This window comes from Chanos chanos, chromosome 3 (assembly GCF_902362185.1).
Source record: "Chanos chanos chromosome 3, fChaCha1.1, whole genome shotgun sequence".
Classification (NCBI taxonomy): domain Eukaryota; kingdom Metazoa; phylum Chordata; class Actinopteri; order Gonorynchiformes; family Chanidae; genus Chanos; species Chanos chanos.
The window spans coordinates 18,280,056-18,352,144 of record NC_044497.1 but is presented as its reverse complement, the minus strand read 5'-3'; the positions used below and the strand labels follow the sequence as shown (position 1 = coordinate 18,352,144).

Below are 72,089 nucleotides of genomic sequence, written 5' to 3'. Positions count from 1 at the left end.
TTGCCTCACTGCGCCTTCGGGTTGCAGGGGGGAAATCTCTGACTGTCGTGATGGCGTACGCGCCGAACGGCAGCTCAGAGTACCCAGCCTTCCTAGATACACTGGAAAGTGTCCTAATGAAGACACCATCTGGGGACTCGGTAGTTCTACTGGGAGACTTCAATGCTCACGTTGGCAATGATGGAGAGACTTGGAGGGGAGTGATTAGGAGGAAAGGCCCTCCCGATCTGGACCCGAGTGGTGCTTTGTTATTGGACTTCTGTGCGAGTCATGGATTGTCTATAACGAACACCATGTTCGAGCATAAGGCAGCTCATAAGTGTACCTGGTACCAGAGCTCCTTAGGCCAACGGTTGATGATCGACTTTCTAGTCGTCTCATCAGACCTGCGGCCGTATGTGCAGCCCTTTTGGCATGCCGGTACCTCTCAGCCAATTCCGTGCTAGCCAAGCCCGGAAGGCCTCCTTCAGCCTAACGGCTTCCCTCACCGGTGGCGTCCACCACCGGGTCCTTGGGTTGCCGCCACGACAGGCACCGACGACCGTCTGGCCACAGCTCAAAGCTGCCGCTGAGTTTGCCAATCCAGTCTATACGTGTTTTGTGGACCTGGAGAAGGCTTACGATCGTGTCCCCCAGGGTGTCCTGTGGGGGGTACTGTGGGAGTATGGGGTGCCAGGTTCGCTGCTGTGAGCCATTCGGTCCCTGTATAACCGTAGTGAGAGCTGTGTCCGTATTCTCGGCACAAAGTCAAATCCATTCCCAGTGAGTGTTGGACTCTGCCAGGGCTGTACCTTGTCTCCGATTTTGTTCTTAATTTTCATGGACAGGATCTCAAGGCGCAGTCGGGGTGAGGAGGGTGTCCAGTACGGTGGCCTCAGGATTGCGTCTCTGCTTTTTGCAGATGATGTGGTTCTGTTGGCCTCATCAAACTGTGACCTCCAGCACGCGTTGGGGCGGTTTGCAGCTGAGTGTGAAGCAGGGATGAGGATCAGCACCTCCAAGTCTGAGGCCATGGTCCTATGCCGGAAAAAGGTGGCTTGCCCCCATCCGAGTTGGGACTGAGCTCCTGCCTCAAGTGGAGGAGTTCAAGTATCTCGGAGTCTTATTCACGAGTGAGGGTAAAATGGAGCGGGAGATTGACAGGCGGATCGGGGCGGCGGCGGCAGTCATGCGGTCGTTGTACCGGACCGTCGTGGTGAAGAAGGAGCTGAGCCAGAAGGCAAGGCTCTCAATTTACCAGTCGATCTTTTTTCCAATCCTCACCTATGGTCACGAGCTCTGGGTAGTGACCGAAAGAATGAGATTGCGGAAACAAGCGGCAGAAATGAGTTTCCTCCGCAGGGTGGCTGGGTGCACCCTTAGGGATAGGGTGAGGAGCTCAGACACCTGGGAGGAGCTTGGAGTAGAGCCGCTGCTCCTCCGCATTGAAAGGAGCCAGTTGAGGTGGTTCGGGCACCTACTCAGGATGCCTCCTGGGCGCCTCCCTGTGGAGGTGTTCTGGGCACGACCAACTGGGAGAAGACCCCGGGGAAGACCCAGGGCACGTTGGGAGAAATATATATCTTGGCTGGCCTGGGAACGCCTTGGGATCCCCCAGGAGCAGCTGGTGGATGTAGCCGGGGAAAGGGATGTCTGGGCTACCCTCATCAGCCTGCTGCCACCACGACCCGGTCCCGGATAAGCGGGAGAAAATGATGATGATGAGCAGTATCATTGGAGAATTACACTGACTGACAACTATTTGATCAAACTACACAGCTCAAGTGTTTTCAGGGATGCCAGGCCAAGTACCTGAGTTATCAGGTGGTACATGGAAAGATTCTGGATTGTATTTAGTTTACAAAATAAAACTTAGTACTTGATATATTAAAATATGTTAAAACCTTTCACTCTCCATCAATGTTTAGGAACAAAAGTAAAATATGTAATGAAACTGGTGAGATGCTGACCTCTAGTGTATTACAATAAGCATACCTAGCATACATCTCATCTAGTTTCCCACTGGCCTGTGTCAGTTTTAATATCACTAGCAACGTAGGAGAACAGCTCAAAAACTAGCAACCAAAAGTCAAGTCCTAATGGATAAGCAGTAGAAGTGTCCAGCTGCTGCCATTCCACATGGCAGTAACAATATGGAAAGTATAAAAGAAAGAGAGCCTAAACATGACCCGTTCCAAGATCAGTATGTCTTGTACAGACTTACATGGATGGATGCAACCCCACTGCAGCCTCTGTGTTTTTTCTTGGACAAACAGAACCATGAATCCAGCTTATTTACAGTGGCACCCGACATCCAACACCTCTCGTGCACTGGAGAAACTGAATCATTTTCCCTTCCTTTACACGTTCCTTTGCCTTCCTCCATGCCCTCCTGAGAAACTGCTGATCCTTCAGCAGTTGTGGGATCTTGCCATGTATGGAAGGAGATTCTGGACGCATGTGCAGGTTTCTGTATTTTATTAGAAATGAACAGGATGACCAAAAGACACCTAGTTTCTTGACACTGCCATGGACTAGCGACCTGTCCAGGGTGTTTCCCTGCCTTGCGCCCAATGAACGCTGGGATAGGCCCCAGCACCCCACCCCCCCGCAACCCTAATTAGGATAAGCGGCTTTGAAAATGAGCGAGTGAGTGAGTAAGAGTGGTTTCTTGACACAAGATTCCTAATATATTGACAACACAATTCCATACAACTGAGCAAGGGAAAACTTGGAGTACTTATACTAAAACAGCACAGGACTAGATTAGCAAACACAGGTGCAACTAATCATGAAAGTAACAAAGTGAACTAAAAAACCAGCAAGTGTACTCGGCACACGATGTATATTTTCCCTTAACCATTATGTGGAAATGAACATCTAACAATGTCTCTCTCTCTCTCTCTCTCTCTCTCTCTCTCTCTCTCTCTCTCTGTCAAGCCACACATGCTACTCACCACACATGCTACTCCTGAAATACCAGTGATCCTGACTCCTCCCGCCCTCTGGACTGATCATCTTTCATCCCCCTGTCAGCCTCCTATCAGCATCACCATCCCCTTTGTTCATGCTCTAATTTACTTGCAATTGTAACTGCCCACGTGGTCGGCACCTATTGCACACCTGTCTGGCCAAGGAGGGGTCTCCTCTCTCTGTGGTCCCTCTCAAGATTTCTCCCATTTCCCTTTTGGGTTCTTGGGGAGTTTTTTCTTGCCCGCCATGAGGAATAAGTCAGGCGGTGCTGTCCTGTTTTGATTTTGACTGTTGTGGCCTGTAAAACCCTTTGAGACTGTAAACAGTGATATTGGGCTCTAAATAAACTTGAAACTTAAACTTGTATAAACAAACCAAATGACCAGTAGAGGGAGAGAGAGAACCAGGGTGTGACAGATCTGTTTCTTTCTTCCCATCTCCCTGGGAATGATTTCCGCCAGTGTTATTTCTCCAAATCCATCCCTAAAGTCTTTGTAAATAATGCTGCCAAAACAGATTGGATTTAGCCTCTATCCCACCTCATAATGATCTCTCCAACAATGTGTACAGATCCTGGTCTAAATAACACCATGTTTCTCAGGCCACATGGTTTTATTTCTCCCTCTTGGTTCCTTTTCTCTCTTGACTTGACTTGTCCTGCTTTTCCTAACTAGTCACCACTGGCTCCCTCCTCTTGAATGTTATTATGGGGGCCAACTTCCTGCTGTCCACCTGCAACACTACACTGAGTTGTATTTTGGTATTCAGCCTGGCTCTGAGTCCTTCTTGTCTGACCTGCTGATTTAGTGCAAGGTCCTTTTGGTCCCTCCCACCTCCTTTGTGGATTCGCAAGCCCCAAGCATCGTAACCTTCATCCTTGCATGTGTACATTTCCCAAGAATTGTTTACTTATTAGTAATTTCCATGCCAGTCATTTCTGTTTTATCTGTCTTGTTTAGTCCCTGTTCCATCCCACCTCTCAGAAGAGCTTTGGGCTTTCTTCCTCTTTGCACTTGGGGCCTGCTTTTGTATTAAGAAACTTTGGCTGGGGTCTGTCCTGACCCTCCTCTAGTCTTCCCTGGACTCCAACTGGCTGCCCCCTTGGTTACTGTTGCTTCGCCTGTCAAGCTTTCACACCCAGCATGTCAGTCTATAGCGTTTTCAACTATATCAGTGAGAGACATTCCGAAGGAAATAATATCAAATTTCTGGAATTGTAGTTCTGAAATTTTAGAGAGAAGTAGCTAGAAAGTAATACAATATGCATTTGAGAGCTACATTCATTATATAATTTGTCGGCTGAATATTGTGAATGAGGTCGACATTAAAATCGAGGGAAAAGCTGGTTTGGCCTCGGGTGAGCTATTGATCGAAGCACATACACAAATGCAAAATAAAACAAGATATATAAAACTAACCCAGCAAGTTAAGGATATTTACTGGTAGTGTCTGTCGGAGCCAACTTCTTAAAGTAACACTACATACATCACTAAAACCTACAAGCCTTGTGGTCACTGTTAATTCCTGAGTAGCTTATGTCAAGTTTTTGCCAAATTAGCTATTCAACTGTTAGAGGGCATTCGTGATACAAGTGAGCCGAGTCGTTGTCAACCTGAAACTTCGTGAACAATTATCACTGTCAAGCCTGTGCATACAGACATATTTGGCAATTTGGTGAGATTACACAGTTGCAAGGTTACAATATTCGTTGTCCAAGCGGTTTGATGTCATGCATGTGTTCAACAAATACAGTAACATTATGTACAATTACCTCTTCATTACAAACATGTGCGTAAACAAAGCATCAGCATGTTTTCAATAACATTGAGCCAGTTAGCAAATGAATTTGACACGGCAGTATGGCTTTGTTTAGTATACCACACAATAAAGACTACACAGATTTCTATGCCAATGTGTAGGGTTATGCTAGCCGTGGCAGTCGTTAATCACCAGAGTTTAGTTACTAAATGTTGTCACTGTTGACATCTCTCCTCTAGTGTTTTTGGCTTTGGAAAAGCAAAAAATGACACCCCCCTGTAAACTTTGAGGATATCTGTTTACAGATTTGCAGGTTCCATATGCACATCATTTCAGCATTTCTCTTATTCTGAAAGCTTGACAGGCCTCCTGTGCCTAGTTACGGTTGCTAACGTAGGATGGGACAGTGGCTGTTCTAGGGAGGGGCTTAGCAAAGCGTCAACTATTCATTGGTGTAGGGAATTATGGGATGTGAGGTTGCTAGTTGTACATCCACTGGCCTAATTCTTCGGTCAGAAAGAACATAGCTTTCTCAAGGAGGTGAGGTCGACAATTTGTGAGAGTGTGTGTACAGTATGTATGTGTGTGAGTGTGTGTGTGGTTTCTAGAAAGAAATAAGCAAAGTACAATAAGCATAATATGCTAAGCAGTACAAGTAGGCATTGTCAAATTGACAAATACATAGTAGAAATGAATAGAAATTAGTTGCAGTAATAATTACACCACTAGCTGGGAGCCTAAGGCATCTCATGTAAGAAAGAATAATGCAACATGTTTCAACACTTTGCCGTTAGGAAATTACTCAAATTACACACGTAAAAGTGCAAACAAACCTCAGTGAGTATTAACTAATAACATGGTAACTGTCATGTTTCATCAATGAAGTGCTCTAACAGGCAGATTGTTCATGTACTTTGTGTTGAACTCTCTGGTAGTCGCACCAATAGGCCTTTTTCACGTAATGATGGCAGTCTTTCCAGTCTGAGCCAAGAGAGAGTATCTTCCCTATTGCTTTCTTAAGTATGTTTTTATGGATAACTTGTTTTTGGTACTAGTTTTGGAATTTCTACAAATTCATATTGATGATATGGTCATGTGAATACAATGAGTATTAGGGCCACATTAAGGAGAAAATTCTTGAGAATAAAGTCGTATTATTACAAGAAGTCGTAATGAGAAATATTCAGAATATTATGAGAATAAAGTCATATCTTTGAGAAAAAAAATCATAATGTTACAAGAATAAAGTTGTAATTTTGCAAAAAAAATCCCATAACTTTAGGAAAATATTTTACCAGCAACCAACAAATGGGCAAAAGGACAGTCAATGGCAGCCTGAGGCCACTTCTGGAAACCACCGTTTGTCTTGGGCGTCAGCCTGATACTTGATGTGGTGCTGATGTGCTCGAAGATTCGTCGTTATGTACGAATGTGGCGAGGGGCACTAAAGGGGTTAATGAAGAAAAGACCAACAACGCCACCTGGGGACTTACACCTCAGGAAATACCATTCCAGGAACCTTGAGTACTGTTTTGAAAGTTAATAAGGCACACAGACTTGTTACTGATACAAGACATGTTCAAAGTAAACCAAATAGTTTATTGAAGGAATCAAATTGATCAAAAGGCAGGGATTGGAACTGCTGGGGAAGAAAGGAAACCAAAATAACCCAAAAAAACAGGAACCTAAGAATGCAGGAAACAGAAACACTATTACAAATTAAACAAGAAAGGCCTTCACACAACTAAAAACAGTATTAGACCCTAAAAAATATATAAAATACCAGCCCACCAGAAACTAAACTGGAACTGAGGCCACTTGTGGAGAGACAGACTACAATGAGGGGTGCCCAGGAGTGCTACCCTTACCTTACATGCAACACAGCAATCCTCACCACAGAAAGAGTAGTGCAATCTACCTCTGTGACCCAGTGCTCCTACACACATGCAGCAAGTGAAGGGACCCCCACCATGGGTGCCTAGCCCTCTCCCCCACAATATGGCACTCTGTTCACTGAGAGGGAAAAAAAGGAACTAATACAAAAAGAATCACAAATAGTAACCCAGTAGGCTTAACAAATAAAAACAGAAATAGCACCCCTAACACCAACTGCTCGACTACCAAAAGGCCAACAAATTGAAGGACCAAGTAGCAGTAAAACCAATAGCACTGACAATAGCAGAAGCAATGCTTACGCTACCATGTTGTCTGAATGAATGACAGTCTGACATGTGTGAGCATATGCACACATGTAATACAATGTTAAACAAGCAGTGTAAACATTATTTCCAGTGTCAACAAGAACACAGCAGAACGAAAATGAGGTTTAAGCAAAATGCAGACCATATAATCGTACCAATAGTGTTGTCCATACAACTTCAAACTGCGCACTAAAGAAAACGAACTCTGCTCACGTATGTTAACAGAGTAATCTTAAAGAGATAGTGTCCCTTTAACAGCGGCAGGGGATTTTTTACAAATACAATTCAACTTACAAAATACACAGTGGGAAAATTATTTATTAAGTCAAAATATTACTGCCTCCATTTCATAACTAAAGTAAAAAAAAAAACACAATGATTTACTAAAATATCTGAAGGATTTAGGAGGTCTTTCATAGTATGCTGCTGACTCTGATCAATGCCTGAATAAGAGCATCACAGCAGGGTTCCACAGAATGACATTTATTGACCATAGAGATCAAGTGAATTCTTCAAAAGTTTACAGTGTGTCCAAAGGAAAGCTAAGTGGCTATTTCACTAAAGCAATGGAAGAGTTGGTGAAGGTGTTTGTATATGAGACAAAGAGTGTGTAAGTATGTGTGTGGGGGAGCTGAAGTGTCTGATCCAAGAACTGCACTAGTGCATGTATAAATGCTTGATGCAGCCCATGTGAGTGAGAGGAATCAAGCTACCTGGTGAAAGCTACACTTGTACACCAATGCTGTGTTTGCACACTGAGTCTATCATGCACTTGCAGATCCATGAGTGACATTTTGCTTCATCACTGAGATACTGGATGGAGTCTATGTTAGTTGCCATCCCCATAGGCAAGATGACTGTAGTGTGAGAGGGAGACTTCAAGAAAATGGGTGATCTGATTAGTTTAAGATTAAGATATAGTTGTGCTGAATGAAATGTAAATGTAAAAATGACTGACAATAGCTATCTTATATATACATTATATAGCTGTACAATTACAGACTGTTGTCTATCTGTTGTCATTCAATTTGTCAGCCACCCCCTACCCCATTAATCCTTGTTCAGTTTCTGATCACAAGACCACTGTTGTCTGGATTTTTTGCATAGCAGACCATTCTCAACACAGCAGTGACGCTGGCATGGTAGTGGGTGTGATGCTGGTATATGTGTATCGGGCATAGCAGCATTGCTGGGCTTTTTACACACATCAGTGTCGGTATTGGGTTGTTTATGTCACTGTATATTATATGGGACCATGCCATTCAACGCACAATAATTCCACATTTGTTTCAATCTGTGAGATTAATTAAGAATACAGAAAAAAAATTCTTTACTGTAACATTTCAGAAACACATCTACAACTTCACAGTTTCTTTGCTGATAGGTGGGACCCCAACACACCAAATATGACTAATTAAAAAAAAAGAAAAAAAAAGAGTGTTGAGTGAGAACTGTGGTCAAATGTTTATTTGTTCCTCATTCTCACACTGAGAAGCTTAAAGACACAACATAAAAGTGAATATAAACATGCCTGGAAATGTTCTTATCCTCTTCATCTGTGTTTCTCTCACAGGTAAGAAAATCATTGTCCTATTTTTATCAGTAACTTGTTAAATTTAATGTTAAAGGAGAAATATGTTTACAAAGCTTGAATAGAATTTCAGTTTGTGAAAGTACATGTAATTTTATATCAGATTCATGAACTGATCTTGAATATCTTTTCCTGAGGTTCATCTGTCCTCATTTAGTGTGTAAATCTCCACTTGCTGTCATGTTAATTCCAGTGTTACTGCTGTTGTTTTTATAGATGGCCATGGTGTTACCACTGTGAGAAAAGTAACTGTTCAAGAAGGAAAGTCCATCACTATTCCATGTCTGTATGATCAGATATATGTAGCTGAAATCAAGTATCTGTCTGTAGGAGAGTCTTGGATGTCGAGTGAATATGTACAATACTCAGACAACAGAGAGAGAGCAGACACTGTGTCTATCTCAGATAATACGACAGAGAGAATCTTTACTGTGACCATGAAGAATGTTCTGGAGAGACAGAGTGGTAAATATTGGTGTGGTGTTGAATTTACTGGTTATGACGAAGGGGAAGGATTTCATCTATCAGTCACAAAAGGTAAGAAAATTATGGCATAAAATATTCATTACAAAATCTGCAAGTCACAAAATCAATCCATTAGTCATAGCATGAGGAAGTTTTTACATGTGTCAAAGTTAATGCGTTTTAGCATGCTTTTAAAGAAATTATATTTATGTAAAATATTCACAGTAAAATGTACCAATCACAAAAACAATATGTTAGTCACAGCATACAAAAACTTTCTTATGTGCTAAATTTAATATATGTAAGTAACTTTATTTTTTTAATGTTTGTAAATGTGCTTTCAAAGAATTTATCAGTGAGGAACAAGAGTCTGATATTTCTCCACTTTAATATATTTGCATTAAATAGTAAGTGAATGTTCAGTATTAAACAAGCCATTCATTTCCCCAGTGAACTGATTCTTTTCTTTCACACTGTTGTATTTAGGTATTCCAGAAACTCTGTACCAACTATCAGGAGATGACAGGCTATGAGAACAGAAATGTCACCATTCACTGTAACTATAAAACCTCAGGGGTGAAGAGGTGGTGTAAGATTGGTGGGGTGTGTGTGGAAGGTTCTGGAATGTTGGATGGAACTCCAGTTCATATTCATGATGGTGGTGGAGCCCTCAGTGTGACTATGATCAGAGTGTTAATGAAGAACACAGGCTGGTATTGGTGTTCAGTGGGAGAACTACAGATGCCTGTTCACATCACTGTAATGCGTAACCCTGTAAGAACAATGACCACGCCCACAGGAGGAGGCTGCAGGATAAATCCCAATTTAACCAACACAACCAATGCAACAACAACCTGGGCAGGTAAACTTAGCACTGAGTTCTAAAATTCTGTCAGAGTTCCCCTGAAATGACTCAAAATGCAGTCATTACTTTTAGAACAAGATCATGATAATGACATGATCATGTCAAAAGGTAAAAACTTATTGGGATAATACCACTGTTGGCAGTTTGCCTTGTGACAGATAAAGGTCTCATTGATTTAGCAATGAGGAACATAGGAAGGACACTGTAGCACTGATGACATATTTTTTAAATCTTCATTCTCTCAGTGGTCCAGTTCACAGAATCCTCAGTAACTCCTGCATACGGGCAAACACCTCCCTCAGAAAACACAAGGTAAGACTGATATTTTCATACAGCATGTACCTTCAACAGTAAACAGAGAGATAATCATTAATACATCTAATGAACAGTGACTGTTTCCAAAACCTGAAATAAATTTTGTTCATATGAAAGATTGTATTTGCTTAACATGAACAAAGAAATTTGCATCCTATAGTTGCTATTGTCTCTTCTCTGCTTGTGAAGTTTTTCCATGATGCTGATGAACTTACTAAAGCTCTAATCTTTTACAGGTACAAAAAGGCTCTCTTCATCGTAATTAAAATTGGGAATCTTCTTGTTTATCTTGTTTGCGCCATTGTTGCTGCAGTGAAGTTTTTTCATTACAGGTGGTCCAAGAATGTTTAGAAACAAGGTTTTTTTTTAATAAAACATGTGGCATACAAATAAACTCTAAATTACTTGTTTTATTTGGGCATTGGGATATCACAAACCAACAGTGTTCAAGACTTAACATACATAACATACATAAACTGAGGTGTAACTGCAGAGTTTGGATGAGGAAACTTGAGCGGTTCTGTGATTACAGCAAAATACAATGATTTGCTTGGTTGTGACCTTGATGACGTGTGATTATCTGCACATTAATCTCACTAGTGACAGCCCTGTTACTGGTTGTACTCAAAGTCCCTTTTCTACATTTCCTATGCCGTCCTAATGTGTCACAAACGCAGCCAGTGTACTCTGTGTGATTGCTAGAAAGGACTTATAATCAACCTCTCTCACATGTTGAATAGAATCCCCCCCCCCTCCCCCCCAAAAAATCCATTGAAATAATCAAAATCCCCTTAACAACACCGTGTCAAATATTCTACACATAAAGACAGATGTATGATTGTTGCAGTGATCTTTTTGGCTGAGACATCTAAATCAAGGAGATTTTTTCTCCTATCTTTGTATTTACTGGGATTAAAATGATCGAATGTTAGTGATGTATCATCATTCTCACAATAGCACATCAGTGACACCTGGTGGCTTTTTTGTAAACTGCTGCACATTTTAACTCCTGTATGTTGACCAATCAACACTTTGATTTTTAGATGACAAGTTGAAAGGCACATTTGGGCACTTGGCTACATGAGAGCTGTGCTGTCAGATGTTGGCAAGACATAAGTCAGGTGTAGAAATCATATTCAGAAAGTTTCTGAATGTTTTTTCAACTAGTGTTCCTAAAACTAGTGTTTTTTCAACTAGTGCTCCTAAAAGTTTTGAGGTTATGGAGGTTGTAGAGTTGCAAGGTTATTTTTCAACCTATGATTATAATTAGCTGTATGTTCCAGTACAGAAGCAATTAAAAGTGTGAATTTTGATTTATATATTTAACCATTGAAAAAAAAAGGCAATTAATCTGCACTCACTGGCATGGGTTCTAGAAACATTAAAAATGTATTGGTAGAGTTGCTGTGTGAAAAAGAACAGATTTTGACCAAGATGACACCAGTTATCAATGTTTACGATTCACTGGTAAGTGAGCTGTTAATGTGTATAAAGTGTGCAAATATACTGTATTATACTGTACCACTTGGCAAACTGGATATTGGAACCAGAAGAATACCATTTAAAACCTTCAATAATCATAGGAAACAAAAACTTTCACATGGATTTGTCTGTTGCCTAATATGTAATTCTCTATTGCAAAATGGTAATCAAACATGTATTATCCGTTTTTAGTGAAACATTTGATCTGAAACCTTGTTCAGATGGAGGTGGTTACACAGACTGCATACATTATGGGATTCATTCCAGTTTGGAGAACTTTCATCTCTACAATGAATAATTTATTACGCTATAATCTAATAACTAAATAGCTTAAATATAAACATAAATATTTTCTTCAACAGCAATGAAACATGTTTCACTAAATACTTTTCTGGGAACATATTTGTTTAAATTGATTTAGCTGAGGCAACAGCTCAGTCCTTTCATAGTCTCTCCGAAGGCTTACCATTTAAGCTAAGCACATCTAGGTCCCTTCTGAGGTACAGAGTGGGTTACAGCCTCTAATTAAAAGTCAGTGCTCTATAGGCTGTGCAGCCAGACTGAAAAGTGTTGGAGAGCTAGTTTGATACGACAACACCTATGCTTTATTCTGCTTTAACCTTAGGGGTCTGTCTCTCTCTCTCTCTCCCCATCTCTTTCTCCAGCGTGACATATCACATTTTAGTGGAAGTCTGTCTTTTGAAAAGTCACAGCAGTCTTGTTAACATTGAGACAGATGAGAGTTTTGTTTAGTTCTTGTTTTTGAGGTTTCATTGTTGCTGCTGTTGTTGTTATTGTCTGAGAAAGAGAAAGAGGAGCAGTAAATCAGATTTTCTGGTCACCTGCTCATAGTTCTGAGCTGTATCTATGTTGTGTTTTGTATTTACTACAACTGCTACAGATTTGTTATCCTATTTATCAAGTACAAACCAGGTACAATACCACATCACTGAAAACTGTAACTTTGAATGAGCATATACGTCCATATTTTAATTGTGAATACACATATATGCTCTCACTATGAAAGGCAATGGGGAAATAAATACCTATGAAATACAGTTTCAATTTGTTTTGTTTTTCAGTTTTGTCAGCTTTTGAATCCTCAGTTGACTTCTGAGAACAAAATCACATCAAAATAGCAATAGTGTTAATTAGATACAGCATGATACTACAGGAACTGCTGGGGTGAGGGTATGGAGAAAAACTATTTCTGTAATTACCTCATTGCCTTTGTTTTAACCTGTGATTCATTTAAAGCATCAAAATGTTCCAGCTGTCATAAAATCTGCATTTATCTTTTTGAGTTTTATCATTACCAATTTACATCTTACTTTTATTGCTGCTTTCTCTTACCAATCTCCCATTTCGTCTTTTGTGTAAAATAATGGGCTAATTACTCACTCATGTTTTTGAGAACATGTATGTCTAGATAATCTTATTTTGTAAGTATTATGTAATATTTACTTATTAAATTACACAGTGTTTCCTCTGCAACATCAGCGGGGCTCCCATAATTTGTGACATTTGAAAGATTGAATACAATCTTGTAAGCACATTTTTAGAAAGCTCTGATGAAAGCAGGTAATTAGTATTTCTAATTAGATGTCTTATTAATCCCAGTTTATGGTCTAAAAGTGCCAAAACTAAAAAGCTAAGTTTGTGCTTTGGTGCCTGACAAATAAATATGAATAGGAGAGCAAAAGTCAAAGCGCTGAAGTGCTGCTTCATTTCCAGTGCTTTTAGGCTAACTTGATTATGATTTGGAGTTTTATTAGTTTCTGATTTAATTCTTCAATCTGTGAATTTATAAATCTTTTGTCTGTAACACTCCATCTCACCTCCATTAAGGAAACATGTTCTTACTCATTCTGTCCTCAAGATGGCATCAAATGTATTTCTGCATTGTGGACACTCTAAATCCATCTGTATGTGTGTGTGTGTGGTGTGGTGTGATGTGTGTGTGTGTGTGTGTGTGTATGTGTGTGTGTGTGTGTGTGCGTGTGTACGCATGTGCATGCGTGAATAAACACACGTGTTTGTCTGTGTGTATGCGTGTATGTGTGCAAGAGCATACGCGCATGTGTATGCGAACCTTGCTCAGGTGAACTCAGTGAACTCATAGTTCTTGCAGCAGAATAGAATGGTTAGCAGTACGTGAGGGTCTCTGTGGCTTTTATTCTCTGATAAACCCTTTGGAAATTGTATCCTTCTTTCTTTAGTTTAAGTAAACCTGTGAGACGTGCTCTATCTTTCACAGGTCCGGAGGTACAGTAGTTCACCTCACGGTGCTGATGTTCAGATAAAAAGCAAAACAGAAACTATGTGTTGGTTTACAGGCATTTGATTGAGATCACATGTAAACATAGCAATGTTAGCACTGGGCTTAGCAGAAATCTGAAGAGCCTCCTCAGAACTCCAGTGTGGACCAGGGTCTCCTTTAAAAACCCTACTAAATGTTTGAGTTATTTCAGTCTGCATCATAAAGATCATAACACCCAAAGAACCATGGGGCTTTTAGTCCTTCTCTCAGTGGAGTTTATTGTTTTAGGGAGGAAAATTGCTCATACGCAACGATTTTGGAAAAAAAAAAACAAAACACAAATGTACATGTTGGGGACTACCTTTACGAACACTTTAAAACACAATTTGATACTTTAATTGATATATAAATGCTGAGGTAAAAAAAAAAATCAGTTGTGAAGTTTTGAATGTCTATAGTGTTGTTTTTAAAAGGAAAGCATGAAGCTTTTGTATGTAATTCTTACCTGAATGAGTTCTTTTCACTGGCTGTGTGAGGGATGGTAATCGCTATTTAAACATACTGTACCTACATATCAGCATTTCAAAATTACCGCTGCAGGTCAAAATAGTTTGTTAAAGATTGTTGTTTTATGACTACAAGTAAGTAAAAAATTAATTGTGTTTTTAAAAATATCCTTAAATATTATAAATATTTTACTGTGTAGTCCTGACTGGAAATTTCAATGAAATTTACTTTATAAATCCTATAAGGTAACTGCATTGAAAATCCTATAATAATCCTTTAAAATGAGGGGGTGCCAACTGATGAGGTGGGCAGTGTTTTTTTTTAAAGTCATCCTCAGCTGAAGATGTCTATGCTCTCAGTAAAAACCGGCAAACATGTAGCAGCTGCAAAATGGAGTTGTTAAAATATTACTGGTTCACATGTCATGACAATGTAAACACAATGAGCAGGATGTAATTAACTGTCCAGACTATTGAATAGAACTATTTCTTGTCCCTGTACATGATCATTACAATGTATAATTTTTTTCATCTCAGAAAACTCTCCAACCATTCAAATCATAAGTATCTAAGAATGAAAGGAAATAGTGGAAAGAAGCTGTTGTGCCCATATGTTTCCAATTGCTTGTTGTGACAGCTTAGTTTGAGCCAAAATGGCTCCTTCATGTTTGTATTTGGCAGATACTTCAAACTCTTACATCATCAGGCATTTCCATTGTCTTGTCTGTGATTTCAGTGCATCACAGTCATCCTTCAATAAGTCACAAAGCCCAATGCTTAGGGTAAAAAAAGAAACAAAAACAACCCCCCCCACCCCCCCAGTAATATGGAGTTCATTCTTTTCGGTCTCCCGTCAAATTCCCAAAATAATGGCTCCGCTTAAATAAAGGCTTTTACAAAGGTATTATAAGTATGATAAGACATCTTGATTAGTTGATTTGGTGAAACCGACCGATTCTAGATGGACAACAGTGGGTGACTAAAGGCATGAGTGAAAGAAATGATATAATCAGTGTCTAAGAGGGGCAGAGATGGCAGTGGGTGGGATTTAGATGTGAGTGTGGGAAAAAAGTCCATGTGGTTGGGGGTAGGTCCATAGGGATCTGAGTGACAGGTGTGCATAGTCCACTGGGGTGTACCATCTAGCACCCGCTTAATGCATTTCCTCTCTTTCTCATCCCATCTTTCTCTCTCATCCCATCCCATCTCTCTCTCTCTCTCTCTGTCTATCTATCTATCTCTGTCTCTCTCTCACTTCTACAATTCCCCCACCCTTCGTAATGGTCATCTTTTACCACCTGATTTCCCTGCTTTCCTAGCAGTTTTCTCTGCAATTTCTTCGTGTTTCTGGTGTTGTTCTCTTGGTAATGATATAATTTGCACAGATGGCTGAAGGCTGGGCTTTGGATCTACCTGTGAGGACAGCAGGTGACATCCCATTAACACTTAAAGAGAGGGCTGCCTTTGTGTCCCCAACTGTCACCTGAGCACCGGGAGGACCTTGGCAGCCTGTGTCAAAACAGCAACCTGAGAAACGAGAGAGAGAGAGAGAATGAGAGAGAGAGAGAGAGAGAGAGAGAGAGAAAGAGAGCAAGCTCACAATTTGTAAAGTTATATTTCTCTCTTTCTCTCTGTATTGACATATCACGTTCTGGGGCTGAGACAGAGACATTTAGATTATGAAGAGGTGTGATGTAATCCTAATTTTAAAAAGACATTGTTGTCAAAATAACAGGATGTGATTGATCAATATATTAAAGAGGGACAAAAGCTATAAATATGTGTGAATTGAGCCAAAGGATCTCCTCAGAAGTGAACCTGAACAACAACAAAAGAGGAATTTGGTGTTTTTATTTTCTTCTCTATTGGTTCATATCAGTCAGATGATCAGTAGAACGATGAAACTGCCTCTAAGATCAGCACTTGGGGGAAAATAAGGATCTTGTCTGCACTTACTTCTCCCTCTTAAAGACATTAGTGCCGAGACCTGAGAGTGAGTCAGGGAGATGGGTCACACAAGGAGGACTAATTAAAGATAAATGGTTTAGCGGCACTTGCCGACCTGCGAGAGGAAGTCTCAGTGGAGTCATTTTTACCAGTCAGACATGTGAGGCGTGTATGTGTCTCTGTGTGTGTGTGTGTATGTGTGTGTGTGTGTGTGTCTTTAAGACTGTGACTAACTCATTCAGTCCTTTCGCAGACAGGTCGTCCTCATTTACATGTCTGGCAATAGAAGCCACTTCCTCAAAGTTAAACAGGCGTGTCTCTACCGCGACAAGTTGCTCTGGTCTTGCCTAAATGTTCAATATTGTTTCAAAACGTCCTACTTCAAAAAAAGAAGAAAGAAAAAAGAAAGAAATCTCTCAATGTTCAAATAGTTTGTTTTTCAATAAGAATTCGACAGTTTGAAGTGTGGATGCATACCACTTGGAACAGTGGTCTGATTCATATTTGAGTGTTTTCCTGTAACACCCAGAGTAAACAAAAACTAATCTGAGATGTGCTCACGGACAGACAGACAGCCTCTTCTCCAGACACTCATGTGTAAACTGAGACTTTCAGATGCCTGAAAGGAGGGAGGAGTCATCTTGGGATTCCTTATTACCGCCAAGCACGATATCTCACAAGAAGTCAAACAAAACCAGACGCTGGAAGCAGTTCAATGACAGGAGTGATGCTATCAGCAGTGGGGAATTGCCCGAGTGCAGAGCTGAGTGAAGGAGGAACAAGCTTTTCCCCTGCTTTGCCAAACAGGAAAAAAACATACCATACCCCCCCCCCGCACACACCCTTTGCTCCTGTTTTTTGGGCACACATATGGCCTTCACATCAATCAAATTCACACCACATTGGCCACGGCTTGGCATTGGATAGCAGGCATCAACGAAAGAAAAAAAAACCTGATGTAATTGTAGAGGCCAGTTGTAGACATTGTGACTGGAAAAATATGAAATGATTCAAGCTCGAATGGTCAATTACCAACACCTCTTCACACACACACACACACACACACTGTTCACTTGTTCACTTATATTGTGAGGATGATATATTTGCAGGCCAACTTGTCCTCTCCTCCCTCTCTCTCTCTCTCTTTCTCTCTCTCGCTCTCTCTCGCTCTCTCTCTTTCTCTCTCTCTCTCTCTCTCTCTCTCTCTCTCTCTCTCTGTGTCTCTCTCTCTCATAGATGAAAAATGCACATGAGTCCAGGGGCAGCACATGCACGCACGCTTCTCTTCAAAGCTGCATGTTAATAACAAACCCTGTTGTTGATTTATTTGATCAAATGTAGTATTTCACCTTATCCTTACGAAGTGGCTCTCCGAGATGGTGATCTGGTCTTCACAGTGACATCTATGATGTAACACAGCATGTGTCATGTATTCTGTCTAATTAGCACGCAAAAGCACTTATCTTTTTCAGCCCTTTTGCTGAAGAATAACATTCCAGAGCCAACTATTCCCCAAAGCTATCACGTTTCTATTGGCCTACTTATCCCTAACCCCCATCACTGCTTAACAGTCATAGTTTCTTTCTTTTTTTTTCTTTTTTTTTTAGGATAACATGCTGTTGAACAGAAAAATTAATGATTGCCTGGGAGTATTATCCAGCTGAGAATCAGACATGAAATTTGTTTCCTCACGTATGCCATGTATATAGTCTTTACATATTTATGTTTGCTTGCACCAGTTTGTATTATACAAGTTTAAATGTGTCCTGAAAACATGAAAAATTAATCATGTTATGCATACAGTGTTCAGATCTTCCTGCCTGTTTATGTAAACCTGCTTCAAAATGAGGGCGAGAGCACATTCACAGAAAATATCAATATGACTTAACCTGCAAAGATATCATTTTAGAAGAGTCCTATTTTATGTATGATAAGCAACTGGGAAAGCCAAGTGTATGTGCTGCTCTAAGGTTAGTTTCCTTATTTGTTTTCTCATCCCAAACTCTTTAAGTCCTGACCCAGACCCAGACTTTGTCATAATGTATTTGCACAATTAGTGACATAAATGTAGATAGTGCACAAGCACTCACTTTGTCACTGAGAGGACAATAACATGCAAAATGGAGATATGAGATTTGTGTTCCCCAGTTCTGTATGGGCGGGACCAGCCCCCTACCCTTGGTCCCAGTGAGTGTAAAACGCCATCATGGCGTGTGTCCAGATGGCTGTTCCAGATCATGGTGAAGGGGGATGGTTTTTTGGGGGGGGTTTTTGGATCTGGTCACACCCTAACAAAAAATAGGGACAGCAGATAGCATACTCAGCCATGCGTGGTGCACGCTGGCCCGGTTTCATGGAAGAGGCAGTGCTACCTTTAGAGTGCACCATCCCCATGGTGGACAGATAAACTGAAGCTGTCACAATATCTGAAGGACACAAATTTCATCTCAGATCTCCCATTTTTATTTGTGTTTTTTTTTTGTGTGTGTGTGATTAAACAGACATGGCGACTAAGATAGTGAATAATGCATGGGGGGTTGGGGGGTAGGGGGTGTCATACTACTCAGTGTGCAAACCAGGCATCCAAAGCTCACAAGTCTGCAGTCAGACAATAGGCATTCATCAATCTTTGTCAACATGCATGGGTGTAGGAGCAGGAGGGGGAGAATGGGGTTAGAGGTTCGATGAGGTCAGAGGCTTTGTCCCTGCCGTGAATATATGCAGAAGGTTCACAAGGGATGGCAGATGAGACACACACACAAAAAAAGACCACTCCTAGCCAAGCTCGAGTAAACATCATTATCTCGATCAGCTAACTCCCATTCCCGTCCGAGTTATATGAAAAAGTCTAAGTCAGTTCAGTATTTTGGTATTTTGTTAATGATGTCACGTCTTTCTCTGTCCTCTTTAAAGCGCTCCTGATTGTATTACAATTTGTGCCCATTAACTGTGTCAGGACTTATCAAATTACAGCAGGCTAAAATGAATGACTCTGTCCACATGAAAGAAAGAGTAATTTAGATGTTGCCACTTCAGTATGCAATATTCTCTACCACTTCTTGATCACATGCTGTCATTTACTGTGGTTTCATCAGAAGACAAAGCTGTGGTAATTTTCCCCCAGCTTCACAAGTAACTGGAAAATGCCCTCGAACTGCAGTCCAGACATGAGCTGTGATTCTAACAAGCACAAATGTAATGAATTTTATTTTGGAATAACAAAATGCCTGTAATGACATCTCAAGGAATGGCAATTCCTTGTCATTATCAGTATGAAATTGGGAATTAACAGCTGTAAGCCTCTGAAGATGTGTGAGCTTACAACAAAAGCTGTATTCACTACCTACAACTTTTCACTGGCCTTATCTAATTACCACAGTGTGATTTATAATCATTTAGCACGGTTTAGAGCTGATCTAAATTGTTTTATATACACGTGGAGTCTTCTATTTCATGCCCATTATATTATATTATATTACATTATATTATATTATATTACATTATATTATATTATATTATTCTGACAAGAAGAAGGCTCGTTAGATGCAGAAGAATGAGAAAAGAGAAAGAGAAAAGAGGAGGTAACTGTGCGAGAGAGAGCGAGAGAGAGAGCGAGAGAGTATGTTTATCACCACTGTCTGAGTGAGTTTACGCTGTCTGGGCGGGGTGTGGTGGTGGTCCCAGCCAATCAGGCGCTTTTTTCTCCTCAAACACAGACAAGCTGGAGAAGTTCGATGTGACAACCAGTCTAGAATAAGTCTGTAGCAAGGATGGATGCAATACCCCGTTGTCTCGTGATTATAGTCCTGTTCTTTGGAACGAGGATTCATGAAACTGAAGGTAAGGTAGCCAAACTGCGCTCAAGTTCTCTTTTTTCTTTCTCTAGGCGATAGCTACCGTGAAGTTTGCTCGTAGAGCGTTCGCCGCTGCTCTTTGTTTCACGGAGCTTTGGCCCCTTGAAGACTCTTTTCAAAGATGGCGCAGGTCAGAGTCAGCCTTGCTGTCAGTGGAATGTTTATTGTTGAGGAATGTATCTGAGAAGAGCTGAAAAAAAGAGCGAGAGAAAGAGCTGAAAGTCAGTCACACCTAATGGAGCGGCAGTCACTGGCAAGATCTGAGTGCTATTGACAGAGACTAAAAAGCCTGCTATGTTTGAGCAGCGCTTGATTAATGTTGCCAGTTAACAGATACAAAGTTGCCATCCCATTCCGCTGCTGTTTGTTCGTTATCAGCTTCAACCTTTAGGCATGGTGTTGTGTTCTGTGAAGATTTCATGGAAATTTTCGACAAATCTTGGCCTGTGCTATGTAAAAAAAGATGTTTGTCTTTTTACTTTAGCCACCTATGTTAGCCACATGTTGGCAATCAACCATTAGTCTAATGACTCCGCTGAATTATGTCTGTCAACGACAGAACTAACGGTGTGTGGAAACTTGAACTTTATCTACGTACAAGCGCTTACTAAACAAAATAATATCTTCAGGCTTGCTTGCTAACTTAGCGTATTACGTTAGCGAAGAAACACATTAGCTAACATTACAGGAAGAAAGCGTTTTTAAAAACTAGATTATGCTAGCAAGCTACGGTTCTGTTAAACTTCACAGAAGGCGAAGCGAACTCGTGTCCCTAACGACAAAACGGAGATAATGGTTTGAAACAGTTAAGTGTAACATGCTCTTCTCTAATGAGAGGGGGAACGACATCTTTCTCTCAAGACTCATCCAGCTAATAACAGAAATTATTGTCTCGCCCACTAGATTCAGCCTGTAAACTACGTTTAGAGGACATACCAGTTCAGTTTCTAACCGGTTGCACTGGTATTACTTTGCAACGTTTCGAGCAACAAAGACTAGGACTAGGCTAATATCTGTGTAGCTCAAAGGTTATTCGGATGCCACAAGCAGCAAGGGGGCTGGTTAATAGTCAGCCATTCACCAAATCATTCAGGAAAAAAAAAAAATAACAGCTGCTTCAAAATGCTTGAGTGCTTCTTTACTCCACGCACGGGCACAAATATTAGAGCGAAAGCTTGTTAATATATTAAACTGTACACGATCGTTCAAAATTAGAAGTGAGATCTAAACGGAAATATTGCACTCAGCTCATCGATGTTAACTCGGGGGATGGTGTCTTTGTTCATAGAGTGTGTCGACAATAGATGGGATGGATAGATTCTTTATTGTTCTCTAACGGTTTCCCAATTCAGTTCGTACAGAAAGAACATGCGAGCATCAGCTATGTGTAATATATATATGTTTTTGCGTCTTTAAACTTATTGTTTAGGACATGAAAGAGATTTCCCTGTTTGTGCTGAGTAATTTGACATCAGTCTGTAATCCTAAACGACCAAGCCTTATGTATTATCCTATAATTGAAGCTATGTGGCCACCTGATAACACAGCGTAAGATCCCTGTGGGTATGATCAGATTAGACTTTGGATCAAGAAAGGCTGGTCTTAAGAGTTTCAAGACAGAAATGGGACAGGTTCACATCAGGGTTTAACGTTAATAAATATCAAGCAATTCATTCACATGCGTTGCAGGTGGACATTCATATTCCTCTTGTTGCTTCAGCTGAGATTGTGTCTTGTTTTGAATAGATTTGGTTTTGTTCATGCATGAAGGAGCAGTTCACCAGGAACACATGCAGTATGTTATAGACTATGTCTGTTTGGTAGAACACAGCTGCGAAATGGAACCTGTGTTTAAATGCCTACTTCCACGACGCTCTCATGCGACAGGTTTTTTTGTTTGTTTGTTTTTCTGGGAAAGATTTAGCGTTCTGTTCAATTGGCTTTGTTGGGCTTTTAAGTGAGGGGCATAAGTCAAGAATTAACAGAAAGATTTGAGCCCATAATATGTGGTCAGTAGCCTGATGCAACAGTTACAGAATAGTGAAATGGCTGAACCAGCTAACGTCTTGGTAACGCTATGCTTACACACTCAATCTCTGTCAAAAAATCTGTCAGTATTGCATCTCTACACACACACACCTTTCTTCCTTCTGTTTTTTTGTTTGTTTGTTTTTTCACTTCCAAACCTTTTTCATTGTTTCAGTGACCTTTATAGAATTTGCTGCATTTAGCATGAAACTCTGTTTGCCATTCATGCCACACTTTAGTCCTTCCCTTCACTCAAAAAAAAAGAAACATTCCCCTAAAACCCCAGTTGTTTTCCTTCTCAAAGCAGCAAGAGTGCTGCATGTTTACACAAGGAGCGACTTGGCGATGATCAAGTGATAGTGACATTTTTCTGGGCTTTTATGTCAGTAAATAGAGCACATCACAGGCATTAGCCGCTGTGCTGCTGACCTGATGGAAGAATAACACATGGTGCGAATGTGCGTCGGCTGAAGTATGTCACATAGTGTGCGTTTCTCTACATGCCTGTGCTTTAGGCATACCAAGACACACACTGGGGAGTAAGTTTGGAGCAAGGGTTCAAATTAAGGGCCCAAAAGACAGGGTCTTGTAATGCCCCTCTTTGGGCCGACGCAAGATGTGATACAGGGTCAATATTGTAACTCTGCCTTTGGGACGGAGGAATCTGAAGCATTTGTGTGACCCTGAACTGTCTGTTGTCCTGGCTTAAGGAACCAAAACTAATTTGGGAAGTTGTGTTTGTGCCAGCTGTGATTGAATTCAGGGGCATTGATGCATTCAAACAGGCCTGCTTTCACTGGGATCCAGAATTTCACTGTGATGATGGCTTTTTCAAATATAGTAGAGGAGGTTTTAAAAAGTGCTGTCATTGATAGTTGGATTGAATCTGTTTCTTTTCTTTTCCTCTTTTTTTTTTTTTTTTTTTTTTTTTTACCTTTGCATCATCTTTCTGTGTTTTGCATCAGCATGAAATTCGACAGCGTTTTGGACATTTCGATTTCTCAGTTTGTTAGCACCCCCCCTTCCATTTTCCCCACGTGAAACTTCTTCACTATCTCCCTCCACCTCTAAAATAGTTTGAATTAATAACTCCTTGTTTAATCTTTCTTTTTTGCATTTTGAATAACTCATAAATTGAAGCATTAACAAGTGGTGGGCTCTTAAGTGATTGCTGGGTGAAAGCATGGCTTTTCTGCAGTCCATGTGTCCACTGTATTTACTGATGCAATTTGGGTTAAGTGCCTTCCTCCAGTGCTCAAATGTAACTTCGCTCTCCTCTTCATTAGGGTATGCATCCAACAGTCTTTGCCCCCCCCCCCCCCACCTTTTTCCACCCCCGACACCCGTGCTTCAGCTGGTTATAGCAGTGGAGGTGGGGTCGGGTGTGTGATGTCCGCTTTGACAAGGCTGGAACCTATTTCCTGTGCAGAGGAAGAAATAGGAGATTTTGACGAGTCCCCTAAGACCACACAGCCCAGCTTTCTTCAGCTTCGCCAAAGTCACATCAGCAGTAAAACTAGTTGTACCTGTTCATGGGTTTACATCAAGGAACAGGCAGCCAGTCAGTCATGCCTTGTTTTGTCTGCAGTTTTAAGATCCAGACAGAGATTACAATGTGATGATGTTCTTTGTTCCTGGATTCAAACCAACCTCCTCTGCAAGTTTCACTGTCAACATTTAGCCTTGCCCATGCAATGCGGTTTTTAATTATTTACCTGGTTATTTTAAATTTGTCTGCAGCTGATCAAATAAATGTCTCCAGTTAAGTAGTCTTGGGGTTTGAAACACAGCACCTCACCAGCATTGGGTTTTTTCCCCCCCCTGTTCTTTTAACCCATTCCTAAAGACATCAGCAGGTAATATATTTTTGTGCCACTCTCATCAAATTTGGAATGTGTGTCCTGCTCCCAGTCGAAGCCATTTCGTTTACTGGCGGATTTGAAAGGGAGCTTTGCGGTTTTTACTACAGCCCCATCCCCCCTCTACCTTCAACGCCCCCCCCTTTTTTTTTCCTGAAGGAGCTGGCTGCATCAAACAGAGAATGCACTCGTCTTTTCAGCAGGCAGAAGGGCCGTTTTACGAGTTGCTGTGTGCCTCAGAGCCACTGTGGAGCTGAGGGTATTTATTAAGAAGGCTCCGTCATGTGCTCTGACACACTAGCAATTAGTAATGTCTCGGGCAAAAGAGAAGGGGTGGAGGGACAGACAGAAAGAAAGAAAGGAGAAAAAAAAAGGGAAAAGTTAGTGTTTCAGCAGTAAGTCGAACGTGCATCGTGACTCTCTCTCTCCTTTAAGGCTTATTAGTGCTGTAAGATGCACCACGAGGAGTGATGTGGCTGTGGGAATGCCCTCACAGCACACAGTGTTCTGCTGAGCACGACATAAAAGCCACCCTCTGAGGCCAACATTTGCCCGGGCTTGATCCGCCTCCAGGGTATGCTCATTTGACAGCACTCTGGTGGATGTCAGAGTACTCTGGAATAGCTATAGTTAATGTAACGTCCCTCATAGAAAATGCAATGGGAAGACCGGAATCAGACAATACTCTCCAAAGCCTCAAAGTGACATTCTACCGACGAAGCCATTTAGATGGAGCTGGGTTAGCGATGACAAGCATTTCCTTTTTCGGCCCTACCTTTGCGTGTCCAAACTTGTCTTCCCAGATCCGTCTGCTTTGCTTACCTCGGACAAAATCTTTAAGCATGGGCCATACTCCCTGCTTTTGTGTGTGTGTGTGTGTGTGTGTCTGGCTGTCAGGGATGAGAACTCAATTACGATAACATTATTCACTTAAGTAATGTCTGTCTCCAAAAGAGCCATAATAGCATCTGTGTTGCTGTGGCTTTGCTGTATGTCTGAAGTGAACAGCTGGTATGCACATGAACTGTTTCCCCTTAAATAAAGATGAACACATATTTTGGTAAGAGGAGATTCCTCTCAGCTGTCTTTGTGTTTAGAAAGTGTGCTTACTGGGAATTCTTTGCAGATGGTTCGTAGTCAGTTTACTGTCATTAATGCCACAGAAAGAGGAAGAAAGATGAGTGAGTATTCATATAATTTAGGTGTATTTGGAGATGGCTGACAATGTTAGACAGATTCTCAAAACTCAGAGTCACGGAAAAGAGAATCCCGTAGAAACCATCAGTTCTTTGTATTTATTTCTTCCTTCTAAATTAATGAGTGACGATTAAAAGCCCCCTTTTAAAAATGCTTTGGCGGATCTAGCATATGTCTCATCTGCCATCCAAACAAGGGTTGAGATCAGGACATACGGCGGCGTGGGGGAGGTTTGGATCGGCGAACACCATCTTGAGTAGAAGGTTGTTTCACCCAAAACCACATCTGTCCCTGACAAAAGCCCCCCTCAGTAATGGCTTGGAAAGGGGTGGGGCGATGGGGGGTGGGGTGTGTGTATGTGACCTATGGAAATGACTCAGGGACCATGAATGAGGGAGAGAAAGCGTGAGGCAGCAGTGAGAAGAACGAAAGGAGCAGTGTGGTCACAACTCGCGCTGAGGCATTAATGTGTGTATTAGAATGTTTGCAGGGCAGCAGTGAGGAGAGACCATTTTACCCACAGTCCTACAGGCGATGTGTAGGTGCACCACGCAGCAGATTTATTTATTTATTTAACTCATGAGGTAATGATATATGAGCAGCCAATGGGGGTGAAAGGATTGCGGTTGCCAGGAGACGGGGAGTAATTAATTCTGCAGCACATGAAGGTGAACACAAGGAGTCAAGGGGAGTGGCTTGCATTGATGAAGAAACCACGTGGCAAGCTTCTCACTCACTCCTCTCTCTCCCATCTTGCCTGTTCTCACCCCTTGTCTGTCTCTGTCTCTCCCCTCTTTAGCTGTCTCTGTGTGCCTTTGACTCTCTCTTAGGCTAAAACCATAACCTCATTTGTCTAACACAGACCCTGTTTGCCTCAGACGCATCTAGAGGACAGGGAAAGAGGAACAAGGAAAAAAAGCAGATGATTAGTAGAGGAACAGAATCTTTCACGTTGATCGTAGCCCACTGAAGACCACTGAGTACCATTCAGCCATCTCATTCTTCCCCTTACCAGATCTCTCATTGACCATGCACACCCCCCACCTTCAGTGTTTTCTGCCACGTGCACCACCCCCTATGAGATGGCTGGGAAGGGGATTATTTTGGTCCTGTTAGAGAGGCAGCGCTATTTGGCCACTATTAATTCTTGCTTGTCTCTTGAGCCTTTGTCTCACTTGTTGATGATATTTTCTCTCTCTGCTCTTGGCATTTGCAGTTTGCACTGACGCTATCGTTTTGGTGCACTGCCTTTTGTCTTCCCTCGTAGGATTTTTTTTAAATGTCTTCAATTAGCAGTGAGAGTCTTAGAGCCCCCCCCCCCCTTTAAATTCTTCCACTAAAGCCCAGTATCTGTGTTTGTGCACAGTGTACCATCTTCAGGGAACCTGATGTATTGTATTTCAGATAGCCTCCAAGGTATGCTCGCCTTCCGATTAGAACAGTTGCAAAAGCAAACAGACAGAATTTGCTTTGTCTGCGGACCCGGGCTTACAGTCAAGTGTATGGAAATGAACAATAGCAGTTTTTAAAATAGAGGCATGGGTTAAATATAGGTTTATCGTAAGTGATTCATATGAGAATATTGTCCTGTTTGTAATTAAGCCGCTGAGAATAGTTTTTCCTGACCAGTTGTCCTTTGATGTCTATTGTTAGACAGACACTTAATTCAATCTTTGTGAAAATTTTTAGGAACCACTCCAACCATGAAGAGATGATATTTGAATGAGAACTGCTGTTTTTCTTTTTTCACTTTGTGTTTTTTAGCCACATTTTCTGTTTTGCTGGGCCATCGTTTTAAGTCAATATGCACCATGCACAGGAAATACTAGAGATCAATTTGTATTGGTCTATTTTTCTAATTTCTAGACATGTTTCATTTCTGTCGTTCTGTTTTGTGTTTTTGAATAGTTTGACTTTTTTTTTTTGGTCCCTGAACAGCAGTTTCTTTGCAGTCCTTATCATATCCATTTGTTTGACGTTATTCTCCAAAAGTTGGACTCCCCTGAACAGGCAGCTCTGAAACCTTGCAGGCAGTGTAACTATGCATTTTTTTGTTCTCATTTAAACTTGTATTGATGGCAATAAACTGGCTTTGAGTGTACTCACTGCAGAGAACTCTGCAAGGTCTTCTCTTGTCCTCCTCTCCTCCCACTCTGCCATAGCCATTGAATAGACCCTCACTTCTGAATGCCAAGTAATTCAATTACTGTATTTAGGGTTGAAGCCACAGGCTTCAAAGATGTGAAATCCAATTGCCATTGATTGCTGAAATCTGTATCCATTGTCTTCGCCTTTTTTTCCTGCCATGCACTGAGAATTAGATTAAACATTTTCCATCCATTTCATTTGCTGCCTCTCCTGAGGACTGTTACGAATCAGGCACTTGAAGCCCGGCCTTGGAAATCTCCCATTCTTCCCTCTTGTTGTAGCATTTAAAGATCATAGTATTTAGGCATTATCAAATTGAACTTGGTGGAATTAGGTTAATTGAAGGCAGTAGAAGACTCCACAATGATTCAAGATTTTATGGTTTTCAAAAATGTCAGAGTGATTTGCAAAAGGTCTAGGTCACTAAAACTGAATCTTGTCTGTCATCTGTAATGTGTGGGTTAACTCTATATTGGACTGATCGAGCTGGCTCGGAACGCTGTCTTTCCTAAGGCCTTTGCATGCACTGCACTGTCGTGCTATCCCTTCTGCGACCAAATGTGATCAGAAATAGCACATTTTGAGTGCAGTAGTTTGAGGAGATCGGCGCCATTAAGAAAGTAGCAGTTAGTATTACTTAAGCTCTGTGTGAAAGCCTTGATGCTACCCAGCATGGAAGCCTCCCCTTTTCAAGTGCCATCTATAAACCATGGACCATCAGTCAGTGCCTAGCTTCTTCTACAATTTGCCTTCAGCATTGCGGTGTTGACATCTGATGTCCACACTACTCTCCACTGTAACTTTAACTCACCAATCCTGGAGCCTTTTGACAGGCTCTCCAGGATCTTTTTTTTTATGAGAAGATATGAAAAGAGGGGGGGGGGGGGGGGGACCCGATGACTAGGAGAAAAGGCCACTTTGGGTCTCTGGGAGCCTTGAAAGATAGGGGGGGTGTGTGTGTGTGTGTGTGTGTGTGTGTGTGTGAGAGAGAGAGAGAGAGAGGGAGAAAGAGAGAAAGAGGGAGAGTGTGTTTGCAAAGTCTTTTAACTTTGGGTGGTTTGAGGCGCAAGCAGTTTGGTCCCTTTACTATAGTCCTGTGCGGATAGGTGTGCTGTCAGTGACTGGAATTTATCAGAGTGATAAAATAAAGTCCTCTTTCTAATGCATTTATACAGGCCAAGATAAGCAGTGGATGGATGATGTCTGCGTGTATGGTGCTTGGTCTTGAAGACTTGGAGGGAGGTTATTTATTATTGGGGTTTATTTCAGGGTGTTTCTTTAATCAGAAGGATGAAAGACTAGATCCGATGTGTTTTAAAGAAAAATCCAATATCCGTACGAGCCATTGACCTTGAACTTAGCTAAACCCACAGAATTATTCATTTGAATTAACCTGGCAAATCCGATCCAGTGAACAAAATCAAAATTACTCATTGAAGTGGAAATTCTGGTACGGTCATATGGCGTTAGTGCAGGTTTGGTGAGGGGGAGAAATGTGTAATCCCCCCCACCCCAAGCGGTCATTACCAATGTAGGTCTCTGTGTTCTGTGAGTGCTTGAGAGTAAATGACTCGGTTGTGGGTGGGGGGCGTGGTATAGTAAAGTGAGGTATTTTGGAAAAACACCTCATTGGTCGACACTTTCGGAGTTTGATGCTAAAGGGACACAGGCTTTCATGATGAGAGACATTTGTGCTTTTAGACCGAGAAATGTTATTTCTAGAGGACGATACATAGCGTTTTACAAAGGAACTTGATGTTTCTGCAGTAATCTCTTAGAGAAGGTAACTTAGGGAGACATAAAGGGTATAGAGATGAAAGAAAGTAGTTGGTAAATCTAGAGTTGTTAGGAGAGTTTGACAGTGGCCTTTGGGTTTTGCAAGTCATCTGCCCCTTCCCACCTCGCCCCCACCCCCACCAACCCGTTTCACAGCAACACCCTGGAGACATCTCAGTTTGCTGACCAAGTCCCAAAATAGTTTTGCAGTTGGGGAGTAGTCTGCCCTGCAATTCCAGACCTGCCCACAGCTCCAGGACCTGGCCATGCCAGCCATTCTCCCAGCCAGCCCATTATGTCAATATTTATTTGTCCCTTTCCCCCACTTTTTTATTTCTGTCACTCCAGCAAGAAAGGACAATGGTCCATAGTCCCGTTTATGCAGAGCTGCTAAAAGTCAAAGATCGGCTGAAGATTGGCGTGGTTTAAATGAGCACCTCTGATGCCTACCTCAGCCTGCGGAAGTTGTTAGTTAGCTGTTGGCATGCAGCACTCACTGGACCAAGACCAGCCAAGACTGGGCCTGTGCCATGATTCACTTCATTTGCTGCGGGATGACACGCCACCTCATGCCGGTCAGAGCAAAATCTCCCCCAAAAAATGTTTTTTTGCTGCAATTTAAATGCAGACAAAGAAAAGAATAAGGTATGCATCGTTCATAGCATGAAAACAGTGCAAAGCACAGAAACAGAATCTCACTCAAGATCTAGTTATGTTAGTAATGAGTTAGGTGAGAGAGGTTTTTTTTTCCCACTGTATGACAACAGCAAAGTTTGTTTCTGTGCAAAAGAATGGAGCTCATTTGAATGAATTGTCTTGTGCCAATGCAAAGCCTCAGTGCATTTCTACTAGACAAAATAATCCTGTTTACCATCCGGAGAAGAAAGCGTTTGACATGGCTGTGCTGGTACAGACTGTGCCCAATCTTAGGAGTAGGTGTGGAGAAGAATCATAAAATTGCTCACTTAACCACCATAAAACCTTGGGTAACAACAACAGGGGGACATTTGAATGTCTCCGAGGAGAGAGAAGCAGCTAATCGACTATTTAAGAATAACAATCTTCTCGCCGCAATAGCATGGCAACCATTTTTGATGGGCGGCTTGTTTATGAATCTCTTGTGGTATCAAAACATCCTCAGTGAACTGCAGATGTACCTGGATCGCATTCAACAGATAGTCGAAGTCGGGGGTAGACTAGCCTGAATTTGACTGTTTCTCTGGCACTGTTCCAGCAAATTATTTTCCTGCTGCCGCCCTCCAAAACAAGGAGACCTCCGGGAGATGGGGAAAAGAGCAGGCAAGTTCGAATGGACTCTGAATTTAAAAACTGCCTGGAATTCATTTCACATGAACTGCAGCGTAGCTGTGTCCATGACGACTGCTCGGCCAGACTAGCAAAGCACTGCCGGATGTATAGAGGCTCTGAATGTCAGACCTATACAATAAAACTTTCACCACACTTATAGCTCAAGGCCTTAAAGAGTCTCTCTCTCTCTCTCTCTCTCTCTCTCTCTCCCTCTCTCTCTCTCTCCCCCCCTCTCCTCTCTACTGTTTCCCTCTCCTTCAGCCTCTGTTCTTTAGTAATGTGTTTAAGCTGAGATCGTATGAGGCTCTCGGACTGTCTACGTAGGTTTAGATTGCTTTTATTGCCAAATGAAAGAGGTTGTTAGGGCTGTAATAAGGTCTGATTTATCTATCTGTGCATTTGTAGAGCACTGTGGTTAGGAGAAACACTAATTGCTCGAAGACAAAGGAACATGCTGTTACTACTCGTTCTTCAGGGCAGATTCCATTGTGCAGAGCTCAAGAGATTTGGAGCACATTCTTGGCATGCTAGAAGGGTCAAAATGTGCTTTGTCATACTTTTTTCATCACCAAATTATTGAAGCACACCATATTTCATTACTTGAACAACACTGAGGTCAGTGGAATTTTTGAACCACCGACTGAGCTGTAGAGCTGTAGTTTATGATCAAGATATGAGTAAAAATAAGTGAGTAGAAGTTGTACATTTTTGAGCTATTTGGATCTGTACAGAAGATTAGCAGGGAGTGTTCTGACTGCCTCTCTGATTCTAATGATAACATACACAGAGAATGGGTGTTTTCATTTGATTTGAAGATGTAAGTATGTTTGTAGCACATGGACTGTCATGGGGTGGCCAGCATTCAAACGCTCATCAGTCTGTCAGTGAAAGCTAATATGATTTAACCCCCTTAATCTGCACGCTATACATGCTGTCAGGCCTGAATCGTTGTTTAAACAAGTAACTGTACGATAATCCTGGCCTCAGTGCCAATGTGCTGAAACTAATGTAAATTGTTGATTACACACACTTCACATTTATTTCACGCCTTTGGGCAAACATGCGCTTTTTTGGCTTTTCTTATCAGTAAACCTCTTTGTTCTTATTCCATATATTTGTCTCCCTCAGCAGAGATGGAAGAAAACCCCCAGATTAGCCCCATACCGTTCACTGACAGCGATGCATTGTTCCTTGGTTGCCTAGCTACGGCTCAATGCCTGAAAACTGTGTTGCAATGTTGTAACGCTACAGGAGCTTTGTGCCTGCTTCACATTTGGGTGGGGCTAAGCTTGTCCTCTTCCTACTGCCATTGTCTTAGCTTTGCTCTGTGGATCTACCAGTGCTGCCCTCACTCAAGGCCATGTGCTCTTGTCGTGTTCACATAGTCTGCCTCTCTATCCATCCCCTCCTTGCATCGTCCTCTCTCTTTCTCTTTTCTCTCGCTTGCTCACCCTCTCGCTCCATTCAGCCTCCCTCTCTAGTCCCACTCCTTTCAGCCCTTTATGGTAGCAGGGTTTCTGTAGTGGGATGAAGAGATTTTTTTTTCTGTCCTTGTCTCTCTAGGCTCTGTTATTTCCTCCTGTCTCCTTCCTCTGCTCTGTTCTTAATGATTCTCTCTGACTGAACCTGCCCAGTGGATTAATCTGTTCCCCTCAGCTGTACCCAGTGTAACCCCCCCAACACCATCCCCCCCCTTAACGCGCACACACACACATATACACATGCGCGAGCACACGTGCACTGCATTGTTCTGCCTCTGTGTTTCTTCCTACTTGCTTGTTGCCTCTTAATCCCCAGCTATACGTCAGAACTTCGTCTTAATATGGGATGTCTGCAGTGTCTGCGTGGCTGTGCGCCAGCTGTGCTTATTCAGTCGCTTTAGCATAAAAACAAGTTCAGTTGTGCTGTGTGCTGTTTTGTGTTTTACATTGAATGTGTTTGTGTAAAGCAGAAGTGAGATGGCCACCATGTGTTGGCCTACGCCACAGGCAAAGCCTACATTTGGAGGCCCGCAGGCTTTTTCAGAGCTCAGCTTCAGTGCTCAGGGGAAGTGCATTTTGCCTGTATTGTGTAGCCTATATACCAGTGTATGCCCGCTGACAGTTTCACCACTAATTCTCAGGTCAGCGCGGACATGCCCGTTACCATAGAGTGAGTGTCTTTATTTGTTTACTTATTTATTTATTTGTTTTGTAAATTTGAAAATATACCTAGTGTTTAGTTTGTAATTTGAAAAATGACTCTGCTTCAGGTGAGTCATCATTAGCCTTTAGCCAGCAGTTGTTGTGGTACGAGTCTGTAGCCTGATTCAGTTGATGGGGTGTCGGTCTGTAGCCTCATTCAGACAAGATTTAAACCACCAGGGTTCTCAGATATTTTTGCTGTAATCTGTAATTACTGCTGACATTTCAGTTTCATATGAATGGGCTATCTTCGTCATCTATTCCCTTCATTCTCCGTGTATTTTGCTGGACTATAGACCTCCTTTTCCATGCAATTTGAGACATCCTCTGAGAACTGAATGACAAAGATGACTCTTTAGTTGTACATGAAGGCCAGTAAAGTTTCAGAGGTGGGAATCTCTGGAGTCTCTAAGAGCCCTACAAACTGCAAGTCCTGTGGTGAATTAGTCTGTTTTCTGACAAAAATTATGGTTTGGTGCTAAAAGCACAAGGGATTGTGTATCAAAAAAGTGTGAAAGATTCTTTAGACCAGGCTTCTGAAATCAAGCATGGGAGGGTAACATCCTGCTGCTTGTAGCCTTCTCTTTATTATTGGAGACGGATTTTACCCGGAAAAACCGGTGTGTGTAGTCCTCAGAAATACCAAAACCACAGCGATTCGTTGAAATGAAACACAGCAGGACTTCCTTCCTACCTTCAGGACTGAATTTTGTGAACTCTGCTTTTGATACGCTGTGCAAATTTCATTGTGCCTGAGCACGGCTTGTACAAAGATGATTGTCAGAATCCCGTCGCCCATTGCCCGTTGTAAATGATGAACTGTCGATTTTTGAAGTCATAATTGTCACAGTTTAATGAGAGGAAAGATTGGGTAAAATGGCTGCAGAAGTGTAGGCTGATGAATCCGTTCTGAGTCTGACTCTATGGTATGGCCATTTGAGAAAGGGTAGCATGTGAAGATTGCCGTGAGAGTACGGCTCCGCCACACTGTGGTTATTCAGAGAGACAGACAATCTTCCAGCCTTACATCTACTCCAACACTCACTTCAAATGCTCTAAGTATAAGGCTGAATTTAACAGCGTAATTGAACTTGTGATAAAAAAAAAAACTGATTTCAAAGTGGCCAGAAAAGGAGCGAAATTTAGAACCGATCCGTAGTCTTGTGTCCAAATTCAACAATGGTTTGTCAGTCTTGTACTTTGAAATGAAATTTATTGACTTAATTCTCTCTTGTCAACGCCTTTTTGTTGTGTTATTTCTGCTCTAACTGCCAGTAGGTTTTTTTGTATTCTCAGCAAACTGACTCAAAAAATCATTTTTGAATGAAATCTTGGATTCCAGAGTCTATTAGGACCCCATTTCCCTTTTCCTTCTCATTTTCCACTGTTGTTTTTTATTTTACCTTTAAATATCATTGAATACAATCAGGACAGAATTTGGCTAGCTTAAGTGGGGTTTGATTGGAGCGAGTATTTGTATTTCTTTTGATAAAGTGGAGCACTGCCAGGGCTTAGTATTTTTTCTCAGTCTATTTGCTAACTTGCCAAGACAAACCTGTGGCATTTTCAGGCATTAAGGCCCAAACATCAGCTCTGTGATTCTGTACCAGCTCGACAGCTCCATGAGGCATGCCACAAGGGCAGACATAACCCGAAGGTAAAAAAAAAAAAATTTGTTTTTCTTCGAAAGCCTGCATGGGTTTTTATTTGGGTTACAAGCATTCATCCATTTTGCATCATGCACAGTTTCGCCCTCTGCATTTTAACACAGGAGGAGTCTTGCCATTATTGGTTATGTTGACGGTCAAACCTAGAACTGCCCACAGCAAACACGTGGCCGGACCCAAACGTGACCTTCCCTTACACACAACTGGGAGTCCAGCCGCTGAGGAGGAGTAAAGGGAGAGAGGAAAAGAAAGGGGAGAGGAATGTGAGGACAGAGGGACAGAACAGGAGAAAAAGAGATGGGCCATCATTGTTCAGTAGGCTGGTGTTTAGTGCTCAGTCAGCTGTGAATGAATGCGCGCCCCCCGGGCTACAGAGGGGAGTTGCGTAACGGGGAATCCAGAGTGCTCTTGAGAAATTGCATTAGAGGAGAGAGGCTCTGGCACATCGGTGTGGCTGCCCGGCTGCGGTCTCCCCCAGACACGACAACCTCCCTCACCACCGTCGCCCCGTCAACGACAACCTCCCTCACCACCGTCGCCCCGTCAACGACAACCTCCCTCACCACCGTCGCCCCGTCAACGACAACCTCCCTCACCACCGTCGCCCCGTCAACGACAACCTCCCTCACCGCCGTCGCCCCGTCAACGACAACCTCCCTCACCGCCGTCGCCCCGTCAACGACAACCTCCCTCACCACCGTCGCCCCAGCAACGACAACCTCCCTCACCACCGTCGCCCCGTCAACGACAACCTCCCTCACCACCATCGCCCCGTCAACGACAACCTCCCTCACCACCTTCGCCCCATCAACGACAACCTCCCTCACCACCGTCGCCCCATCAACGCGGTGCAGCAGGTCGTTGAGCCACGCATACATTTCTTTAGGTTAAATTCTTATTTCTCAGCTTAAGCATCACACTGGACTGGAACTAGAGCAGCAATAACAACACCAAATCTGTTGGAGAACTGTTGAATTCAACGTTGAGGGGAAAAAATGTTGTTTGAGCTTGAAATGAGCAGTTCTTGTTTGCCTTGTTTCAGCTTGACAACAGGCAAGCAGAGAGTTAGTGAAATTAATGTTTTTGCTTTGTTTAATGCAAATAAAATGCAACTTTGGCATCATGTTTAAAGTTGAATTACACAGCCTCTTTCCGTTAAAGTATTTTGTGCTAATTTTCACTATTCCTTCTAAATGAAGACTAAGGCTGTGTGTGCTTGCATGCGTGAAGTTTTTTTGGGACTATTTTTCCATGTGTCTCATCATATCAACAGAATGACATCAGAGCAGAGCCTTACTAAAGTTTGTTGGAATACAGGTTGTTTTATACTTCCAATAGACTTCCCAATTCAGCCCTGACCTTTAAATTGAAACGCTCCCAATGAGAGCAGACACGCAAAGCTGTGGCCTGATTCTTTCAAACGACCTAGAACCACCAACACAACACACTGGAAAGTGAGATTTGACAGTCGGGGGGAAAAAAAAGAAAGAAAAAAAAAACAATGGATGACAGAGACCTTGAAGTCAACCTTTTGTTTTCTTTCACGACGGTTCCCAAATGTTTTCGATTTTTCTCCTGGCTTCTGTGAGAACTTTTTGGAGCGTTTTTATCCCTTAATAGAATTGGTGGCATTCTGCTGAGAGAACAAACAGTAAACCTCTTTTTCGGGCATATATGCGATTTTCTTGTGATTGAACGAAATGAAATTGAAGATGTTTGCATATGAATGGCCCTTGTAAGGTCGTCAGAATGAAGCCACTTGGAGGCAAATAGCCGATCTTTTCTCTTTAATCAGATTTCAGGCTTCTGGAACAGTCATGCTCTAAACCGCCCTCATCCAATCTAGCCTCATACTCACATTTTATTTTTTGCGACTTATGGACGCTGTGTTCTAGGGTTTATTTGAATGATAACATGCGAGGAAAGGTAGCTTTGTGAAACCTCTGATGGTTCATTCAGTGAGTCACACAGAACAGCCACGAACTATTTGAGATTCTACCACTTGTCTGCAGATCATTTCCAAACTAAAATGCAGGCTGCTAGTTTCAATCTGATATGTAAATAGTTAACACAGCATTAATGTGTAGTTTAGCATTGCGTCCTATACAGACGAAACCATTCTTGTAAAGTGTGTGGTTCATCAAGCTTTTTTTTATGAGTTCATGTCTGTCTGGGGCTGATTCATCTAGCCCGGCTGGTTCTGAATTGCATACATACAGCGATGTTTCAGCTCCTCTGCTGTTTTTTTTCCCTACCATTAACCCAGTGGGTTTTTTTTTTGTTTTTTTTTTCTTTTTTTTTCTCCCTCAGACACTCACGAGCCCAGACAGCCACTCGTATGTTTCCGTTCTGTCCTCTGAGGTTTCTCAAACGAAGGAATGAAAGCACTTACGTGATTCCTCTTAAACTCCACCCTTCTTTTCTCTCTCTCTCTCTCTCTCTCTCTCTCTCTCTCTCTCTCTCTCTCTCTCTCTCTCCCTGAGGGGACATAATATTGCGAAATCTCTTGTTTACATGGAGATGGGAGCCTGTCTAGACTGTCAGATATGCCATGCTGACTTTATTGTTGCCTGTGGTTTTCACTGTGCACAACCATACTCCACCCACCCCACTCTGGCCTTTGTAAAGCCACAAAGGAATTCAGTCCCCCCCCCCCCCCCCCCCCCTTGTGCTCTCCTCTGCTCTCTCTCTCTCTGTCTCTCATCCACTCTCACATTTAATCCTGAAGTTTTTTTTTGTCATTCTCTAGCTCTCTTCAATTTCTGTCTGTTTCTTTGTCATACCCCTCTCTTGCATTTGCCCATGCGAGAAGTCGTGAGTTATGGCTAGATTGGCTGAAGTCTTCAGTTCTTGGAAATGGACTTGCAGCAGGGAAATTCCCCATTAGGGTCACTACTGCAGACTGAACCTGTTTGAAAACTTTTCATGCTGAAGGACCCTTAACCAGCTGTTTGTGTCTGGACTCACAAATACGGATCCTCTGATTAGCAGATAAATACTGCAGGTTTTTTTGAAAATTAATTAACTAATTTATTTATTTAGTTTTTGAGAGACAACCTGTCTCCAAGCTGTCTGAACTGTATCATCATTCCTCATTGGTGACTAAGTCTTCCAGTGAGAGACAAGCAAATTAGACAGATTTTGCTGCAGAAACAACTCGAGTTCAGCAAGTACATGTTTTCTAAAACCTAACTCATCAGATTAATTTAAGACAGTAGCTTGTTCTGTTTAATTTATGGGTTTTTTTTTTTTATTTATTTTTTTGCACTATGCACTAGAGGAAAAAATGAACAGTGGTGCCAAGACATTGTCTAATTACCTGACTATTAGAAAACTGTTTTTTTTGTGTGTGTGTGTGCTAGCTGTTTGACAAACTGCGGTTTTGTTAGGGCATTGTTGCCAGCGCCCAAACGAATGCCCAGGACATTGCTACTGTTTTTAAACTGTACAATGACTTACTCCTGTTCAGATTTCAGACCATATATGCCCTCTACACTTGCCGTAAGCCTAGTGTTCGCAGGCTGGCCGTGCCCGTCGGCATGCTGAAAGGGCATGTGTTTAGAGCAGGTTTGGAAATGCTGTGAGAGGCCAGGGTTTGTTTACAGAGTGCCTGTTTCATAAGTCAGTCAGTCCAGCAACTGAAACGCTGACGCCATGGTCCTCCTTAAGTTTCCTGATTAGGTTCTTCATGTCTGTGAAAAATATCATGACGAAAAATATGCATAGCGACAGGAGCAACTGCTTACTGTTCTTCATGGAACAAATGAACATGTTTTTTTTTTTTTTTTTCTTCCTCCAGCCTTGCAATGCTACTGTCACCGCTGCACAAACTCCTCCTGCACGACGGATGGACTCTGTTACGTATCCGTCACCAGGTCCGGGAGCAAGATCACCACGCAGCAGAGCTGGTGCATCGCCGAAACCGAGCTCATCCCACGCGATCGGCCCTTCGTCTGTGCGCCATCCACCAAGGACGACACGGGAATCTACCCCATGTGCTGTAACACGGACTGGTGTAACAAAAACCCGGACCCCAGCGTGTTTCCAGGTGACGTACTCGCTCTGGCCTTCTCAACATCCACACACAACAAGGCCTGTGTGATCCAGAGCTACACACCCAGCTCTCTAGATATGTTACTGTAGAGTTAACTGGGTCTTGATCTGATGGTTAGATGAACGTAGTTCAGGTGATGCTGTACACAGGTGTTGTTCAAGGCATATGCATTGTAGTAGTTCCTTTTTTTTGGACACATTACGGATGAAAAGGCTTGTGAATTATATCCCATATTCCTAAAGTATTCAGACACCTAGAACTTCTTAAACGATTTCAGCCTCTCAAGATGTGCTTTTTTTTTTTGTTTTCTTTCTTTTTTTGGATTGATCTCTTGAGTTCTGCCAGTGATTTGAACCAATACTTCAATAGTATCTGCTGGCTCTAAAATCCATATCTTCCGTTCTTCATGTGAAGTTCTATCCATCGGTGGGAGATGTCAATGGAAAACTGGTGTTTGCGTCACGCATAGTTTTAGCAGAACCTGCTGAGAGGCTCCTGCTTCTCCAGCTGCCTCCTGCCTTCCCTCCTCTGCCGGCTGGCGGTGTGTGTCAGTGGGAGCTCTGCGTTATTAAGTTATTACCTGGAACATGTGGTGAAAAAACACGATTCGTTCTCTGCTCCACTCTTAAATAACCCCACCATCAATCACTCCTACAATCTTGCTGTGCTGTAATACCAGGAGCTCCTCCTTCGCCATCAAAACAGACAGTAACAAGTAATTACAAAGGTCTTTGGAGTAAGTAAAATAATGATCTGAACAAACACTCGGTGGAAAAGAGGTCATTTCTTCTCCCCTACCCTTTCCCGTTTTTTTACTCTGCATGGAAGAGTCAAAGCTCTGTTCTTGGAGAGTTTTTCAGACGTTGCTCAGAGATTGCTGGATCCATTCAGATATTGCGATAGCCCTTCTTTTATTCCTGTTACTTGTTTGAAGAAAGAGTAGCCAGAAGGCATTGTTAGAGATTGTCATAAAGGCCCTAAGCTGTTTAAAAACGCCACTGCTCAGCAACACGTAAATGAGAATTCAGGGGTATCAGGCTTTGAAACAGTTTAGGTCAACCAGTAAACATAGGTCTGTAAGCTTTGGTAAACAGGTTTTTAGACTGACATTGGTATTAGTGTGGAGAGTCCCTGAAAAATCTGGGCTGTGGATTCATGTCATTCTGCCAGCATCTGTAATCAAATCTCTAATTTATTGCTTTGTCTCTTTCATCCTACTTCACCATGTAATAGTAACAAATTGAAAAGTAATCCTCCATTTGGCATGATCATAAACAAATGGGGGGGAAAAAAGCCCACAAACCTCAGAACAGATGGCTCCCACCCTTGTAATTTGCTAGTTTTTTTTCTTTGGGGGGGGGGGGGGGGGGGGGGGTGCCTGCAGGGATCACTTTTTGGCAAACATATTTTTCGTGTTGTCTTACAAGCTGAGCCATTTACTGTCATATCATAGTCCCCCATCTCTCTTAGTCTTTTTTTTTTTCTTTTTTCGTCGAAGGGTTAGTTATAAATAATACTCAGGTGAATTAACTGAAAGGAAAATATGTTACTGTTTCTTAGAGCCGTCACGCACAAACCGAATGACCTTCCTGAGTCTAGACATTCATCTGTTGAAGCATTGTTTGTTTGCAGGTAGATGTTGGTGTAAGGTAATGTTGTATGATATCTTGAAATCTTGCCTTTAAAAGACCAAAGTCATGACTGAACGGACCACCCTAAAGTCACTAAAACCAGACACGTCTCCGAATCTCTTTATTAGTCAGTTAAGGAAAGACATTACTTTATTGTTTTTGAGGACTGACTCATTTTTCACTGCTTCAGAGCAAACTTGAAACTATTTGTTCTTCCACCTTCAGACAAGAGACTTGGCTGTGGCGTGACCTTTCATACAGAGACACTGCAAAAAGCATCCAGTCTAGAGCAACGGTTACCACAAATCTAAACTGTATTCATCCTTTAGCCACTGGTTTGCCAAGGCAGACATTGTTTTTGATATCTCTCGACACCTGTAGATGTGAAAATGAACAAATTGAATAAATGCCACCAGTCCTTTTACGGATAAAATTGTAGGTGCCTCGGGTTTGCTTAGCACAGAGGGCCCTGTGAAGAGATAAAGTGTGTTGTTAACAGTGCACACAAGTAGACTGCGCTTTTTTTTTTTGCTTTTTTTTTTTTGCTTTTTTCTCGATACAGGGCTGCACTGTTTTACTGCTATGACCTATTTTAATGGTCCCAGTTTTTTCCACCATGTCTCTCTTAATACTCATCTCTCTCTCTCTCTCTCTCTCTCTCTCTCTCTCTCTCTCGCTCTGGCTGTAACATACAGTCCCTACAGTAAAGACCCCTTCCCTGGGTCCTGTGGCCCTGGCGGCAGTGATAGCGGGGCCAGTGTGTGTGCTCTGCTTCGTGCTGGTTATGGTTTTCTACATCTGCCACAGCCGATCAGTAATCCACCACCGTGTGCCTAATGAGGAGGACCCCTCCATGGACCATCCCTTCATCACCGTGGGAACCACGCTCAAAGACCTCATCTACGACATGACCACGTCGGGCTCTGGCTCAGGTACGTGCCCCACTTCACTGTGTCTTCTCTGATTGGTCCAGCCGTCTGTCAGCCTCAGGCTGTACATGCCTAATTACCTATATGTACTACAACACACACGCACACGCGTCTTCATCTGGCATTTAGCGTGCAGCTCTTTTATGTTTCTAATACTGTGTTTATAGAATTATGTTTCTAGCTTTCATACTATCTGCTTACCTTTATGAACAAGTGTCTCTATTTATGAGTTTACAGTGACTGTGTTTGTGTGTGTGCTTGCGTGTGTGTATGTTGCTTGCGTGTGTTTGCGTGTGATTGTGTGTGTATGTGCATGCTAAGGTCTATCTGTGAGTTGTTTGTGTGCCTCCCGTTGTCTGTCTGCCTGTGTGTTTGGGTGAGCCGAGTCTCCAGTCGCCGCTGGACTCAGTCACCCTGAATGAGGTGCAGTTGAAAGAGGTCTTGTGGAGAGAAGAGCAGCACAGGCAGTCAGTCTTATTGGCACGTGGCTGTCCATGCCTCTGGAGCAGTGAGCACTAATGACCGGCTAGCACTAACATGGGGCCTGCTGGAAACCTCCCTGTTCAAAGACTCTTATCAGATGTGTGAGAACGGACACTGTGTGAGATTACGCTCTTTGCAAATGAACTGTTAGCTATTAAAGCATCTGGCGTAGCTCTCAACACAAAGACTTCATTTAAACATAATCATCAGCGGCAAGAAAATTACGTTTCAGCATGCTTCACCTTTCTTTTTAATGATCATTTTTTTCAATTTGGTTCGTCAACGTGAAAACAATAACTCCATTTGGACGCGCTTCACATCAGAGTGCTGACTTTTGTGTGCAGATTCGTTAGTTTCTTCCAGCCTGCGTGAAAAGGGGTGGTAAGGGGGGGGGGTTGGTATTTGCCCCTTTAAAGTGTTTGGAGTGCGAGAGACATTTGTGTGGAGATGATGTTGCTCTCATATGAATTACACGGTGCATGCCGTACCGGTAAATTATAGCGCTGTCTCTGTGTAGGCTGCTCCGGCACCGCTGCACCTAATGATGGGTCTGAGGTGCTTCACCACAGCTGAGCAATACACAGTAATATATTTGACCAAAAAAAAAAAAAAGTATCTTTCTTTCTTTTTTTTCTGAACTCCTCCCAATAGCTGATTTTTCTCTAATTACATTGACCTTGTGAAAAAGGTGCTTTGTGTGCTGTCTGTGGAGGCTTGCTGAGTTTTTTACACCACTGTTTTGCATGCTTTAATCTTTTCTCTAACTCACCGTTTGACTTCATTTAGGATAAACGTTTTATTCTCAGTCGTGATTTTGCAGTGACTCACTCGGCCTTGGATGGAACTGGCTGTGTGCCAGGCTGTGTTTCCCACAGTTTAAAGACCGCGTTTTGCCGTCAACAGAAAACTGAGTTGATCATCTTTGATCTCTTGGTATTGCCTCACATGCGCCACATGAATTTCAGTCAAACTTTTGGACTGAAACCTGTAGACCTGTAAAATGTCAGATTTAAAACTCCTGAATGCCATACAGGATTCCTATCCAGTCATCTGCACAGATGTGCTTGGCAGTACAGTGCAGCGTGTGGATCCACAGTCATAAATTGAACGTATCGGAAAAAATAAAAATGAATTGGACATTTTTTTTCGAATCACACACACACATACACAGTGTGTGGAGAACAGGAGGCTTTGTTCAATAAAGGACCTTATTATCATATACTATGGGAGTATAGTCACAAGGCTGTGGCTGTGCTTTAGGCTGTGTTTGGCAAGGCATGATTAGATCATACTGACCTTGTCTGCTCTTTGCTGGCCTTGCACTCCCTACATATTCAGAGAACACGCACTGTTTGGTTCCTAATGGCCCAGCATGGCTATTTTTGCCCCTGTCTCCATCCCCTCATGTAAGCTTAGTGTGAAACGACTTGTTTCCCTTGTATTCCGTTGTTAGAAAGCACACGTCTACACTGCCTCCAGAGGTCACCTCGAGTTGGTTTATTTATTTTTTACTTTTTGCTTTTCTTTTTACTGGCCTGTGTCTTAATGATTTTTTTATGCTTTTTTTGGTTGTTGTTGCTGTTCTCTTTCTTAATGGGGCACAAAAACCTTTCACGTAATCTGGCTCTTGAAGTTTGGTTGCAGTTAAAGTTTGGTTGCAGCCAATGTGAGGAGATGGGAGACATTGCTCTGCATGAATAATGTAAGGTAATGTTTGTGTGGACTGCCATGGCAGCATTTAGACCATTACTGCCTGTTTGTGCTCTGTGTGTGACCTCCAACTCTCAGATCACATTTCAAAGGCGCCTAAATGACTGCTGCCATCACCCTCTCACTCTGCACTGCTACTAATGTTAGACACACATTTTACACTCTTTTATGGAATCGTGTGTGTGTGTGTGTGTGTGTGTGTGTGTGTGTGTGTGTGTGTGTGTGTGTGTGTGTGTGTATAAATACATGTCTTACTGTTTTGGTGAGTTACCTTGAATATATTTAGGATATCGTCAGTGCAAATGAAGAAATGCATAACTAATTTGGCATCCTTCTCTTGCTGTATGACGGCCAATAAAATGTTACATTGCTATTGAATCACAGACTGACAGCAGGTGCAGTAACAGTAAACAGCTAATAACAATATTCAGCTTGAATTCAACCAGTTTGTGTGACTGAAGATTGCAGTCTTGTTTTCGTAGTTGAATATAAATGTTTATCTAAACTGAACAAGGATTTTAAATGAGAAGGAATTAAAATGACAAAGGAATCTGTATCTAACAGACTTGTGCATCTGTAGCGTTGGAACCTGTCACTTTTTTTGTGATCACACAGCACAGATACTACTGTGTGATTACATCATCCAAAATATCAATTGTTTATAAACCTTTTTTGGTCATGTTAAGCATAAAGTTCATCAGTGCAGGAGATAGCAGTCTGATTAAGATGTTAAATAAAGACCTTCATTTTTAATGACTGATTCCCCTCTGAGAGTGAGGCTGAGCAAGCAGAAGGGACCTCTGGAGACCACTGTATTTTAACAAATATTCCACATCGGCTGGTCCCCATACAGCCGTAATTGTTTGCTAGTCACACACTTGTCAAAACGACGAGCTTCCAGATAAACAATAAAATTGGATTCGCAAAAATATATCTGACTCTTAGAAATCAGTCAATGTTCTACGGCAGTTTCATTGAGAATAGTGAGGTGTAACTTGAAATATTGAAGCTATACCTACCATTCCATTTATTTGAGAACCTCCGATTAAAAGTCTCTGAACCTTTTTTGTTCACTTTGAAGTTCGAACGATCACTCCTTGTCTGTACTTTCTGTATTTTCTAATTAAGCTGTGCATTTGCATAGAAATCAAAGTTTAGATAGGCAGGTTTATCAGTAAAGCCAATGAGACCAGTGTCTCCGTTCTCAGCCATTAATAACTGAGATAAAAAGTGTCCGTCCATATCGCAGGATTTGATGTAACTTGAGCATATTTTTTCCTTCTCCCTCTGCAGGTCTGCCTTTGCTAGTGCAGAGAACCATAGCCAGAACCATAATCCTTCAGGAGAGCATTGGGAAAGGTCGATTTGGAGAAGTGTGGAGAGGGAAATGGAGAGGAGAGGAGGTCGCCGTGAAGATTTTCTCCTCCCGAGAAGAACGCTCCTGGTTCCGTGAGGCTGAGATTTACCAGACGGTCATGCTTCGGCACGAGAACATCCTGGGATTCATCGCTGCCGACAACAAAGGTCAGCACAACTGTGGTTGAGGTTGCGGTAGGCCTGGGGTTCGTGGTCCCGTGGGTTTTTTAGAGACAGCCAACAGTGGTGTCACAATGAAAAGGAACAACGCATTCAGCCTTTTGAGAGGAAATTGTTCATTCAGAACCATCTATTATGTGGTTTCAGACACTCCGTTTTTTTCTTCTTTTTGATCCGCAATGTTCTCTGTGTTGATAACCGTTTTGAATCAAACCGTTGTCTGCCTTGCTTTATCAGAGATGCATTCAGATTGAAACCTCCCCTGGATTGTGCTATTGGAGACCTCAGTCTTGTCAGAAACTCTGACTGAATTGCAGTCTTACTGTGTGTCTACGTAAATATTTAAGTAAATATTGGAGAGTACAGTTTTGAAAGAGTAATTATTCAATGTGCCACAGCTGCGACTCTGAAGTAATCGATCATGTTCCTCCTCTGACAGGAGTAATTCGGCAAAAAGCAGTCCTGCCTCAGTTTCTCAGTCTGTGCAGCTCACCATCTCTCTCAGGGCAGGAACCTGGTTCCGCTTCAGAAGGAAATCAACATTTGGCCTAGTTCAGAGATGGAGAGTGCTGCTCGCTCGTGCGCGCGTGCGCGCGCGTGTGTGTGTGTGTGTGTGTTTGAGCAAGCGAGCGTGCAAGAGAGAGAGCGAGCGAGAAATGAAAGGCATCCATGCTGAGTAGATTCATTATAAACTACAGTTTCGGGTCAGGACTATTTTACATTGTGGCAATTGACTGATTACACGGCCCTTGTCACCTTGTTTTTAGGACGTAATAAGCTGAGCTGAAAACCAAATGGCCTCATTGGTTGCAGTGTGTAAATTTACTGTTCAGTGCCCTGATCAGCCTCCATTCACCAGCTCTCATGGTTCTTGATGTGCTGATGTGTCAGAGACAGTGGTTCATCACTATGTTTGTGCTCTGATCATGCTTGTTTGTTACCCCCGGTTTTCCTATATGGAGCTTTTTTCACGCGGGTTTACCCTCCATTAGCCTGAAATATGTATTGCCCAGTTGGAACAACATATAATTGGAGCAGTTAAAATGTGGTTGTCCCTTTATGCTTTGTGAATAATGTCTAAGGCCAGGCTAAGCCAGAAATAGATTTTCATGTGTACTTCACCTGTAGAAACTGTGGGCGCCCCGTGTGTGTGTGTGTGTGTGTGTGTGTGTGTGTTTGCAGTGTTTGTTAAGAGCTAGGATGGTGTGAGCAGTCAACCAAGCTGCTTTGAGATCACACAAACCATCTGGAGGTCCATTGCTCCAAGCAGGGGTGTGATGTATCCTGCTGATTTCTCTCTCTCTTCCTCTTTCCTTCTCTCTCCTCCTCTTTCCTCTTCCCCAGACAACGGGACGTGGACACAACTGTGGCTGGTGTCAGACTACCATGAACACGGTTCTCTGTTTGATTACCTGAACAGGTACACAGTCACAGTCGAGGGCATGATCAAGCTCTCTCTGTCCACTGCCAGCGGCCTGGCCCACCTGCACATGGAGATTGTCGGGACGCAAGGTAGGAGCCTTTGTCTCTTACACAAATACAGACACACAGACACGCGCACACAGAGCACGCGTGAGAGAGAGAGTGCTAGACCAACGTCCAGATGTCTGTGTGAGTTCTGAAATTTCTAATGTTCGCACCAATGCTTAGCCGATGTTGCTTTTCTCGTGCATGTTTTAGGGCTCAGTTCTGGCTGCCTTTCTGCAACACACAATTTACAATTACAATAACAATGTTGTTTGTTTGGCAGACACTCTAATCCAGAGAAACTTAGAAGAAGTGCACTCAGTTTGAGTAGGAAAACAGCAGCAAATCCAGCAAAAACCCTCTGAAGCAAGAGTGATGATAGTAATTACCACAAGTGCATAGTTTTCTTTTTTCCTGAGTGCTAGGTAATGTGTGAGTGTAGAGAGACTGGGTTTGAGATGTTGAGGAAAGTCCCTTAGAGATGTGTTTTCATTACGCGGCGGAAGATGGAGAGATATTGGAGTTCTCATTTCGAGAAGAAGGTGGTTCTGCCCCAGGAGTGAGAATAGTTGAGTTCTAGTGGAATGAGATATGGGAGCGTGTAGTGACGGACCCGTCAGGCCCCCAGGTGAGGCAAAGACCAGCAGTCGTGCCAGAGGATAAAGACAGACCACAGTTTGCAGACACTCCATAGTTTGTCAATGCCTTTTCCACACAGTAGGCAATAACCAGGGTGCTGAGCTGAACTTGGGCTGGCAAAGCTACTCAGTGTAGTGAGAGGAGAGTGGGGAGTGACATAAGTAAATTTGACATGGGAGATCAAATGGGGGATACAGTGCTGCATTCTGGGCAGTGGTCTAATGGAAGAGGGAGGGATCCTGGGCCAGAGAGCACCGCAGCGGTTCCGTCCACAAATGACAGGAATTTGGATATGAAGTTGTGATGTGTCCTTGGCCAGAAAAGGACAAATTCCTTGGTGATTGTACGACATGTGTTTGTGAGACAAAACGGTCAGTGAGACGGTAGAGACGAGTGACCACAGACCATCCAGGGTCATTCCCAAACTCCTGCTCATCCTGGAGGGAGATACGCCGCTATTGCTCTCTGTGATGCAGAGGTCGTGAAGCAGACAGCCTTTCCCCAATAGGAAAAGGAGTTTTGTATTGTCAAGGTTAGGTTTGAGGTGGACGTTAGACACCCAAATCAGAATATCAGAAAGGCAGACAGAAACACAGGATGTCACAGGGAGTCTTAAGCACAAACATGTCAAATCAAGACGCGGTTAAGAACAAGAACTGAGGTCGGAGAAGGACATGAGTGGAATAGAACACTACTTAGTGACTTTGGCAAGGAACTGAAGAGCATGATGCCCTTTTCCTTCACGCCGAATGCCATCTCTCTCTCTCTCTCTCTCCCTCTCTCTCCCTCTCTCTCTGAAACTCACCAGATGTTTTAGAAATTAGTCATTTCTGAAGAGGTACTCACTCACCCTCAGACATGCTCCTGGAGTTTCAGTGAACATTGTCCCATTTGCCGTTAATCAAGGCACCCCACGCTCATTTAACAATCCACTGAATGTCTTTTCTTTCTTTTTTTCCGTCTTTCTCTAAACTGTGCCCAAAAAAAAATGACTTTACTTTGCCAGATAAAGGATTAGATTTTATCTTAGATGCTCTGGCTCGGACAGTGTCCTAAGTATTTACTGCGTTTTTGTCTCGGTAATCAAGTGATCAGGGTATATTTGTGCTGTCTATTAAAGAGATTGAAGTTACTGATTGTGCTGGCAGAGTTCCATCTTTCAGAGTGTGCACCACAATGCTTCTCTTACTGAAGTCACATTAGATTAGAGACCAGTCAGACTTTTCAAATCAATGCCACGCTTGTCATTTTTAATATACACAATACATCACAGTAACACAGTGTTTCTCAATGTCCTCCATAAGCCTAACAGAACCAAGGCCGTGAATGAGTCAGTGTTCTGGACACGAAGTCAATCCTTTCTGACACGTGGTTTCGGCCTGGCTCTTGCTTAAGCTTTTGTCAAATCCTTTAGATGTGTTTTCGATCAAAAACTCTGATTTCTAAGTTGTTCGTTAGCTTCTTTTTTCTTCCTTCTTTTCATCAGAACTGCTCTTTTTTTCTGTAATGTCCTGAAGTGTACTAAACTGATTTACCGTGGCATTAACAGCAAGGGCTGTGTTATTAGTTTCCAAATAAAGGATTTTTAAAATGTCAAAGGGGTAAGAAAAACAAAGCCCTCTTCCTTGTCAGTGCAAGGCTTTCTACACAGCCTGTAATCTTATTGATACTGTTCTCATTTGCTCTCACAGGAGAATGATTTTTGCTATTGGTCTTTAAAACAGGATGTTAAGCTATTTTCGCTCGGTCAGCCTGGAAAAGTCACCCATCGAAATTCCATAGACCATTTAATTACAAGGGAAGCAATTGCCAAAATGGACCCACATGTCAGCAATGGTGAACGTCTCCCATGACAAAGAGGGACTTTTTTTTGTTTTGTTTTTTGTTTTTTTTGAAACGTCCCCATTGTTGTGGGGATGCTTATACTGGTGAAATTCCAGTCCCCCTTCTGCAGTGCACTACTGTTTTCATCCTCTACAGTACGGGCTGGTTGGTGTGGAGAAATGGCGTGAGAGCTGACAAAGGGAAGGGCTGTATGTATTGATTAATAGCCCCTGCTCTTCCTGTCAAACTCTCCATCTCTCTCTCTCTCTCTCGCTCGCCGCCACATTTCCAGTCGCAGTTGGACACGTACATGCTATATGCTGAGCCAGGTCCGGCCGTCAGCAGGTCCGTGCAGGGAATAATGAAACCGTTTATTTAGCCTGCGCAGCCACCACAAAGCACTCCCCACGGGATCATAATGCAGGGACCCGTGTCTCTGTGTGTCTGTGAATGTGTGTACGTGTGTGTGTGTCTACGTGAGCTTGCCCGTGGGAGAAAGACAGAGCGTGTGGTGCGAGAGAGCGAGAGAGAGGCGTGTGTTTAAAGTTTCTATTCTGACTGCCACTTCTGTAAATACACTATAAATCGCGGGTGTTGCAGTAGCTGCACTGCACCAGCGCTGCATCCGTTCCGGCCCTGCCTTCACATACATTCTGCCGGTCAGGGCTGCGGCTCCAGCTTTCCTCCTGTGTTTTCTCTCCATTTTATTATGACTCTCAGTGGTTCTCCAAGCCAAATCCATCATTCAGAACAAGCCAAGCAGTCTCATGTTTACACGTACCTTTATAAGAGGATAGATTGATCTCTTTTTATCTTTCTCTCTCTCATTCCCTCAGTCACTCACTCACTCTCTCTCTCACACACACATGCACACACTCACACACATACACTCTGTCTATCTTCAGTCTTTTACCTGTTTTTGTTTTATCTGTCTTACTCCAGGTAAACCGGCCATTGCTCACAGGGATCTAAAATCTAAGAACATTCTGGTGAAGAAGAATGGAACATGCTGCATTGCCGACCTGGGCTTGGCCGTGCGCCACGACTCTGCCACAGACACCATCGATATCGCTCCCAACCACAGAGTGGGCACCAAAAGGTAATGCGGGCACACACACACACACACACACACACACACACACACATATACACGCATGCACGCGTGCATGCATGCACCACACATACATTCACACAGACACACACATCACTCTCAAACACACACCCAGTGAGACCCAGAGACCTTGACAAATCACTGTGGCTCTGGTGTTCATATATCACAGTTCACATGTGTTGGCTGACTCATGTGTCCACTGCAGCAAGTCAGTTCCTCAGGCCCTGTCTCCTTCTCAGTGGGTGGCGAGAGGTAGAATGTTTCAGCAGGTGAAGAGGGGTAGAGCGTCTCGTTGGGTGGAGAGGGGTAGAGCGTCTCATTGGGCGGAGAGGGAAACAGCGTCTCATTGGGCGGAGAGGGAAAGAGCGTCTCGTTGGGTGGAGAGGGGAAGAGCGTCTTGTTGGGCAGAGAGGGAAAGAGCGTCTCGTTGGGTGGAGAGGGAAAGAGCGTCTTGTTGGGCGGAGAGGGGAAGTGTATCTCGTTGGGTGGAGAGAGAAAGAGCGTCTCGTTGGGTGGAGAGGGAAAGAGCGTCTCGTTGGGCGGAGAGGGGAAGTGTGTCTCGTTGGGTGGAGAGGGGAAGTGTGTCTTGTTGGGCGGAGAGGGAAAGAGCGTCTCGTTGGGTGGAGAGGGAAAGAGCGTCTTGTTGGGCGGAGAGGGGAAGAGCGTCTTGTTGGGTGGAGAGGGAAAGAGCGTCTTGTTGGGCGGAGAGGGGAAGAGCGTCTTGTTGGGCGGAGAGGGGAAGAGCGTCTTGTTGGGCGGAGAGGGGAAGAGCGTCTTGTTGGGTGGAGAGGGGAAGAGCGTCTTGTTGGGTGGAGAGGGGAAGTGTGTCTCGTTGGGTGGAGAGGGGAAGAGCGTCTTGTTGGGCGGAGAGGGAAAGAGCGTCTCGTTGGGCGGAGAGGGAAAGAGCGTCTTGTTGGGTGGAGAGGGGAAGAGCGTCTTGTTGGGTGGAGAGGGGAAGTGTATCTCGTTGGGTGGAGAGGGGAAGAGCGTCTTGTTGGGTGGAGAGGGAAAGAGCGTCTTGTTGGGTGGAGAGGGAAAGAGCGTCTTGTTGGGTGGAGAGGGGAAGTGTATCTCGTTTGGTGGAGAGGGGAAGAGCGTCTTGTTGGGTGGAGAGGGGAAGTGTGTCTCGTTGGGTGGAGAGGGGAAGAGCATCTTGTTGGGTGGAGAGGGGAAGTGTGTCTCGTGGGGGGAGAGGGGAAGAGCGTCTTGTTGGGTGGAGAGGGGAAGTGTATCTCGTTGGGTGGAGAGGGGAAGTGTGTCTTTTTGGGTGGAGAGGGAAAGAGCGTCTCGTTGGGTGGAGAGGGGAAGTGTGTCTCGTTGGGTGGAGAGGGGAAGTGTGTCTCGTTGGGTGGAGAGGGGAAGAGCGTCTTGTTGGGTGGGGAGGGAAAGAGCGTCTCGTTGGGTGGAGAGGGAAAGAGCGTCTTGTTGGGTGGAGAGGGGAAGAGCGTCTTGTTGGGTGGAGAGGGGAAGTGTATCTCGTTGGGTGGAGAGGGGAAGAGCGTCTTGTTGGGTGGAGAGGGAAAGAGCGTCTTGTTGGGTGGAGAGGGGAAGTGTATCTCGTTTGGTGGAGAGGGGAAGAGCGTCTTGTTGGGTGGAGAGGGGAAGTGTGTCTCGTTGGGTGGAGAGGGGAAGAGCATCTTGTTGGGTGGAGAGGGGAAGTGTGTCTCATGGGGGGAGAGGGGAGGAGCGTCTTGTTGGGTGGAGAGGGGAAGTGTATCTCGTTGGGTGGAGAGGGGAAGTGTGTCTTTTTGGGTGGAGAGGGAAAGAGCGTCTCGTTGGGTGGAGAGGGGAAGTGTGTCTCGTTGGGTGGAGAGGGGAAGAGCGTTGTTTTTTTTTTTTGTTGTTGTTGTCACAGAATCAATATTCCAACATACCACTTTTAATGAACAAGTGCCATGCATGTTAATGAGTTTTTCGTCATTTCATCCCGTCATGGAGTTGCTGCCTTTTACCTTTCTGCTTGAGTGACTTTACAAATTCATATTTTCTTTTTAAATCAATGAACAAATGGCTTTGTACTGTTAATTAAAGAACAGAACTGTCAACTTCCCTCCCCAAATACGATTCCTGCCATGGTCCTCCTCAGGCAGTGTAATTTTTGGCGCGGTTGGTTTTGAATCTCCTTGGCACAGTAACTTTGTTAGTATATGCCAGGGGATGCCTTGGAGTGTGGTTGCCATAGTTCTGCCCCTTTTCTATCCCTCATGTTTAATGTAACATTAGCCTTTAGTACAGAAATACTGGAGCAGTGCTCGACAAATTGTGAAGCATCTAGCCAAGGTTGATAGAGCCACATCTACAGAAGCTCTGGAGTCTAGTTCACTCCTTTAACCCAGCTCTGCCTTCACAAACTGTGTGCTTACACTCTCTTTTGTGCTCTGTGTATTTCATTTGGGGCCTAGCAGAGATCTCTGTAGATATTAGTATTGTAAATAGCAGTGGGGCAGACAGGATCCGATAAAGAGTCGGGTCATACGTTTGGTGCACTGTGCTAAGGCCACACGGGACTCGGGCCGCTGTCTGGGCTCCGGGCCCGTTTTCCGCCTGGCCGGGCCTTGGAATTTGTCCGGATTACTCCGAGTCAAGGTTCTGACTTCACCCTCCTCTGAATTATGGAAAGAGATTAGCTGTGCTAACACCCTTCCTTCCTCTGAAAGACTTTCCATAAGAGCATCAGCAAAGCCTAGCTTTTATCTTTTGCTCAGACCCACTTGGGGAGGAGACTAAAAAAGGGCTCAACTCAAAAGCAGTGTTTGCCCACACCTGACTTGTATGGTCTACACTTTAGGGGTAATGCAGAAATATTTTAGATGTTTTCAGAGCTTGGTTTTGTAAACAGCACCTCATTTGACTCACTCACTCACTCTCTAAGCCGCTGGAGCCTATCCCAGCATTCATTGGGCAAAAGGCGGGGAAATACCCTGGACAGGTTGCCAGTCCATCGCAGGGCCTCTTTTGACTCATTGGCTTCAATTAGATTCTTGAGTACTAATTGCTATCATAGAGTGGAATTAAAAAATACAGCTTTAATGTCTTCCTGCTTCACAGATCTTTAATAACTGCAAAGCCGCTTTATAAGTAGTGATCTTTGCTTTTGTTGTAATGGGGTGGATATGCCTATCTGGACAAGTGTTAAGTTTTCAGTCGAACTACAACATTAGTGATTGTCCGTATTCCATTGTTAAACAGATAACTTTCATGGCTATGTCTCTTAGTGTTCGTGTTTTATTGACAGAACTATTTTTTCAACAGGTATATGGCCCCAGAAGTCCTTGATGATTCAATAAACATGAAACATTTTGAGTCATTCAAGAGAGCAGACATCTATGCCATGGGTCTGGTGTTCTGGGAAATTGCAAGCAGATGTTCAATCGGAGGTAAGGCCCAATGTTCCACAGCCCACTCTGATGTCAGAGCTCCATTAGTGGGTCATACGTGAGTCAGACAGGATTTTATGAATTTACCCTGAATTTTTCCATCGTTGACGTGGTGGATTAAGTATTGTCTGTTCCCAGTGAACTGTTGTGGTTACCCTTAACTACACTGACCACCTACACCATGTATGGTTGCTAGCTATACTCATGTCTCTGGCTCTCTGACTTGACGTCACCCCTTTGGTTTCCAGGCATCCATGAAGATTACCAGCTGCCGTATTATGACTTGGTGCAGTCTGACCCGTCTGTGGAGGAGATGAGGAAAGTGGTCTGTGAGCAGAAGCTGCGGCCCAACATCCCAAACAGATGGCAGAGCTGTGAGGTATGTCTCCCCCTTTTTTCTTTTTTTTTTTTGACCACATTCAAAACCGTACATGCAGTTCATTCGGCTGTGGTCAGCAAATACGGATTTTATCGGTCCTGAGGGATTTCTCAAATCGTACCTTTAGTGAAATTTTTTCCCCCTGGAGTCTAACAGGTTAACAAAACCATTGACCTTCCCTTTTCTTCCAAAGTTGTGACACGGCGCGTCTCCTGGCGTACGCTGGAAAGAACAAATTCCAGTCCTGTCGTGGTGTAATCACATTATGGATCCTGGGTCTGGGCTGCGGTGTTTGTTGTCCCGCGGGACGGCGCGCTGTTGAATCTGAATAGAAGCGCTGTCCAATTGAAATTTCCATGTTGATCTGTTGTGCTGTTATTGGAGACACTACGCTCTTCAAGTCTGTGCAAAACCACAGTCTCCAGGGAGCAGCTTGAGCGGACAGTGTGCGGCAGTTCGCTTCTCTCAGGTTTCCTCCGTTGGCAACATCCCTCTGTCTATCAGAGCAGTGCTCACTTGGCTTCGCCCAGGTTTTATTGGTATTCATTTTATTGCTCAGAAAGAGGGCACAATTAGATTAGACCTGATCCGCGGTAATGAAATTACGCAATCTAATGTTTGCCTAAGTGGCAGGCTACTCAAAGTTAAAGATGTTTTTGATGGCTTTAAGCAGGGACGTTAAGCAGTCCGGTGACCGGAGTTCCACTAAATGTGCGTTCTTCAACAAATGAGCAATGTCGGAGACCATCTGATGATTTTCCTCGTTTTGAACCGTCTCAGGCCGTGGAACTAGACTGCAGACTGGCTTTGTTGGGGCATGAGTCAGGCTGGGTTGAAGAGGTGTCTAATGTGTGGTGAAGTATGGCAAGCAGATGGCATCTCTGAACTCCTCTCTCATTTGCAGGTCAGACTGTAAACACAGATGCTTTAATCGAGATCTTGTGTACAGCGAGTCTTTCGAGTGTGACTCCTGCCAGGACAAGGAGATGGCAGGCGACAACCCATTAAAATGCGTGCACTTAAAAAAAAACCCCAAAAAAACGCACTTGCGCACGCACACACACACACACACACACACAAAAATTAATAACAATCTCTTGAGTGGGGAATTAATTTTGAAATTTATGGATGTCAATAAATTCAGGGCTTAACTCACTGAGGTTTTTGATCATTATTTCAGGCAGACAAAACAAACAAGCATGTGGGCACATTAACAGTCAACTTGTGAACTTTATTGAGATGGTGTGAGCCCACAGTGCTGTCTTCTTTCAGTATCTGTGTTGCGTCTGAGGAGCAGGGTGTTGTAAACATGTCTAGCTCAGCTAAAATATTCAGGAGTTTGGCCTTGCCATCTCACTGCTGAGATACACTAGAGTTTCTAACCTGCAGAATGTCTTCAGGTGAAATTTCATGTGTGCATTCTCTCTGCACATTGCTACCCTCCACTGACTACAGAATCTCAAAATACATACATAATTCATATATCTAAGACTAAAGACAGTTTAATAAGGTAAACCAGCCTTTCTGACCCCTCTGCTCCATTGGAATGAGGTGGAATTGAGTCAGATCAGTTGAGTTAAGAAAAATGAAGTAAGCAGTTTCTTTTGTTGCTGCTGTTGTGAGCGATTTGATCTGTTTGCTTGGTATTGTCTGAATGAAACCAGACATGAAATTAGAGACATAATGAGAAATGTTCGACAACTGTGGAGAGCCCATGTTTGGCCACTTTGGAAACGACTTATTGTGTATGCAGAGAGTGTGCCTCGTAGACAGCGCCAACCCTCTCTTCCTTTTTTAGCCATTATAGATAAAACATAAGTGCCTTAAAAATCAGAGTCAAGTCTAGTGCTGTGGAATCCATTTGCCACTGGCTATGACTTTGAAAGGAGGCTTTGTGTAAGGGGATGCTGAGTCGACACACCTGCTCTGAATGTCCATTGATGTTGAAGTCAGAATATGAGTAAGGCAAGGACAGGAGTGACAGAGACTTTACATAATCAGTGAAACTGATTAATGACTCTAATAAGTCAAGTCAGGAAGGCCGTGGGTGGCAAACTGGAGACCGGCTCCCGCTCCACACAGAAGCTCCAAGGATAAAAAAAAACCCTCACAATTCATATACCTCCTCCACTATCTGTACATTCGTACGTTTTCTCTAATCTGCTCCTCTCATCGATAAGCGACATGGAGAGAGTTGAAGGAAATAAAAGAAGTCAAGTGAATAGAACTCTTAAACAGTAATTTCACAAGAAAACGGCTCCTTGTGAACAAGTGTGTGCTCGTCTTTACCTGTGCGTTGACATGGTTACGGTTTATAAGACGATTGTGTGTCTCAGAGTGTCTCAGGTTTAAACTGTCAGAGACTTGCTGCTCAGGAAGCCACGTACATCCTGTCTTTGCCTAAAGCTTCTGCAGAAAGATGTGCTGTAGTCAGGGCAATGTTTAGACACACTCAGATTCAATTGGATCTGCAGTTAGTGTAAAACAAACAAAAAAAGACAATCAAAGTAACCACTTGTAAAAAGTATTAAAATTCAGCTAATAAGTTCAAGCACATATATTTATGATTGCAATATGATTATAAATAATTCATTAAAATTCAGTCCCTCAGGAATGAAAGAACAAAAGTAATATATATACATTTTTTTTTATTTTTTTTTATTTTTCTCCATTTGCATGAGCCATATTTAAATAAAGTGAAGTATAAAGTATAATATACTCTCTTTTTAATGATAGAATTGAATGGCTTAGATTTGAATGGCTTTGATTGAATGGGTTTTTCCATTATGAATCTCATTTTTCTGTTGACTAATGCAGAAATAATCTAATGACCATAGCTCCAGTTTAGTCTTCAGAGTAGAAGTGTCCCTTAAAAAAGGATATCTAAATAAAAATTCGATGCTCTCACTACACTCCAGTCACAAACAGTATGATGATACTTCTTTGTGACTATGGTCTGTCATTATGGCTATTTATATTTGTTTCCTTTGCACCTGGCATGCAGTTTACCTGCTGCTTTGTACTTCAATGCAGAAGATTTAATAATTGTTCTTCAGTGAAGGAGGTGGAAACTTCACACCTCTAATTCAGCTGATTAAGACGAACACGCCACTCTCACCAGTGATTCTTCCAGTGTGCCTTTTGTTTTCTGTTGGTTGGTGGGTGGATTGGTTGGTTTGTATTTTTGCCTGATACGGTCCTATTTTTTTTTTTTTCCTCCAGTTAAGATGTTCTGGTGCTACTGCTGCCGCCGCCAATGACATCAATGTATATATTCTGATTTGTTTATTTGTTTGTTTGTTTATTTGTCTGTCTCCAGGCTCTGCGAGTAATGGCCAAGATCATGAGGGAGTGCTGGTATGCTAACGGGGCGGCCCGTCTCACGGCCCTGCGCATTAAGAAGACGCTGTCCCAGCTCAGTCAACAGGAGGGCATCAAAATGTAGGCTTCAAGCCTGGACGGAGAGGGAGTTCACACAGCATCTTATCTTTTCAACTACGATTGAATATTGTCATTGTTATTATTCCTATAACTACTATTGCGCTAATTATTGCATTTCAACACTCTGTCCTCTGGGTTTGAGAGAGGACAAGAGCGGTAAGGATGAAGGTTTGATGGCTTTTTTTTTTTTTCTTTGACCACGGCTGAGGTTCGCGAAAGATGGACTCCTTTGAGATGGCGCCACTTTCAACCTCACACCTATTGTGCCCACACCCCCTGAAAAAGAAAAAACAAACAAACCAACAAAAAAAAAAACAAAAAAAAAAAAACAGGTCTCCTCCCCCAGCACCTGCTCCTGCCACCCCTCCTCTGCACACCATTACACAGGTCCTGTCTTTGGTTGCTTGGCTGTTTGTGACAACCCTTCCTGGGGAACTTCTTGAGAAGTCATTGCAGCAAAAAAAAAAAAAAAGAAAAAAAGAAAAAACGCAGAGTGAGGTACCAGTTACATGGGAACTGGAAAAGAACTTAATGCTGGTCTTAACATTCGGACGGCATTGCTCTCTTTCAGGCAGATGGGTTTTACTCTGTCAGTAGAGGCTGGCTTGACTGAAGTACTGTTCTGCAAAGACCGAATGATTTTTTTTTTTCTGTTGTTGTTGTAATAGTTGTTTTTTCCAAGGCCAGGTACTGAAAATCAGATTTTTTTTTGTTGTTGTTGTAGGTAGTGTTTCTATCATTTCTTTCTGGGAAAGATGTGAGACATTTAGATGTGGGCTCATCTCTTAATGGGACATTTGCATTTTCTGTCTCTCTTTCATATGTCACTGTTTTGTTTTTTTCTTTGTTTTTTTTTTTTTTTTTGTTCAGGTCAGTGTAACTTATTTGTCATGATTGAATTATTTTGCGACAAAACTGGACATGACCTCATTCAGTCTTGGCAGACATTCTGTGACATATGCAATATAGATAACAAAAAATCTTATCTATTTTATATATTTACTGCTCTGCTACTACTACAAGAACAACTACTACTACTACTACTACAACTACTACTACAACTACAACAACCATGCCTTCTAAGCCAGGTGTTACCGGAAAGTGCCACTGCTTTGAACCAGTCCCCCCCCCCCCCCCCCCCCCCCCCCCCATGTCAGTGGCGCCACCCTTGGGTTAGTGTAGTGGATCCAAACGTATTTATGCATGAGATAGGCTGAGAGAGTACCCATAGAGCTCTGGTGAGTTTTTATCTTTTATGCACACAGAAGGAACACCCTGTTTCTTTTAGCCAAGGGACAGCCACACATAAACAGCTCGCTGGTGCCATTGCTCTTCTTTCTTTCTTTCTTTCTTACTTTCTTTCTTTCTTTTATTTTTCTTGTATTTGTGTTCTCTTCAACACAGCAAAGAGTGAGGTTTTCACTCTGTTCTGCCTCTCGCCTGTTGTGTTTTGATGATATCCGTTTGGAGAAGTGGGTTTGGTTGCCGTTTGGTAATTCACTGACCGTCAAATCTGCCAGATCACTCCTGTCCACTTGGAGGCCGGACTGTAATCCCAGACTGCACATGATTGTGTGGAAAACAGACTTCGCTTGTCTTCGTCAGAAAGGCAAACCATCCTATCCTTTGTCAAAAGTTGGTCATCACCCAGCTAATTTTATACAGCAACTATAAGCTTAATCAACATACCTACTTTCAAGGACTCGTGGACAGTCGCTTAATGCGGATTGCTCATAGTCAGGCCTATGCTTGGCTATGGACCTTTGTGACTACGCAAAAGGCCAATCAAGGGTTGGCTTTCAAAACATCAAAAAACAAAAGTGTTAGCATTAATGAAGATGTCCGTGCAAACACTATTAGATTCTTTTTTGCTAAGTGTGCTTCAGCAAACCCATTGTTTTACTCGCAATGTATCAACCATGGAGGGATGCATTAGTTATATAGCAAATTTACTAAGCCATAGGTTTTCAAACATTTTGTGGCAACTTTTTTAATAGAATGTACATTACAAGTGGGGAAAAAAACAATAATCATAAACATACGAACTGCTTTGCATTTCTGATGAGCAAGCCTTAAAGGGACCAATTGAAAGAGTCAGGTTTGTTCCTATTTTGTATAAAAAAATAAAATAAAAAAAAAAATAAAATTAATATTACATTACATGTTAGGGTGGATATTCTACATAAAGGAAACAGTAAATGTAGCATCGTATACAACCATTTATATTTTCTGATAGATGGATACCTCATTGCCACACAAATGAGCTTGCAGCTTAGATCTGTTTCTGCCCCTCCTCCCCGCAGCTATTAAGTGTGTCTCGTCTGTTCAAAAAAAGACTGTACTATACAACATTGGTGCATGACACTTGACTTGGATTTTTGATTTGCACCCACTTACTTAAGGTTTTGTCTTGTTTTGGGTTTTTTTCTTTAGAATTTGAATTATCTTTTGGCACTTTAGCAAGGAAAGCAACTAACTTCCCGTAACCGTCTTGGTTTGTCTCTGAATATCCATGGATGTTCAGGTCAGGTGGTTTTGCTGTGCTATTTGAGATATATATATATATATATATATATATATATATATATATATATATATATATATATATATATATATATATATATATATATGTATATATATATATGTATATATATATATGTATATATATGTATATATATATATATATATATATATATATGCACACACACACACACACATCTTAGAGCAGAAACCAAGCCAATGGGAAACAGTGGTCCTTGATTCAGCAATAACGGCAGTCCATGCATGTTTATTGTTGTGGCAATAGGTTTGGCGTGTGACCCTCTCTCTATTCTCCAATGGTCTAAATAGTTTGATGCATTGTATTTATCGGCAACCGTGCTGCTACACATTCTCTGCCTGTTCTGGAACAACAAGTGGTAAAGGATCTCTCTCTGTAATCGATAATCTGTCCTGTAATGTAACATGCCATATTTGCTCAGAGTTGTCTCTTTGACTGGTAGTCGCCTGCTTGGGATTTCTCACATTTTGTTTTCCTGTTACTACCTTGTCCTTTCCCTGAAACCAGTCAGATTGTTCCATCTAAGGGAAGCTAGCAACACTTGAAACTGATCTTCACAAATCAAATGCAATGTTTTGGCCTTCGGAGTCCTCGCTGAATAGTCACATGTACAAAGCAACTAAGGAATGAAATGGTTAACGCTTGGTATTTATAAAGGACCAACATGCTGGAGTGTCGTTATGGCCTGAGTTCAGAGACACTTTCAGCTCCTGAAACAGCATCTGCAAGTGAATCTTTGACAAGCTGTCCCTGAGAAGCACTGCTCTCTGTTTCTTTTGACTGAGCAGAGAGAATAGTATCACCACTTGTTGATCCAATACAGCATTTCATATCTATAATGAGTGAATGATTCCTGTTACATGCTAAAAATGTTGAAAAAAAAAAATCATGAATGAAGTTCTGTTTAAATGTTTGGATAGGAAGAAGCATCTATAAATAATATGTAAATGTATATAAATGTCTGTATGTATTATGTTTGTTTGGGCCAGAGGCTCATTGCCCTGTACAGAAATTTGAATGAACAAAAAGTTGAAGCTTACCCAATTCCCTAAAGAGCAATGTTCGTCGCTGCTAGAAGACATTGAGTAAAAGGAAGAAAAAAAAGAAAAAAAAACAGACATATTTGGGAATTTGATGTAGATAAGGTCCTTTGGGAGAGCATGCTATTATTTGTGCTTTCTAGGACAAACCTGTACCCTTTTTTTTTTTTCTTTCTTTTTTTTTTTTTTTTTTACACCATGCCACTACAATTGTTACTGGGCCAACGTTCATCTTTGTCCAACACATTTCTGTCTTAAATCACCAGCAGCCTTTTTGTTCTTAGCTCAGCAGTGAGTTTAACTGAAACACATTTACATCCAGGTATTTCCTCTCAGTGACATGCAGGTATTCTCTGGGCCTCAGACGAGTCCCACCGCACCAGCTATACAGAAAAACCATACCGTTGCACCTCTGGTTTCATGCTAACAGGCCAGGCAGGAGGTAACCCTCAGCTGGCTCCCTTCCTCCCTCCCTCTCGGCTAGACACTCTGTACTCAGTCACAAGAGAAATTTGACAGGGAGCGGAGAGCCATTTGAGGTACAGTTTAGCATAACTATTCTGGAGTTATAAAAGCGATCATCACTCCTGCCTTGTGCTACCGGTGTTCCTCACGATGTTACCAACTTCTGTGCCTCCTCCTGCTCCTCCTCCTCCTATAACTCATCTGCTACTCTGAACACGGAGGACACACTCATGCATGGAGGTATCAGCAGACAGTTGCTATTTTTTATCCAGTAGCCAGTAGCTCTGGTGCTGAGATCTGTTATTTCCAAATCCCCTGGTGTGACCCAGACACCTGAATCCAGTTGGTTTTATGATGAAATAGTCAGTGGTTTAGGAGAAAGCGATTGAGCAGTCTTTCTTGTATTATGAAACATTGAACTTAAGCCGCGTCAGCGGGAGTAATTAACCGTGCCGCACAGGCCTTTTGTGTGATCTCAACCTGAGGCCAAGGATGTGAAACCATACATGGCCTGAAACCATAAGAGATGCGAATGTAAACTAAACAGCTCCACATTCCCACAGTGTGCCACCAATCACAGCACAATTTGCATCTTTTTCAATAAACGGTCATGCAGATGTCCAGGAGGCTTGCAGATATACACGGGTCTTTCGCTTATTTATGCAAAATTTGTACGGCAACTCAGTCCTCAGGCTCTAAACTGGCGTTTGCCATGTCTTTAGTACCGTTTGGTTACCAATCTATGCCAATATATATCCGGACACTGTGAGAAAGACCCTAGAGAAACAGTGGCCTTGGAGTACCAAAAAAAAGAAAAAAACTAAAAAAAACAAAAAAAACAACAACAGTGAACAGAGTCCTAAAGCCGAAAAAAAGGTAAAGATTTGTTAAAGAGGAAACCAAGTAAGGTTTAGGTTTAATTTCTGAATGAAGCGGTGGTTCTGGGTCATATGAGGGGTTTCATTGCGCTAAGAAGCCAACCAAGGTGCTTTTCACTCGGTCAGTGTGGCTGCTGTTCCTTTCAAACTTTGCAGAAAAAAAAAGAGAAAGCTTTATCATGTTTTATTTGGTGCCTAAGTTTGACTCTGTGTTAAGTTCTTTTTGTATTTCTCCTAGAATGATGCACTGCATGTGATTGATTTCCAATGTTTGCATCACTTGCTTTTTAAATAAATTTTTAAAAAGAAAAAAAAAAAAGACTTAAGATTTAATTAACAGGTTTTAAAAAGGTCATAGAAATCATAAGAAAAAAAAATATATCTATATATACATACCTCCTCTAAAGACCAATGTGTTTTTACCTCAGTGTATATAATTGATTTGTTTACTCCAAGTTTGCAATTTTGTTTCTATGAAATGCTAAATTGAAGAATACACATTTTATGTTAGTAGTTCTTTTTATGTCAACGGCATTGAACTGTGTTTTTGTGTCCAAACGCTATATTCCTCCTTTTGAACCATGATCTGTCATTGGTTTTCTTGTTCGTTCTGTCCAAGTTGTAAGTGCTTTACTGATGTCAAGCAGTCATTTAAAAAAAGCCTCTTTCTGAGCTGTTTAGAAATGCCTTGTGAACTTTTTTGCATTTTTTTCCCTTTGTTTTTTTTTTAATTATTTTAATGTGGTCAAAATGAGGAGGTGGTGAGGAGACTTTGTGGAGCCCTCAAAGTGGATAGAGCACCACCTGTGCCCCCCACCCCACCCCCCCTCCCGCTGCCCTTTTGGTTTCTGAAGCATATGTATTCATTTTTTTTCTTTTTTTAAATAATATGTACAGAAGTATGAGTGAACAACATAGGAAAATAGTGTGAGTGAGGCTAATGTTGCGTTCTAACGTAGTGGACTAGAAATGGGTGTGAATAAAAAAAAGAAAAAAAGAAAAAAAGACTTTGCTTTTCTCCAACACCCTCTGTTTTGTTGTCTGCTTTGGCTGAGTTTGTTTATGCATTCTTTTTTCTTTGTTTGTTTTAAGTTCATATGCTTTTGTCCGAGGTCTGACGACAACAAGCAGAACGGAACAATGCTTTCATAGTAGTAGGTACAGGAGTAATTTGTCACTATTAGCATTTGTTAATTCATCCATAATGGTTAAGCTGAGGACTGGGCCAGGACTTTCCCATTTTCCAGCAGAACTCAAAAGCAACCTCTTCCCGACGCATCTAAAGAAGACTTAAAACTGTCCAATGACCTGTACCAATGTAATTAAAAGATACCTTCTCCTTTTCTATTTCCACCACTGATCCATTTAAGTCTGGATATATCAGAGAAGAGCCTTAGGTGAAAACTGTAGCCAGACTCTGTCATGACTCAGAGAACAGAAATCCATTAAAAATGTCCAAAGATTTGGAGACCATGAATTTGCCCTTCCTTTATATAAACAGGATTGAAACTTGAAAACCGGAAAAGGCCCAGTTTACTTTCATTAGAAATGTTTCCAAGGAAATACATGTTTTTTAACAGTTACAATTCATATTTAAAACAGTATTTTAAACCGTGTCTCTCTCATGTTTTGCAACCTCTTCTGAAACAAGGATATTGAATACACAGGCTGCATGAGCATGCACGGCAGTGTCTTTGGCCCTCAGTGGATCTCTTTTCACTCATTAAATATTCATGTGGGCTCTTTTTTAATTGGTCCCCGATTGGAATGCTAATTTAACCCCTTTGTATTGACCTCTCTGGTATCGACTCGTTCACCTCAGATATCTCATTTACGGCTCAATTGATCGCGGGGCGTTTTAGAGAAGGGCCTGTCGGAGCCCGGCTCGGCTGAGTTCATGCGCCATCTACTGAGCTGATCAATCTTTGTGACGCAGCCAATTATCTTTGTCTTCCTCGGCCGGAACCCTCGGGAGAAGTCTGTCAAAACAAAAGTGACGGTCGCAAGTGCTCTGCCGCCGTTTCCAGATCTCTTACTCCAATCTATTTCTCTCGTTTAGTAAAGTTTTAGATACAATTCGAAAGCAACTTTTAGCACATTTTCTCGTTTCCCTTTGGGTTTGTCAGATTCTCACAGATGAAATCAGTTGGCCCTAAGGTTCCTATATTTGACTTTTGTCATTTTAGATCAATCTTTTCAAATTTAGCAGCTGAAGTAGAAGTTTCAGGTTCTTTTTCCGTAAGGATTGACGGATTCCATTAACCAATCCCCTCCATTCCCTTCACACTGACACATTCATGTGCGGACTTCCGTTGTTCAAACTCTCCAGCGCCAATCTGAGGCCCCCTTCACTGTGTCTCTGCGTTGCATTGTAAAGACGTTACCTCTGCTCATGGTTCACTCTGATATGTGTTAGAATATGGTCATATATCACAGCACAGTCCCTCAGAACTAAAGAATGTCTGAGAGTCTATTCACACACGGATGCTTGAGTGGACTCTGCAGGAAGGCAATACACTTTTGCATTTACTTTGGCCCATGCAGTTATGCTGTGAGAGGACTGGACAAAATCTTGTTTTTGTTTATACTGACAAGCTTTCAGAGTCAGCTGATCTTAAATTATGGATGTGCAACACTAATCTTACATCTGATCTGTTCTGCAAGATGACCTGCTTTTTTGTTTTTGTTTCCTTGTTTATTTCAATGGAGAAATAATTTTCTTTGGCCTTGTGGAATTGAAAAGCAAGTACATGTCAATAATGTCAGACCAAACATTTTTTCTCATGTTTTGCTTTTGTATTTGATTTTTCCAGTCATTTTGAATGCCCAACCCCAAAATATTGACTTAAAGAGAACTAGCGGCAGTTGTGTACTGGTAAAAACACTAACTGCTGAACTTGAATGGCATTCACATGGGTGTTACCTAAGTCAGAGTTCCATTCTGCGTTGCATTATAGAGGATTCTGTTTATAGAGCACTGTATCAATAACTCTCCCTCCATGTGCCTCTCTCTCCAATACATGTCTTCTGTGTAAAGACATTTGTCAGACTTCCAGCCCTTGCCACCTACAGAAAGGTCAATAGCAAATGAAGAAATCGATAGTTGATTCATACAAGCTCCAGACATTTCTCCCTCCAACACCCCCACCCCCCAGAATCTCCAGCTGCAGCATTCAGTCAGATCTATTTATTTGCCTATTTCTCTTTCTTTCTTTCTTTCTTTCTTTCTCTCTTTCTCTCTCTCTCTCTCTCTCTCTCTCTCACGCACTCACTTTCTCTCAACCCTGAATAGAGAGGGATGTTGGCTGCTATTCAGCTGTGTGTGGAGGTTTTGTTGCTCTTAGTCTCTGCAAAACAAGTTTGCAAAGGCCAGTTCGTTGGATATAACTGTTCAAAAACCAAATTGGAGAAATAACAACAGGATAATACATCATAACTGATCATTATAGACACACTTGAAAGACTTCATTACTGTATGCAATATCAAATCCTTTTACTATAATCCAATCACAGGCCAAGTCAATCACTATTTTAATCCCATACCAGTGATATTTTTTTTGTCTTGATTGTCAAGAATGACACTGAAACGGGTGTAAAAATACAGATGAGATTTCTTTTTGGGGGGTTATGTATTTTATTTCATGGAATTTTAACGGTGCAGAATTAGAATGCGGCAGCAGACTCTGATAAATGCCCCTCTTTTCCCTCCCAAGGGAACGATGCCAAGAAGCAGAATCAATCTATTTAATTTTTCTGTATCAATGCGTTTTGACCAAAGCTGTATGAAACCGACAACAGGCGAATGATCTATTTAAAGTGTCTTTGCTCCACGTCTAATAATAGAACAAACTTGTATCCTGGAGCCTTTGACAGTGATTTATATTCTCTCCTTTTTACCTGCTTTTAAATGCTGGGAAGTGTTTTTTTGGGGGGGGGGGGGGGGGCGCTGACAAAGAAAATAGCAGAAACTAAGTGGTGGGCTTGAAGAATTGATCTGTGTGTGTGTGTGTGAGAGAGAGAGAGAGAGAGAGAGAGAGGAAAGTGTTTATCTGAAAGTGAGAAGCTGAAGCATTTTGGAGAAGGAAGAAGGTGGAGATTGTTGCAGAGGATTTTCAAGTGGAGAGCATTTTGAGATGGAAAGGGTGAATAGTCTATACTGAAAGAAAGCTATTCAGATTGTCAGTCATGGCTTTCAGAAGAGCTTTAAGAGATTCTGCCTTCATGTGAAGAAAAGCTATTGCCTGGATTATGTTACTGGCCTGACGTAAAGTCACAGAGATGAAGACCTAAGATTTACACAGCTCAAGCTGTAAAAGCACTCTTAACACGGCTTCTGTCCTGACACAAGCCACCAGCAGGGGACACTGTTGCCTTTAAAATCTGATAAAAATTGCCACCCCAGCCTATGTCGTGAGCAGAACCTCTCTAGAGAGGTATAGTCTATGTAGGACTTTACTACAGACTTACACAAACACATCTGATGGTCCAAGAAGTCCTACAGGAGTCCTGTTCAATAGTTGTGTGCTCACCTTCTCCTGGTTGAGATGAACTCCTTATTCTAACATAAATTGCCCCAGAGCGAGTCCCTCTCCTCAATTTTAAATCGTCCCAGGGGCAAAATTGCTTTTCGTGCCCTGACTTTTTTTGGGGGGCGGGGGGAAGGGAGAGTAGCAGTAGCAAAATAAACTTTTAGTAACATCTGATTTCAGGTAGCAGACGGTTTAAACAAGTTTTTGTTCATATCTTTTCAAACATATATACCGAGTTTATCAAGACCATCACTTAATTTCTCTGTCTTTCTGTAGACTATAAACTCTAAGACTAGATATAGAAAAACAAATCACATAACAACACATTCACAGAAGCTTCTTTTGCTAAGATACGAAAAAAAAGTAATAAGAATAAGAAACAGTAAACGATTTCAGCGTCCAGGTTTCCTACTCCTTTATAGCAACAGAGTAATTGTGTAGATAAAGATCTTAATGTGTCACAAGTTCTTCTGAGGATTCATCAATCATCACCCCTAAAGAATAATTTTCACACTTTGAAAACCAGTTATTTTCCCGGACTAGGAACTAGACTACTTCGCTGTCTTGAATGAAAAAACAAACAAACAAATAAAAACAAATACACACACACACACACACTCGACTCGAAAACCTAGACCCATTTGAAGATCTCGTTTTCAAGGATGAAGCCCTAAAGATTTTCTACTCTGCTCTATCGACTTTCCGTACCGAATCGTTTTATCGGATATCCTTACGAGTAAAATAAATTAACCTTAGGTAGCCTGACAATCGCTGCATATCATCGCATATCGAAATAGGCTTTGACCAGCGACGGGTTTATCTGTGGCAACAACAAAACTTCATGCTCATTACCTGTACTCAGATAACGAACCGGTTAGCAATTCAGTGGAAACACCATTTACCTGAATTAACATTACCTTAATGCTGCCTTAAGAAGGAAATCTTAGCTGAATTTGAGACATTGGATGTGTGGGAACAAACCGCTAAACCATACTAAACTGTTTAAATTAGGCCTAAATATCTGTTGTGCCGTGGAAAGGGACATAATCAGTTTGACATCCCTCTCATATATTCGTTTAACGGCCAGCACCCTTTGAGCCCCGTGCGCAAATTGCGTGTGGAATGAAAGACAATAATGGACTCTCCTAGACCTTCATTCTTTATAATAAAATTCAACCGCTTCGTTGTTTCCACTCTTGGCCCGTTTGCCTTTGATATTCCGTTAATTAAAGCTAAATCGAGAAACAAACCCATGAGATTCGTTTTCAGTGCACTGCTTCAGTTGGGATTGAGTGGGTTCCAATTTTGTCAGGGCAAAAGGATTAAATGAAAAATGTTTCAACCAGCTAATTAGTATACCCTTTTCGGTTTACAAACAATCTCTTTTAACGTCAGTCTGGCTACACTAAAATAAGCTAAGTAGTACTTCGTGCTGGAAAATATTAAGCGACCCTAATAATGAAACCTACAACAACAACGACAAAAAAGATTGAAATTATTTGTTGTAATTTCACATAAACTCTATAGTTCAAGCAAGCGTTCCTGCTTTGATCTGCTGCCATAGTCCAAAGATGGGGAAGACTGTGTCACATACAAGGTGCTTTTATGTCAAACATCTGCTCTGTACTGAAATTCACTGGAACTACTGTTATTAACAACAAAACCATTATTGCTGGCTCCTAAATTGGAGGATTTAGGAGCCAATTATGCCAATTATGACAGTGCTGATTGGAAATGTAAGGCCAGTTGGAGGATTTAGGAGCCAATTATGACAGTGCAAATTGGTAATCTAAGTGCAATGACTGGTAGGTAGTGCAGGCAGTCTGCTGTGATTCTCTGATCTTAATTTCTAATACTCACATCAGATTGGGTAAGGTTTTATTCAAGATCCCACTAAGAGCAGTCACTATGTCGGATTAAAAGGCTTGAAGAGTCATTTAGCAACTCTCTCTCTCTCTCTCTCTCTCTCTCTCTCTCCAGTTACACCTCTCACATTTTTCTCTCCTGCACTGTGCCACCAGGTTGGTAATCCTGCCATCACATGTTTGCCTGCCTTTGCTTTGTGGTTAGCTCTAGTGCGAGGCACTGTCAGACCAGTCATAGGCTCTATGGTCCAAAGTGTGCCATAAGATTGATTATGGTCCCCTCTGATGAGGTGCGATGTTTTGCAAAATGAGCTCAGCTTGCTTTAAGTGGTTTCATCTAAATGATAATTGGTCAGGTCTTTCATCTCCTACATGTAAACAGGTCCTGTAATTGTTCCCAGTCCTTTTGCCAACACAAGGGGGAACACCTTCTTCTTGTAACAAAATAGGGAATGTATGCATAAGTCTCTAAGTGTTTGGGTGTGTGTGTGTGTATCTGAGTGTTTTAATCATTCGAGGCTTAACCCTAGTTAGTCAGATTTATTGGTGATAGAAGTGGGACCCCTGAATTCTACATCTGAGTATGTTGAACTGCATCCTCCAGGAGGCAGTGCAATGATCAGTTCATATCTCAATACAGTTTTGGAGAACAAGAACTAGATAGAGTTAACAGGCAACCTGAAAGCGTCACTCTGGTTTCTCAATAGCTATTTTCAGCAAATGTAATGGCCATAACTTTCAATAGTCATAATTCGTATCTGTCAGTCAGTCTCCATTCATTGTGGTTTAAATGAGAAGATGGCGCTTTGAGAACATCCATTTAAATTTTGGCTGTTATCGATGGAGTGCATACTGCATTCTCATCAAGCATAGCAAACAGATTTTAGTCTTTAATTTCTCAGTCTGTGGAATTCAGATTTTGAAATGTCTGCTGCTCAAAGATGAGCCTTTGAAAGGGGTTTCATTCCATGCCAGGTGAATGAGTGTGTCTGTGTTTGTGTCTGTGTGTGTGTTTGTGTTTGGCAATGTGTGTATGCTTGAGTGAATTCAGATGTCACTCTGTGAACCTGGCAAATGGATTGTCAAATTTAAACTTTTGGTTGCATTTATGACTGTTGTTCCCATTACAAATTACAGTGACAATACTCACATAATCAGGACATAGAGTGCTCGTAATTTCAATATTATAATTCAAAGCAATGGTCTCAGAAGAACTAATTCTTCATCTCATCCCTCTAGACCCACTTGATAGCACTTGACTCGACTAACACACTTATTTCAACTTGTCTGCTTAATCATCAGGCCACTGTGGTCTAGGACCATTAAGATCAACCCATTTATAAAAAAAGAATAGGTCCACCCACAGCTGGAGGTCTAAGCATTTATTAGCCATGCTTGGTCAAATTCCCCACTGTACCCAAGCCATTACGGAAAGCAACGGATGAGTGCTCTGGTTAAATTTGCCCGCATTGACCTTTCAGAGCCTCTAACCAATCAAGTGGAGAAAGCTGATTTTCCTGCTTTTTACCAAGCAGAGAGACTGAGCTATGACAGTGGTGGCTGCACAGTGTAGTTGGACCAATCCATTCAATGCTGATTACAATGTCTCTCTCTCTCTCATCCTCAATGTATGTTGAGTCAGTTTTCCACCTCCTCCACTCACATTGCCGTTGTCTCCAAACCCCCCTCTTTGTTGGTCACAGATGGACTTGTCTTGGTAGTAGTAATGATGACCTCATTGTCCCTCAAGCTTGTACTCCACACACGTCACATCATAAATGATTTCCCTCCTCTGTACTGTTGCAAAGTCACTAAACCATCTTCCTCAGGCCATTATGCCTCTTGACAGAATCTGGGTGACGAAAACACCCCAAGCCTTGGCATGTATCATGAAAGATGATGCCCAGTCACAAGTGATGTTTGAAAAGATAGTATGCATGTCGGCAAAGACAGCAGCAGACTTTACACTCCTTTGTTTCCCCATTTTTAAAAAAAACAACCTCAGAATGTGACTTCAAACATAACCCTATTCATTTATGAAATTATTCTCATAATTTGCTGGGGGAATGAAGGAGGTCTAAGAAAGGGCAGCAAAGTTTAGATAGCTGCTTAAATGTCAAATATTCTCTTTCCAACTGCAGTCATTTTATTTAGAATGTGGTTGTGTTGGAAGTAACTATGGCTCTTTCCAGTATTACCTTTTTCAGTACTATTCCTCCATGTTATTATTTCAGAATAATAGATATGACTATGTCAAGAAGGAAACCAGACTGCATAGCACACATCCAGTGCAGAGCCAATGGTAAGAAAAGTGATTCAAATGAAAATAGCCAAAGTAGGCCAACATTTGCAATTCCACACAAAATGTAAAATGATTATCTCAGTGGAGCACTTTGCAGCAATTAGCATTCATATATGTGTCTTTTTTTTAACCCTATTGAAAAGTAAGCGAGCATTTGGTGATTGTTTGAATAAATGATTTTTTTCCTTAAAATTTGCTGTATTCATTCAAATAATTCTCCTGTGTTCATTAAACATATTCTCACTGCTTGTCACCTCAAGCTTCTCCAAGCAATCACTAGCTTTACTCATATACAAAATAAATGTGATAATAACAATAACAACAACAGCAACAACAATGATAATAATAATAATAATAATAATAATAATAATAATAATAATAATTATTATTATTGTTGTTGTTGTTATTATTATTAATATTATTATTGTTGTTGTTATCATCATCATAAATGTGCTTTCCACATTTTTAGTTTTATTCTATAGTGGTGCTGTCATCCACCTCTATGGGGATGGAGTGAGTCTGCTTTGCTTCCAGGGTCAGAAGGAGGTGAATTAGCAGTCATCCTCTGTCTTGTGCCAATGCTGCCTCTGGGGATGGATTGGTGAAAAACCATCTGCCAGTTCACCCTGCAGAGCAGCCTCACCCTGGCACAGACAGACTCACGGTCGTGTCATGTGATCAAATCAAAGCTCTGCTCCAAACACAGAGCATCTTAGCCCTACGACCCCAGTGCTGTTCCAAAATCACACACGTTTGCGAAAACTGCAGATGCTGAACACAAGCAAAAGCAGGGAAATGTGATGTGTGTGTGGTTGTTTTTGGAGCATCAGTGAGAAAAGAAAAGGAAATCCCCAAAAGAAAAGGAAATCCCCCCAAAATAATTATCTTGCTTTTACAAAAAACTTAAAAACTATTGTCTCTCCATGAGATTAATTATCGTGCCGAGCACTGCATGTAAGGTTATTCATGGTATTTTAAGATAAATGAAATTTAAGAGTCAGATTTGTTCTAGATTTCTTTTGTATTAGGAATTCTGAGGTAATACATCTTAATATTGGTCAATTTTGACTGATTTCAAGATATCTATGACCTCTCACATCTAGATATTTGTAGTTAATTCAAGTATTTTTTTTCACCCCACCTGGGACATAATTTTGCTTTTTTTCAAGCATTTAATAGTTAAATTAATCAACCCATCATTGGAGACATCTGGTCCATTCTCATGCACTGTATCACAGTATTTTCAAGGACATTAAGCTCTTAACAGAAGTGAAACTGATGTGACTCATAGCACATGCACTGTAACTGCAGGTTCACTGGGTTGACTTGATTGGCTGTATCAGCCATGACTGCAGAGACACTGCACACATGTGCAAGCAAACTGTTGCATCTGCCACAGAGCCTGTCTATCATGATTAATTAAACGGTGTCCATTCCCAAAGACTGAACAAAGTCGTTGGCTTATTTCTCACAGAAAATAGACAGCATTCAAAGATTCCCTGGAAGA

General features: G+C 42.1%; 1 protein-coding gene across 1 annotated transcript; it reads left to right on the top strand.

The window, feature by feature from the left end:
- The first annotated feature begins 20,112 nt into the window (after positions 1-20,112).
- tgfbr1b (transforming growth factor, beta receptor 1 b) lies at positions 20,113-57,222 on the top strand. The gene is made up of 9 exons (XM_030770087.1): positions 20,113-20,182; positions 38,162-38,410; positions 40,743-40,979; positions 44,463-44,693; positions 46,050-46,217; positions 49,578-49,734; positions 52,999-53,123; positions 53,372-53,502; positions 56,822-57,222. The coding sequence occupies exons 1-9, from the start codon at positions 20,113-20,115 to the stop codon at positions 56,945-56,947; spliced, it is 1,494 nt and encodes a 497-aa protein (XP_030625947.1). The 3' UTR covers positions 56,948-57,222.
- The last annotated feature ends 14,867 nt before the right edge of the window (positions 57,223-72,089 follow it).

Coding starts and splice junctions, on each gene's coding strand:
- tgfbr1b (XM_030770087.1), top strand. CDS start 20,113: ATGGATGCAATACCCCGTTGTCTCGTGATTATAGTCCTGTTCTTTGGA. Junction 20,183..38,161: donor GAGGATTCATGAAACTGAAG/GTAAGGTAGCCA, acceptor TTCTTCCTCCAG/CCTTGCAATGCTACTGTCAC. Junction 44,694..46,049: donor CATCGCTGCCGACAACAAAG/GTCAGCACAACT, acceptor CCTCTTCCCCAG/ACAACGGGACGTGGACACAA.